This window comes from Corylus avellana, chromosome 8, assembly GCF_965113065.1.
Source record: "Corylus avellana chromosome 8, dhCorAvel1.hap1.2, whole genome shotgun sequence".
Lineage (NCBI taxonomy): Eukaryota > Viridiplantae > Streptophyta > Magnoliopsida > Fagales > Betulaceae > Corylus > Corylus avellana.
The window spans coordinates 16,395,430-16,460,044 of record NC_142497.1 but is presented as its reverse complement, the minus strand read 5'-3'; the positions used below and the strand labels follow the sequence as shown (position 1 = coordinate 16,460,044).

General features: G+C 36.2%; 3 protein-coding genes and 1 pseudogene across 5 annotated transcripts; all 4 read left to right on the top strand.

Moving 5' to 3' along the window:
- Positions 1-6,493: 6,493 nt before the first annotated feature.
- Positions 6,494-18,204, top strand: GRIK2 (geminivirus rep interacting kinase 2). The gene is made up of 13 exons (XM_059573698.2): positions 6,494-7,093; positions 7,325-7,522; positions 7,721-8,109; positions 8,695-8,769; positions 8,987-9,031; positions 9,474-9,548; positions 10,053-10,140; positions 10,302-10,426; positions 10,858-10,953; positions 16,947-17,013; positions 17,121-17,236; positions 17,336-17,414; positions 17,569-18,204. Exons 3-13 carry the CDS (start codon positions 7,786-7,788, stop codon positions 17,730-17,732), a joined length of 1,254 nt encoding a protein of 417 aa, XP_059429681.2. The 5' UTR covers positions 6,494-7,093; positions 7,325-7,522; positions 7,721-7,785; the 3' UTR covers positions 17,733-18,204.
- An 11,182-nt stretch (positions 18,205-29,386) lies between these two features.
- On the top strand, positions 29,387-31,679 carry LOC132164208 (Galactose oxidase/kelch repeat superfamily protein). Of its 2 annotated transcripts, none has more exons than XM_059574650.2 (2): positions 29,387-29,549; positions 29,799-31,679. In XM_059574650.2, exon 2 carries the CDS (start codon positions 30,258-30,260, stop codon positions 31,359-31,361), a length of 1,104 nt encoding a protein of 367 aa, XP_059430633.1. In that variant the 5' UTR covers positions 29,387-29,549; positions 29,799-30,257; the 3' UTR covers positions 31,362-31,679. The 2 variants fall into 2 exon arrangements, with proteins under 2 accessions (XP_059430633.1, XP_059430634.1); XM_059574651.2 differs by having other exon boundaries at positions 29,387-29,706.
- A 19,062-nt stretch (positions 31,680-50,741) lies between these two features.
- Positions 50,742-59,636, top strand: LOC132164318 (putative E3 ubiquitin-protein ligase LUL2). Of its 2 annotated transcripts, XM_059574810.2 has the most exons (5): positions 50,742-50,908; positions 51,116-51,590; positions 57,785-58,274; positions 58,877-59,088; positions 59,373-59,636. In XM_059574810.2, exons 2-4 carry the CDS (start codon positions 51,145-51,147, stop codon positions 59,048-59,050), a joined length of 1,110 nt encoding a protein of 369 aa, XP_059430793.2. In that variant the 5' UTR covers positions 50,742-50,908; positions 51,116-51,144; the 3' UTR covers positions 59,051-59,088; positions 59,373-59,636. The 2 variants fall into 2 exon arrangements, with proteins under 2 accessions (XP_059430793.2, XP_059430792.2); XM_059574809.2 differs by having other exon boundaries at positions 58,877-59,636.
- Positions 59,637-62,439: 2,803 nt separating this feature from the next.
- On the top strand, positions 62,440-64,259 carry LOC148584194 (protein LYK5-like; annotated as a pseudogene).
- The last annotated feature ends 356 nt before the right edge of the window (positions 64,260-64,615 follow it).

Sequence of the window (64,615 nt, the reverse complement as noted above, 5' to 3'; positions counted from 1 at the left end):
CATGGTCCCCACACAGGCGCTCGTGTACGATTGCCAGGCGAGCGCTCGTGTGTGGTCCCCCGCACGAGCGTTCGTCTACTGTAGCTCCGAAATCCAAAAATGCCCCTCCAGGTATCCCTAGTAACCCAAAGTCCAATTAACCTCTTAATTAAGTCGTCCTAAGCCTTATTAAATTATTTGGGTCACTACAGAATTCCTCAGAGGAGGTGACTCAACCTGGTATTGTTGTTGTGGGGCCCAGTAGATGGAAGATGGCTCCTCTTCATGAGCTTCTATATTGGCGATGGATTGAGGGTTAGAGTACATCAATTCATCATTGGCCTCCAATCTGCTGATAATAGCTAACACCTTTGCTTCAAAGTCAGAATTCCTCAGAGGAGGTGGCTCGACCTGATACTGTAGTTGTGGAACTGATTGATATTGAGGGAAATAATAGGATTGATAATTGAACTGCGGATATGCTTGATGATGCAGTTCATGAAATTGTGGAGCATAATTTCCAAGAGCTTAAGCTTGCCACGAGAGATTAGACTGGTTGCTCCATGCCGAGTTATAGGAATCAGGATAAAGGTCATTCCCCAGTCTTGAGAACGGTGTGTTCATATGTTCATAAGAATATTTAGAAAATTGTTTAGCAGTAGAACAATCTCTAATATGGTGATAAGGACTATAGCAATATGAACATGGTCCATGGGGTATTAGAATGCCTCCCCACATGAACTAAACTTACAAAAATATAATAACAAAAAAAAAAAAACGGACAAAAGAAAGAAAAAAAAAAAAAAAAGGAACAAAAAAAAAGAAACTCACAAATGGCTCGAAAACTATGTTGGAAATTCAGAGCTAGAACCAAGCAAGCAGGGTAGGTGTGCTAGATCGCACTGCAGAGTGCGCTTGAGTACACTGTCGTCAGGAGAGGGGCGCAAGGGTGATGCGCTTGCGCACAGCTTGCTGGAATCTAGCAGGGTACGTAGGTGCGCGTGATCGCACTAGAGGGTGCACTCGAGCGCACTACCAATGTTGGGCTCGCGCGCAGCATGCTGGGGCTTGAGCGCAGGCGTGCTGGAATCTGGGGGCTGTGGGTGCGCTCGATCGCACTTCAAGGTGCACTCAAGCGCACTGCCGATGCTGGGTTGCGCAGCTACGGACCTGAATACAAATGAAAAAAAAAAAAACAACTAAAAACGAAAAAAAAAAAAACTAAAAAGGAACATAAAATAAAATAAAAACATAAAAGAATCAAGTTAAATTCAATCTTTAAAACTTAACAACGCAGCCGTTAAGCAATCTCCGGCAACGACGCCAAAATTTTATGTAGTCTTTTTGTGTGCAAAAATATCAATAATAAATATTAATCACTCATGTTGTGCAAATTTATTTAACTCGCAAGTGTACGAATCAATTGTAGTTTAATGGATTGCAAGTGCGACGTCGATCCCACAGAGAATTGTATTTTTGAAAGAGCAATTTATATCTAAACTAATTAAATCCTAATCTACTTCCAAAAGGGTTTTGATTTTTGAGTTTTGAAAATTAATGGATAAACATAAACTGAATAAAATAAGTAAATCTAAGGATAAAGGTACTAAGGTTTGGGAATTCACACTCACCAAATCATAACAACATACTTTATGTTCATCAATATTAATCCGAAGTTCTCACAAATTAAATCACAGATATGTTTTACTATGCTTCAAAGAATTAATCAAAACCATCCCATGTATCCATTCATTGACCAAATCACAAAAGGAATCCAAATTCAATTGAAACACCAGATGTATCTGTAGAACAAATCACAAGGGATATCCAATTTTTATGAGTCAAAAGCCAAGCAATCAATCATATGAAATTATCTCAAATCATCACATGTATCCTTGAATCACAAGAGATATCCAAGAATTACTCCACACAATTGATTAGAAGTAAAACAATTGAAATATAAAACCCAATAAAATCAGAATAATAAAAACTTACATAAAAGTATTGATGTTCTTCATCGGTGAGGCTTCATCCCCAACCTTAGTTGGGAATTTAGCTCCACATAAAAATAAAATCTAAACCTAAATCTAAACCTAAAGAAAAACTAAACAAAAGAATTTTGCTTTCTGGTATTGTGTATCTTTTCTTGAATGCAAAGAAGTCTATTTATAAGCTTAGGGAAGTCCTAGAAGCCCAAGTAAACTTAGATAATTCGGAGGTCTGTCTCCTAGTCAAAATAGAAGTCTGAAATCGGAATAGGATTCGTCCAAATTTGTGTCTCTTAATTGCAGGGCGGTTTTGACATAGTAACCGTCCGAATTACGAAAATCCTATTTCACAACAAATTGTATTATTTTGAGCTAGCTTTCCAATGCCATTTGAATCACTTCAATCCGATATTTGAGCAGAGAGTTATGGTCAAAATACTAAGATATGTGCAGAATTTGAATTTGAATCCGATCCAAAATCTTATTCAATCTGAACTTGAATCTGATTTAACCTTTTCTTGGATTTGGTTAGACTTAACCACACAATCTAGGTCTTCTCAAAGTATGCTTTCTTCCAAACTTCGCATTTTTCCCTTTAAAGCTGTAGTTTTTCTTCAATGACCTACAAAATACTAAAAACACAAAACTAACACAAAATATTAAATAACGACACAGCTAAAGGATTAACTAATGTAAATAAAGGAGTCTAAATATGCAATATTTGGCACTTATCAACTCACAATAGAACGAATCCTTGCAGGATATGGTTATATTAAGGGTGTCGAATTTCAAAGATTGCGTGGGTGTTGTTATCAAGCTTTTCAATATTACATATAACTCAATTTAAAAGATGATTGTTTATCATTTTTATTTTGTAAAGTAAATGCATAAAAGTAAAGATAATAATGATCAAAGATATAATAGGGGGTTGATTTCACCACTAACCGCATAATAATGGGTAACCATAAATTAATAAGGGAAATTCATAATATGCATGATATATGGCTCGTCTCACTTGAGTAGTCAAGAAAATACCATTATTTAAGAAATAAGTATAATTCGTTTTCGATTGGCATAGATTGTCCACCTAACTACTAAAATGTGGTACGATCCGTCTTCCCTAGGTATGGACTATCTAATTCCTTAATAGGTTACACACAATCAAGTGAATAATATAATACATCTTCGGTTGGTATAAATTGTCTACATAAATTACACTAAACTAGGGTGTAGTACAATCTGTATTCCCTAGGCATAGCCTATCTAACCCACTTGATCATATTTCAATTAAAACCATTGTATAACAATCATTCATATAATCATAGAAAATATTAAAGATTGAGTTCAATCAATATAAAAGACTTTCTAAGACGAGAAGAATTCATAATAATTGAACATAAATATTAAGATCATTTCTCATAGTTATACAACCATCATGCATATAGAAAAAACCCAAATTAAAATATAATTAAACCATTGTTACTTGGAAATGGCTACATCAATGCCCTATTACAGAATTAGTTGCTCATCCTGGTGTTGGAATGACTTCCTGCCATGTTCATTTTCTCTTCAACTCTCCAAGCCTCCAAAAAGATAATCTATGTCTAAAATTAAGCACACCATTTTCTTGAAGTTTGAGGTTTATTTATAGAGAGATAACAAGCCATAGAAGTCCTAAAAATCTCAGAAAAATCATAGGTTAATCGTCTAGTCCAAGTGGTAGACTGAAAACCTTGTCCAAGGTAGAATTTGGCTTCTTTCGGACTTTTCAGCACGAGTGCCCTCGAACCCACTTGTGGTGCACTCGAGCCCACCTACGCACGTGGGTTGAGGTGCGCTCAATTCCACTTGTGGTGCGCTTGAGCTCACTTATGCACATGGCAGATTTGCGCTCTTACCTTCCAGGATGATTTTGACATAGCAAACGTCCGATTTAGGAAATTCATATTTCACAATGATTTGTATAATTTTGAGTTAGATTTCCAATGCTACTAGACTCACCTCAATTCGACACTTGAGTGGAAAGTTATGGTCAAAATACTGAGACGTGTGCTCTCAAAGTGTGCTTTAAGCCCAAAATCGATAGTTTTTCTTGTATCTTTATTAAGAACTTGAAAACACTAAAACAATGCAAAATTAAACAAATAGCAATGATAAAGAATTAACATATGCGAGTTAAGGGGCTTGAATGTGCAACATTCGGTGCTTATCAAAAACTTAAGATTTTTTAAATTTTCTAAAATAATTTAATGGCGGAGTTCATATAATCTTAATTATTAATTGTAATTACATTATTTTGATTTTATCCATCAAAATATTTAATAAGATATAATGAATTAAACAGATTTCATGATATTTTTAATTATTTAATTAAAAATAATAACTACAAAATAAAAAATTTCACAACAAAATTAAAGTTAAAAAGAAAGCGAAAAAGATTTGGCTTCGAAATATGTTGTAGTTTTTTCAATCGTTTCCATTTAACTTTATTGGAATGACAACATGGGCCACGGCCCACTAGTCACTGATGTGGTCTTTTTAAAGCAAAAATATGTCAATAATAAAATATCACTCGCAATATGACGAACCTTTGTAGGATAGGGCTATACTGAGAGTGTCGAACGTTAAGAACTACGTGAGAATTGTTATCAAGTCTTTTAAGATTAAAAGCAACTTAAAAAGAGAGTTTGTTGATTTTGATTGAAACTAAATTGCATAAAATAAACGTAAAAGAGAATTGGAATATAATAGAGAGAGAGAGTAGGGTATTGACTTCACCTCTATCCGCACAACAATAGTTAACCATATTTAATGAGAGAAATTCATTTTATGTATGATAAAATAATCAAGAAAATGTCATTATTAAGGAATAAGTATAATCCATATTCGGTTGGCACAGACTATCCACCTAACCACTAAGATGCGGTACGATCCGTCTTTCCTATGTATGAATTATCTAATTCCTTAATAGGCTATATACAATCAAGGGATAAATATAACCTATCTTCGGTTTGTACGAACCGTCTACCTAAATTACACTAAACTAGAGTGTAGTACGATTTGTCTTCCCTAGGCATGACCTATCAAACCCTCTTGATCATATGTCAATTAAAACCGTTGTATAATCATCATCCTCATAATCACAGAAAACAAGAATGATTCGAGTTAAATAAAAGTAAAAAGCTTTCTAAGACAAGAGAATAATTTCACTAATATTGAGTTTTGAAAGAACAATTGCATTAAAAGATTAAGAACAATATCAAATAGTAACAATCCTCTAAATTATACAACCATCAGGCATAAGCATAAAATCTCTAAATTAAAATACAATCAAACAATTGTGTTTGGATAGAGTTACATCAGCATCCCACGAGAGGTTTAGCCACTCATGACTTTGCTAGGATGACCTCCTGCCATGATCTTCTTCTCTTCAACTCTTCAAGCCTCCAAGAAGTTATTTCTGAATTTTGCTCTAAGTTAGCAGTGTGTCTTTTTTCAGTAGTTAAAAGCCTATTTATAGGGAGTAAGTAAACCCTAAAAACCCTAGAAAAACCGTAGGCAGTCTCTTAGTGCAAGTGGGAGACTGAAAACCTTTTTCAAGTTAGAATTGGGCTTCTACTGGGTTCTGGAAAGTCGTGTGCACTCGAGTCCAAAGAGTGGTTTTGGAAACCCCACGTGTGTGCAAGTGGGAGATTGGTAAATCAAATAAATAATAACACTAAAGAATTAACATATGCAAGTTTACGAGGTTTAAATGTGCAACATTCGACGTTTATCATTTACGACCAAGAACAGGAAAAACCGGCCATAAATATGAATAAAGAAGATAGACGACGCTCAAAAAACATTCTTTACCCTTAACCTACTATCATCTTTTCGACCTTTTTACAATCGATTACTAATTTTAGCATCGGAGGTGATACAACTACACTCTCTCTCTTTATGTCCAGCACTCTATTATTGACGTTTTTGCTATTTTGCTATATTTTTCAAGGTTATGAGTTGCTAGCAAGGCCGGCTCAATGGTTAGGTCACTGAGGCGGTTGCCTAGGGCCCTCAGTTAGTAAGGGGCAAAAATTTTTTAATAAGGCCAAAAAAAAAATTTTAATAAGGTCTAAAAAAAATTTTAATCTTATTTTAACTTAAGGCATAATTTTTTTTTTTTTAAATAAGGCCTCAATATAATAAGCTCATTGTAAAATAAGACCAATTAACTCAAAAAAACAAATATGCCATATCATATTTTTTGGCAACTAGTTAAAAGTTAAATTTAAAAGTCATGAAACAATAATGAGAATGAAAATAATAATAATATTATAAAAATATAATAATATTATTAAAAAAATATTATTTAATTAATATTTAAATATTAAAAAAATAAGGCTCGACTTTAAAATTTTGCCTAAGGTTCCCAAATATATTAAGCTGGTCCTTGTTGCCAGCCGCCAACCATGACAATTGCATATTTGCATTATCATTCATTTTCTTTTTCTTATAAAAAAGTTTGAATAATAATATTTTATTTAGGGCAGCATCGCCCTGTGTCTGAACCTACCCGACAAAGTGTTGCAAAACCGGACTCTCGTCGCCCAAGTGTTCCACCTCAAACAACCGTAAATGGTCGGTAACTGAGAACCTTCCGCTGCTGCTGCTTCTACGGACGCGCTTCAAGTACTAGTGTCCTATTTTTGTTTCCTATATATATGCCCACCAATATCCCCGATTAGAATCCCTATTTCCCAATGTATCCCTGGCACTTCAAAATTTAAACATTTGCCGCAGATCATCCTCTCCAAATTCTCGCTTTAAATAAATTTGTTTTCTCACCTAGGGTTTCGATCCTCAGATCCCGAAGCCTTGACTTCTTTATGTAGCCCTATTTTCGCTTCATATTCCTCCGATTTCCCCTTTTTCTGAGGCAAACTAGGGTTTTCATTATTTTTTTCACAGTCGGTTGTTTAATTTATTTCCAATTGGAGAGTTGATTTCAATCAAGGGGTTTTGAATATTGTCCCCGAAAGTCTTTCTTTTCGGTGGAAATTTTGGCTTTGACAAGTTGGGGAGATGGGGGTTTGAAATTGGTTATCATTTATCAACAACACGTTTCTATTACGACGAGGAGAAAGGTTAGGGTTTTGAATTTTGATTGTATACTGTTATGGATATGCTCGATTTTCGAATACATTTTGTTGGGTCTGAAATTTCTAGGCAAATTTTGTCTTTTTTTTTTCGACTGGTAATTAGGTTGGCCTGTTATTTTATTAGTTTTTTCTGTCGTAAAATTATCAACTTTTATTATTTTAATTTTAATTTCGTTGTCTCTGTTTGTGTTGTTTTTGCTTTTAATAATGGAAAAGGTCAACGTGTTGTGGGTGCTGGGGAAGGGTGTGGTTTGACCCTGCATTTTTTGCTATAAACTGGAGCGGTCAAGATGTTGGCTCTGAATGGTAATGGGCTGAATAACATAAGTTGTTCCTTTCATTTGGCTGAATGGCATCCGTTACAATAGCCAAGCTGATCCGGGCTTGGAGCCCTCGCCTCCTCCTGTAAATCAGGTTTTCATTCTTCGTTTTAAGTGGCACAATGTATATTCATTTGATTTCGGCTGAATTTCTCAAAATTTGTGCTGTGAAAACTACTTCAAGATTGAAAGGGAATTTTTTTTTTTGTTAAATTTAGCTTCAGGTAGCTTTTGTTGGAAGTGGGTTACGGTATTTGTGGTTTTTTTAATTTTAGGGTATGCCTTTTTACAGGTGTTGGGGATATATTTTTTCAGTTGCTGATAATTAAAGAAATTACTTCAAGGTTCAAGTTTCTCATGCTGAGTAAGATTATTGCCAGAATGATAGGCTGCTGCGGTTGCTTTGGCTTTGGTTTTAGCAGAAGGCCCAAACGACAGCCAAGGCCAACTTCAGGCTTCAATAATCACCATTCCCTGGATTTGTTGTTGGATGAAGATATTGAAGATGATGAGGATTGTTCATACAATGGTGATGTTACGGATACCAATCATGGAGATGATGCTGAGTTGCACCACAGCCGTGCCAAACATTCTGAAGAGATTTTAAGGTTCAGAGAACAAAATGGAATGGTTTGCAGACAATTTCCTGTCAAGGAAACTCATAAAGTTGTTCGCACAGAGGTATGATTTTGGTCTTATTTGCGTGATGAAACCTTAACCTTTTGTTCTTGAAAAATTATACGGGGGTGCAAGGTAACCTTTCCCTATTTGACGCTTATGTTACATACAAATACAATTTGGTTGACCATAAGCTTTGACATCATGATAGTTTTCTGAGTCAACAGTGATATTGGGGATCTTATTGTGCTTATTAGTCATATGCAGTTATTAACGTTTCACTTCCTAAAGATTCATATGTAAGAATGTTTAAAATATATTCTAATAGTTTTCCAGTAGGATTTCAATTTAATGCTGCCATTGAAGGTCTGGTTTTTCATTATCATGGTATTAGCTGTGAGTTTGATTGAAGCTCTCTCTATATCTCCCACTTTCTATAATGTGGTCAAACTGCAGGCTGACTTACTGAAGAAGGTTATGTATGTGGGTATTCCTAATCTTGGCAAGCTTATGGATATGTGCACAGGCTTATGTGGATGCTTTGTATTTTCCATTCAGCTTTACATGCTTAAATAATTGTTGTTCCCTTTGCCATTTTCTACTTATATCAATAATTCTTGTTAAAACTTAGTTTCAATGCATTTTCAGGATGAAAACGGTAATAAGATGGTCAATGAGTATGTTCGTGAGTGTAAGATTGGTGCTGGTAGCTATGGGAAAGTGGTAAGCATAATCTTGATGACATTGTTTTGTATATTTTTGCATCAATGAGTTATATGGTCAATGTGTATGTTCGTCAGTATAAGTTTGGTGCTGGTAGCTATGGGAAAGTGGTAAGCATAATCTTGATGACATTGTTTTGTGTATTTTTGCGTCAATGGGTTATATATTTAGCATTTTTCATATTGTTTCTTTAGCATCTTCCTTGTATGTGCCACAGGTTTTATATCGAAGCAGTGTAGATGGAGAGCATTATGCAATCAAGGTATTTTTTTTCTTAAAAGAGTTCTTTCTAGTGCATGTTATGGTTATAAAACGGTTACGACTGAGGATGTATTCTGGTCATTTTAATTTATTTGGGGGCTAGTCTATTTCTACTTCCATTATGATGTAATTTTGCCCATTAGAAAAAATATTGGAAGCAGTACTGAGTGATGCTGGTTCTTTACTTGTTATTTAGTTCCTCTAATTTTATAATGACATTTCTTTTTCTAATCAGTAGGGGTTTCTTTGTATACATTCTGTGTATATGGGTTGCACCCCTCTGCTCGTTTGATAATATACTTAATACTTATAAAAATTTGAAAAAAAAAAAAATTAATGACATAATATTTGGTATTTTTTTTTTTTTTTTATTTGGATAACTCTGAAGTTCATGCCAAATAGAGGTTTCACTTTGTAATTTTATGAGCATAATTTAATGACAGGCCTTTCATAAGTCTCATTTGTTAAAGCTACGAGTTGCACCCTCAGAGACTGCTATGACTGATGTGTTTCGCGAGGTATCTGCTCACTGTCTTCTATTTTGTGATTTATGCTATTTTGCATTGGAAAACTTGCAAAAAAAAAAAAAAACTTGCATATTTGTCTTGTCGACTTGGCTGATGCTTTAGTTTCTTGCTAACCATGGTCATATTACAGTTTATTGTTACCAAAGTCTCGGGTGAAATGTAACTTCTGGTACATATCTTGTGGTTATGCAGGATCATCATTCTCATACCTATATGCAAAATTTATTTTCTTACACTGCTCAAAGCTCTTGATGCTTCTTCTAATTATGATATCTCCAAGACTGAGGTTTATTTTTGTTTTTTGAACAAGTGTCCAAATCATTTAACAAGAGCATAATGCGTTGTCTATTGGTTTTTCTTTGCATATCAATGGTTGATTTTTTTTTCTTCTTTTGTCAGGTAAATTAAATGGTTGATTACATAAGCTGATTTAGCTCTTTCATGTTTAAGCGTGAGTCTTATCAGAGAATAATTGTATGTGCCTTTTCCTTTCAGGTTCTTATTATGAAAATGTTGGATCATCCTAATATAGTCAATCTCGTCGAGGTGATTGATGACCCAAACACTGATCACTTCTACATGGGTATATTTTTGCCACTTCTTTTTTGGTTTCCCTATTTTCAGTTTGAACAAATGTGCTCTATTTTGCAATATTTGCTGTGCATGAAGATATGAATATATGAAGAACTAGGTTAGCATTTTTGCTTAATGTAAGTGACCCATTTTTTTTTTTTTTTGTTTCAGTTCTTGAATATGTGGAGGGCAAATGGGTTTGTGAGGGTTCAGGTCCACCAGGTGGCTTGGGAGAAACCACAGCAAGAAAGTACTTGCGGGATATAGTTTCGGGGCTTATGTACCTCCATGCTCATGTATGATCTTGAAAGTCTGCTTTTGATCTTGGCTTTGAGAATAGGATGATATTTCATCTCTGCATGGTCATCTGCTTTGCTTTCCTAATGGCATACCTTTTTCTTTTTTGGGAAAACTTCACTTACCCCACTAATATTTAGGCGCTTTCCAATCATACCTTCAAAGTTTAAGATTTTGCAATGTCGGGTTCTCATGTTTTAGCCTCTTTCAGTTACACACCTACCATGAGAATTTAGGGTCAAATCAAAAGGTGGACTTGTGAAATGTCCCTTATACCCCTATAAAAATAAAAATACAAAATTACCCCAATTAATCATGGGTAGTCACAAGATCGCATTATATTCATTTACGTAGGCATTTTTCCTCCCTTTTGTGAAGTTTTTAGGCTTCAATTATGGTGAATCTTATTATGTTTCCTTTAAAAATGCAGAATATTGTGCATGGTGATATTAAACCTGATAATTTGTTGGTTACTCGTAATGGTACGGTTAAGATTGGGGATTTCAGCGTCAGCCAGGTGTTTGAGGTAATGAAAGTGCTTCCCCCTTAATTTCTTTAGGTTTACTTCATTGAAAGGCAAGAAAAAGGTTGTGATGATATCCCATCATATTTATTTTTAAATGATATGCATGAAGGTGGAATGTGAAACTTTATCCCTGCTCAGCTCTAGGAGTACATCTTGTGTGTTGATAACTGAGGGGTTATTGATATTTCTACAAGCAGTATTTTTTTGAAGACTTAAAGTTGTTTCTCACAAATAAAAATTCAAAATATTTATATCAGTAAAACGATGAGATCACGTAAGACGTACTTTTTTTATTTATTATTATTATTATATCACATAATTCAGATTTTTAATATTTCAGACTGAAAGAGCTATTCAATTTTAAGACCGGCTCACCAAGCGTTTTTAGAGAGATAAGGTCTAACTATTGACTTAGTGCAGATTGTTGTGCAATATGAAAGAATTGACGACACCAATTTGGATATATGCATTGCAAACCTCCATGTTTCTCCCGTCATAGTTTAACCATACAGATTTTAATTTGTGTACATGTATTAAGTATATGTCTACAAGTAAAATAGTCGAGAAAATGTAATTAAAAAATTTCTATGTAGTTCTTTCATTTTTTTTCTTTAAAATTTAAAAGTTGAGTGCAAGTTTTTTTCACATGCTAGTTTAGAACGTAATTTAGAAATGAAATTTTAGTCATGGAATGAAAGTGTTATATAATTAAAATGTACAAGATTTCATGGAGTAGAATGTTTGGTCTCCTGGATATAGAGTTTACTTAGGACTACAACCTAGAGAGGGGCTTGGTGCATACAGGAGTCATGATTTGGATGTTTAAGCTGTAATGGCTACATATAATTTGATAGTAGGTCAGTTTGAGAACTCAGATACCTGAACTTGTAAGCATGGTCAAGGGATTAAGAACAAAACTAAAAAGCCTTGTACACTAACTCATTTTTTTTTTTTTGATAAGTAATGTTATATATATCAAAAGCGCAGAGGAGTGTAACCGTAGTACACATGAAGTATACAAGAGAACGCCTAATAAGGAGGAGAAAAGAAGAAAATCTAACAAGCTAATAACTAAAGGAGCTAAATAAGTAGATGTCCGAGTAAAGAGGGAAAAAAAAAAAAAAAAAGGGCTTGAGCTCCTCTAAGGTCCTCTCAAGATTCTCGAAGCTCCTATCATTTCTTTCCCTTCGTAGGCACCACATAATGCAAAGGGGCACCATCTTCCAGACAACCGCCCTCCAGGGGTTACCCCCGACCACCAGCATGCGAACAAATCCACCACACTGTTAGGCATAACCCAGGAAAGCCCAAAGTGACTAAAGATAGCATTTCATAAGGAATATGTAACCTCACAATGGAGAAGGAGATGGTCGATAGATTCCTCATTCAGCTTGCAAAGACAACACCGATTGACCACGATAAGTTGTCTTTTCTTGAGGTTGTCCATAGTAAGAATCTTCCCCAAAGCCACCAACTAGGCTAAGAAAGCCACTTTTGAGGGCTCCTTGGTCCACCAAATGCTCTTCCAAGGAAAAGAGGGATTGTCTTTGTGTGCTAGGGTCTTGTAAAAAGATCTAACATCAAAAATCCCTTTGCGAGATGGGATCCACCTAAGCTTGTCCTCCCCACCCCTTCTTCCTCTTAAAAGAATACAACAGAGAATAAAAGGAGGCCAAAATGTCAACTTTCCAATCATGAGCCAAGCGAACAAAGTTGATGTTCCACTCGACAAGTCCATATTAGTGGCCACAGACGCTTCCTTCACTGAGGCAATGTTATACAGAACTGGGAAAGCTACCTTGAGGCAAACCTTGCCACACCACACCATCCCAAAATCATTGATGAGAGATTATAGTTTCAATTAGTAAAGGGTCAAGCTTAAGCAGCCAACTTTCCCAAAATGACTTGCTGAGTGAGGGAGTTCTATATATAGTAGTTGCTACCCTTCTTCACTATGATATTGCTAGAGAATTGTGGAATTTGGTGTTTTAGATGTTTGGAGTAGAGTGGGTTAGCTTGGACGGGTGGTAGAGGTCTTTGCGTGCTAGAAAGGACGGTTTTGTCGGAATGATTCATATATCAAAAGCATAGAAGGGTGCAACCCTAGTACACATAAAGTATACAAGAGAATGCCATAAAATGAAAAGAGAAAAAAAGAAAGCCCTCCCATCCAAAACCCAACAGAGAAAGAAAGCCCAACAAAAAACCCTCACTACACCATAAACCCTAGGACAAAAGCCCTCCCACCCGAGACCCAAAAAGAGGCTCAGCGATGCTGCCCTTGGGCCTTGCCTTTCCCTCGCTGATTGGAAGTAATATCATCGCCTTAGTTAACTGTGCTCTTCAAGTTGAGCAGCTCCCTAGTGCCCTTGTACATCGCTCGAGGGACTTTTACTTATGAAAATCCTCTTCATTGGTGTCCAACAACGCCAAGGCTGGATCCTCTTCATCATAATCCCAATCGAGAGGGTCAGGAAAATAATCCCACTCATCAATCTCCTTAGATGGATGACAAACGCCCAGAGGGAAAAGGCTATCACCGTCCTTATCCCACACCACAATCTCCCCTAAAGGGCCAAAACCTACCAACCAATTTTGGGATTGTGACAACCCATTCCAACTGGGGTCCTCCCTTTCCTCAACAACCTCTGATAATGTCGATAAAACATTAGGCACCTTAGATGCATGAGAAGTACCTTTCACCGACAATCTTGAATTAAGGAAACCCCTCCGTAATAAGCTAGTATTCGGAGCATCTGCAGCCCCAATCTCATCTACAGCCTCAGAAGGTAACTGTTTAACAAACCCAGCAATCGGCAAGGATTGAAACTACACCGGAGGAGCATCGAGAGCCTCCACCGCCTCCAAGAGTAAGGACTTTTTCACTAGCTTGCCCCTGGCTTCCCTAGCTCTTTGATAATATTTCAACGTCTGCTTGTACACTGATCGGACTATGGGGGCCCCACTCTCCGACAACATCGGAAGTGAGTGTAGCTTATCACCCAAAGCTGCTGCTCCTGGAACAACAAGATTTCTGGCAGATTTCTTTGACATAGAAGGAAAAGCTTGATTAGCCCTGAAGCCCGAGGGGTTGTTGGAGAGAGAGGAGCCTAAAGACAAGTCTGTAGAGTGAGAAGCCTGAAGACACCCAATCATCAGTGTCGAAGCAAATTGCCAGACCCCCGCAGAAGCTCCTGCAGACTTTTCCGGCGTAAAGAGAACCTGCCTAGAAGACGTAGCAATCGTGACAGAGGACGATACTAGAACCAAATCGTGACCAGAGCCATGGTCTGGACCCAAAACTGAAAGAGAACTTACCCATAACTGAAACAGGCTCCAAATCGTCAACCCAAGCTGATTTAGCACCATGATCAGGATCAGAAACCAGCTTCAAAGCCAAACCCGATAATTGACCCAAACTCGGTGTAGAATTAGGATCCAAACCGTGACCCGAACCCGCTTCAAGGACTGACCCAGTATTTCGACGGAAGGCAGTAACTGCAAGGCCCAAAATACCGGCCCTTTACCGCCTGCGTTAGGGCTTTGAAACTAACCCAACTAGAACCCGGTCCAACTTAGATAGAACTTGCCTTCATCCTTTGATTACCGAAAGTACCCTTCTTCTTCTTCAAACTCAATGTCGCAGCAGCCGCCGCCAGGGAGCTGGGCAAACACTCCATTGCATAGCAGTCCACTTCAATTCGCAGCCCGCCTCCATCAGACACCACCTCGAAGCAAGTCGACACAGGAAATAGGTTGAGAAAGCTTGAGGAAAGAACCTTCAACCCAATAGCTTTCACCTCGACACCAGAAGTCGAGTGAAGCACTTGCATGAATGACCACCGAGAATTAACACCTAAAGAAGCACCCATAACCCACTGAAGCTGATTCCCCGCTGTAGTTGGGACCACATAATCCAACGACCCAGACTTCTTAACCTGTACCACCATCAACTGCCGTAGCTCTCCCGCAAATTGCTGCCATCCCCGCCCATAACGGCCCTCCGAAAGCCAGATGACTCCCTTACGACCACCCTCGGCCAATACAGATACCTCTAGGAACCTTCCTGCCTTATTACCTCCCCCATGAACCATCATAACCTTATCTCCCTCACGATAAGACTTGGCAGTATCATCCTTCACCTGAGACTGACTCGACACTTCTACCGTAGCCACCAACCAAGAAGAACATTGGTTGCTCGCAAAAATAAACCCAACGAATCCTTTTCTTCTTTCCTCCAGACAAAGGTCAGGACACCCATCCTTTGCCGAAAAGCAAAAAGTTTTTGCTTCAAAGGAGAAGCGATGTTCCATGACAAACTCGTTGGGCCCTAGTGTGCCACTGCTAGGGCTGAAAAGAATAGAAAACTGAGGAGAGAGAACAGAGAAAAGGAAGACCGTCTATAAAGATACAAAAAAAAAAAGATTTAAACATTGTGTGGAATGTAATTCATTTTTGTTTGATGGCGTGCATTTGGAGAGAAAGAAATGCTTGAAGTTCGAAGATCGCTAAAAGATGAGTTCGGAGTTGCAACTTTGAAACACCTAACTAGAAAGGAAAAAGCGAATAAAGAAATCATCAAAACTAATCGACAAAGGGGACACATAAGCCGTAGTCCAAAGATACAAAGTACGGTAAAAAGAGGCTAAATCTTGACCAATGTCTCTCCAAGTTCTCAAAGCTCCTATTGTTTCTTTCCCTCCATAAGCACCAAAGAAGGCAAATAGGAGCCATTTTCCACACCACAGCACTCGTCGGCCTTTCGGAGGACCACCAACAAGCAAGCAAGTCGAAAACCTGTCTGGGCATAACCCAAGACATCTCGAAGCGACTAAAGAGAGCACTCCACAGAGCAAAAGCCACATTGCAATGAAGAAGGTGGTCTACGGATTGCCCAAACTTCTTACACATGCAACATCTGTCTATCACGATAACACGCCGCTTCTTGATATTATCCAAGGTAAGAATCTTGCCAAGAGTTGCTGACCATGTAAAAAAAGCCACTCTTTCGGGAGAAACGACTACCGTCAGAACAAGCCAAGGAACAGAAGGACTTGACCTTGAACAACCTTTTTTAGAAGGGACCCACCACAACTTATCTTCACTACCTCATCTCACTTTAATCGAATGCAAAACCTGGAGAAAAGAAGCGAAAACATCCACCTCCCACCAACTATATGTTTTGGTGAAATATTGATTTCATGAAAGCTGCTGAGATAAGGATGCTATGGTGGATCAATGGTTACATGGTCAAAGATACTAAAGAGAAAAATGTCCTTTCAAAGTGGCATCAATTGAGGGACAGATGAGGGGAAGATACTTGAGATGGTGCATGTGCAGTGAGGACCTATGTCTGCGTCTGTGTGAAAGAGTGAGTTGATCCAAGTTAGTGAAAAGGATTAAGTTGGATGTAAATAGTTAGAAATGGCATGATTATTAAAATTTGAATTCGAGTATACAGTCTTGACATGATTGAATGGAGGATTCCTGTAGCCGATTCCCAGTACTTTGGAAATCCATGTAGTTGCGTCCAATTACTTTGGATTAAAGCTTAATAGAATTGATTTGAGCTTAGTTACATCAATTTAATAAAGGTCTTTGACAAACATGCTTTCTTCTGATGTTCTTTTGGCCTGCTTGAATGTTGAAGACAACTCACCTTCCTTCCCCTGCCCTCTTTAGTGGCAAGCATTGCATTTGCAAAATATACTTCTAAAATTTGTGTTACTATGATGTGGTGGAACTGTCTTGTTATAAAATTGTATTTTCAGATTAGTTAGTATAAATGCCTTTCAAATTGAGCTCCATGTGGGACCAGAGTTGTAGTTCTTATTGCTCTTTGTTGAGTAAGTATTTTATATTGGGACCTCACAAACATTAGCAGTGGACATGTTTTCAGTAACAGAAATAGTCATGTTTTTACTTAAACCAAGTATTTTGTCACGTATCATTGACAATATTTCAATTTCTCCTTTTATTGGTTTCATTTGCAGGATGATACTGATGAGCTCCGTCGCTCCCCTGGGACTCCTGTTTTCACTGCCCCCGAGTGCTGTCTTGGTTAGGGTTCTCTCTCAAGCTTGAAATATGCCTAGTGACATTGAAATTAATTGACGTGGGGATGTAGTTACCATGTCTTTTTTTTTTTTTTTTCCCCTGTTCAACAGGTCTAACCTATCATGGGAAAGCTGCAGACACGTGGGCCGTCGGAGTTACTTTGTACTGTATGATTCTGGGTCAATATCCATTTCTAGGGGAGACCCTGCAGGATACATATGAGAAGGTGCACAAAAGTTACTTTCTCCATTTCTGTTGACTTTCATTTTCTACTCTCTAGGCCCTGTGTTTTGTAGAATTGTCTAAGTGGTCTTTCCTTCTGCAGATTGTTAATAACCCCTTGGTTCTCCCGGATGATATGAACCCAGAGCTGAAGGACTTGCTAGAGGGGCTTCTTTGCAAAGGTCAGTGGGATGTATTCATTACCAACATTTTGTCATATCCGGCCGTGCCTATAAAATGCCAGAATTCCCTCGAATGCGTCTCGTCTTTTTATGATAGCTGTATTTCTGCACATGCACCTGCTCCACAATTGAACTTAACCATTGTCTTTTGCAGAACCAAACATGAGAATGACATTGAAGGCTGTTGCGGAGCATACCTGGGTTACTGTGGAAGACGGGCCAATTCCTCAGTATTTATGTTGGTGCAAACGTAAGAGGCTGCAGAGGGAAGAAGTGGATGGGAACAATAATGATACTCGCATAACCCCTACTGACTAAATTGTTTTCTTAGGTTTTTGTATAGTAGAAAAGCTATTTTTTTTCTTTTCCTTTTTTATTTTTTGACGCATCAATTTGACTGGCAAGGAGGTAAAAATCATGACAGGCCGTTTCAAGGAAAAGTTTCTGGAGCACTTGAAAGCCCAAAGAGTGAGTTGGTGATTAGGATTTTTGAGTTGATAACTGCAGAAATTCAGTACTTGTGAGTTGGGGATTTTGTCATGATTTGAAGAGAAGAAACATGTCTTGTACCAGTCCTGGATCTAAAATATTGTTTGAGTTATTTGATTGAGAATCTAATTTCATATTGGAGGATATATGAAACTGTATCTGAATTGAGTAATGATAATGGCCCTTCAATGTTAATTGGGCTTGTGAGTAGGTTTGCTACCTGTATGCTGCATGAAGCTCTTGTGCCATAAATATTATCTAATAAAATCGAATGAAATTCAGTAGAAGAAATATGATTTCAGACTTGTGTTGATGAAGAACAATTTCAATGAAGTTGTGAAACCAATTGCTTGATTTGTTTCTTTATGAATATGATTTACTTGTATATTGAATATTGAATATTTGATATACCAAGTGCACACAAACCAAGTGCAAAGCTAGTCTCAACAAAGCGCTGTGCGCTACTTTCGTAGTGAAAAACACCGAAGAAACGCTTAATTCAGAAAACTTGCCCGGGTGACGAAAGAAGGATTGTTAATTAGAGGCACCAAAAAAATGGTGGTTATGATACATGTTGAAGTTTATGTAAAATATAAAAGAAAAATTAACAGCAGAAGAAAAGAACATAAGAGGTTTGGAGTGGTAAAGGCCTTTAGGCTACTTCTTTATTGTATTGAATTATATTATAATGTATTTTATAGAGAATTCTGGTGTCGCTGCTTTTTGGACTTGGACCTTTTATTCTACTTTTTGTTATGTATTTAATTAGCTTTGTACTGTTGTTCCTTTTAATTAGCTTTGATTCGACCTCCATCAGGGTTCTCAATGTTGATGTAGTTCTCTTTCGCTATTGCAATTGTATATTTTTTGTGTGCACCATCTATGGTATACCTTTTGAAACCACTTTATTGGTGGCTAATTTTCTTGATCTTCGTATTAAGAAAACATAGGCTTGAGTCATTCATTTGATGCATTGTCTTTTTTTTTTTTTTTTTTTTTATTGTTTACTTATGCTGATGGGGTCGTTTTGGGGCTTATTATTGGGTTGCCTAGCTCTTTGTTATTTGACGTAATCTCTTGTTTTATCTTATAAAAATAAATAAATTAATAAAAATAATAAATTAAAAAAATTTTAAAAATTTTTTTTTTAAAAAAAAAAAAACAGAGAGAGAGAGAGAGAAAAGAAGGGCAGGCAATTGATGACCGGCCAACAAGAAAAACTAAATCAAAAGCTTATGAAAAATAGTTTAGCATGGAAAATATTCTAAATTTCTAACAAATATTAACTAACCCAACAACTTTTAGTATATACTTTTAGGTAATCAATTCGTTATTAATAACCATAAACATTAAAAAAAAAATCTAAATTTGAGAAGCACATTCTAATTTCCAGGTCCATAATAATCTATAGTGCTTTGAGCATTTAGGGATATTCTTTTACAACTCACATAAGTGTGAAGCCAAGTTACTGTCTTAACATTAAATTAAATTACCATTATAAATTGGTCCCCCACCACATGATTCTTTAACATTAGTGTTAGGGATAGGAATTTGAACAATTTATTTAATTATGCTATTCCCAACTAGGGTTCTTATGTTTAATGATCTCCCATTCCTATTCGGGAGTGCTACAGTCACTAACCTTGAGATTCCAATCCATATTATTCTTCTTATCACCATCAACACATGCATATAAGGAAAAAGTTAAGTGCCATTTATCAAAACCCTAAAAGTAAAATATCATCACCTACACCAACGGTCCACCTGATAGCCTGCTATATATATACAGAATGATGTGCATTCAAATTATTTTTTCCATGACCAAGAATTAGAACAATATATTATTGTAATTTTGTGCATTATGGAAATTTGTTATATTTCTAATCAAATTATGGGTGGCAATTTGTGTTCGCGTATCAGGTTCATGTTCTATCAATGCACTATAATATTACATAGGTCAACCCTAACCTAACCCATTTAATTAAACGAGTCAGGCTTTTCAACCTTAACTCGCTAATTTTGTGTCGGGTTTTCACGTTGTGTAAAAAATTGTCAGGCTTAAATGTCGCGTGTCAAGTATAGGTTATGTTGAGGCATGGGTATAAGATTATATATGTTAACTCGAGCCCTACCTATTTAATTAAACGGATCGAAACCCTAACCTTAACTCGCTAATTTTATGTTGGGTTTACATCAAGTTTACGTATTAGATTAAAAATTGTATAGATTTGAGCTTTCGGGAATCACAAAAAGGCGGAACTAGAACTTGAGTGGAGGGAGGGAGGACAAAACTTTTTCCCAAAGTAAAATTGATAAGCTATTTAGTAGTCGTGTTAAAAATGATCAGCTCGAACAGCTTGACAAATGACAACCCTTAAATCCATAATTTTGGTATATATTCACAATGGCCTAAACATCACACCAAGCTATGAATCTTGACTTGGGTATATATTTTGGCAGCTGTAATTACTTTTTGAAGCGTGGGGTGGACTTATTCCAACATTATCCCCTCCCCTCTCTTTCATTTGTAACATTCTAGACTTTATCCTTCCTAATCTCACAGATGAAAGTTTGTCGATTGCATTAAATTAGGGGGAAACCCATTCTTGAAGGCAATGGAACCCATCCAATGGAGGACGAAACTTGTTTGGGGATAAGATAAACCAGCTGTGCTGACTGCTCACTTCTGACTTTTGGTAACCATCAAATCAATATTTATATATTTTTTAATTAATATTTGAAAAAAAAAAAAAAAAAAAAAAAACAGTTTTTTAGGTTTACTTTTCTTTTTTTTTTGGTATTATATAACAACACAACAAGACCTTCTCGTATTCTTCACGTCTCTCTTTCTCTTTGTCTGTCTCTTTATCTGCCGGGTGGCGGAACTTTAGTTTTGGTGAATAACGCCAAATCGGAACAAAAGTAACACGTGCCATTTGGTTACAAACATGATGATGCATGCGCATGCAATATTATCACAACCTTTCATTCATATTTTTATATGTTTTCTTCTTCTTCTTTTTTTAATTTGTCATGACATTTATGAACCTTCACTCATTTTGATAGTCCTTCAAAGTTTAAAAACTTTCAATTAAAGATATTGAACTTTCAATTATCTCATTTTGATCCTTAAGAGATAGCTTAATCGGCTGGGACCATGCTTAATGAAGCGGGGGTCACTAGTTCGAATCCCCCTCCTCCCTCTTGTGCAGATATGTCAAAAAAATAAAAATAAAAAATTACCTCATTCTGTTAAAATTTTTCGTTAAATATTGTCAAAATTTCTAAACTTCTCTTCTTCTTTTTTTTCTTTTTTTTTTCATACCAAAAATATTACAAATATGTTTATTTTTATTAAAAATAAAAAATAAATGCATGATAATTGAAAAAAATTAAAAGTTTGAGGAATAAGATCATCTATATCTAGTTAGTTATAGTAGATGGATATTTTTGTCTTTTCACTTTTTGAGGGGACAAAAATATCTATCCATTATAACTAACTAGATAGTCTTCAGTTCAAGTAAAATGGATCATTTAGAGTTTTTGAACTTCAAAGGGTAATAAATTCACATAGCGTGGAAGTTTAGGGGAGTATTATAAAGTTTTTCTTATTTTTTTAATAATACCACTACCTATCATGATATATCACAAATCTTAATGTAGGCTATGAGCTTACCTTTCTTTGAGGGCTACTCTACTCCTACCCTATGGCTCTCTATTGAGAGGATCTTCATTTGCTTCACGCATGCAAACACAATCAGTAAGACATGCCAAACTGCCCTATATATGTCCATTTACTTTTCCAATTTTGTATTGTCGTATGTTCTCTTAACTTTGTCGGCATCTATATATATATATATATATATATAGCTAGGTCTTTCTTATAAAGATGTATTGTTGTATGTTCTCTAAAGTTTTTTTTGGCCTCTATCGTATAAAATGTATCGGTCAGGAGTGCGTTTTTAAAATATAAAAATAGTATATTTGAGTTATTTATTTATTTATTTATTTTGAAATAGTTTTTACTTTTGTTTTTTTTTTTTAAAAAAAAAAAATCGTCTTTTGTGGGATGAAAGGAATGCTATTTTTATACATTTAAATGATAGCAATCCGTGATCCAATCATTATATGGTTTCCGAATTAGAGTTTAGAAAAAGGAAAAATAAAGGGCATCTCTAAGCAGTAATATCTATTTTAACTATTCAACTTACATATTTTTCTATGGAGAAATGTTACCTTCTTTTTTTTTTCTTTTTTTTTTTTGGGTATTCTCTTGATCATACGTGGATCTTTTTTTAAAAAAAAGGTAGAAAAAAAAAAAAAAAAAAAATTACCCTGGTGTCTTATTTATGATTTTTTAGAAAACAATATCCACGTAGGATAAAAAAATAATACTAAGAGGAACAGTACTTTTTTATTTTAGTTACGAACTTTTTAATACAAATTCTAACAGATTATCTATTCGCGTAGAAGTCTTGCACTTGGATCATCTCAAATGCCCAAAATCCAAGCTTTTTGAAAACCCAATATTTTTTTTCATATTTGACTCATTTTATCTTACAAATCAACAATTAAATTTATGAATTTATATAACCCCACATAAGTCAATAGTAAATCTCACAGATTTAATAAATTAACTATTAAATTTGTATGAAAATATAAAACAAATATAAAAAAACTTATTTACCTTTAACATACTCAATCTTAAATCCATTCTGAAGCTTGAAAATCCAAAAAAAATAATTAAAAAAAAAAAAAAAAAAATCGAAGGAGGAGTAATATTGGCGTAGTGCAGGTGCAGCTACAGAGGGAAAAGGGACCACCTGGCTACTGACAAGAAGAGATTTCTCTGGCCCTCCCCCTTGTGGCGCCCATGCAGCTTGTGTCAGACCCTGTGAATCCAACCCAGCCCACTTGGATTTTCTGACAATCGCACAGAATATGAGGCTCTCTTCTTAATTTTTTATTTAAAGTTTCAATGGATCCACTCAATCAATTAATTTATAATACATAATCCCACTCTAATTTGATGACCCATCTAGCCAACCACCGATCCGAATCTCTAATAATTTTTTAAACAGTAAATTATGAGAGGATTCATATAAAATTTATTCGTCCAAATAAAATTTTAGATTGACTGCAACTATTCTATTTGAACGTAACCATAATAGCACATGTTCATTGAAAGTATCACAAGAGACGCCTAGACATTAGCAACTAAAGATGACTGAGTCATAGTTTGACCGAGCTTCATCAGGATGTTAGTAGGACTCAAGCCGACTAATACTAATAGGATTGGAGATTCTTGTTTCAGAAGTCGAACTCTTATCCTTTTACATATTCAATCCCTTTGAGAATTTCCTTAAAACCACTAAACAACGGTAAATTTAGAAATGTGAAGAGTAAAGAGGAGGATTAGAAAATGGCAATGAGGATTATGAAGTTGACAAGTGAGAAATTAAAGGCCGTTTGTCCTCCTCACATCACATGGCTCTATTTTGGAATAAAGAAAAGTATTAGATTCCTTTCCATCTTTTCATGTTTATGTTAATAATTCTTTTTTGCAGGATACAAGAGCAGAATATTTGTTTGATGCCACCGAGATTGAGCACAACTTATTGGTTTTCTCTTCTCACCAATTCTAATATATATATATATTTAATTTGAAAGTGATTAACGATTTTTTTTAAAAAAATTTTTATTATGTTCTTTCCACTTACCAACTATTTTGTTATTTTGAGTTGGCCCAATTGGTAAGGAGCTCAAATTAGGTGTTAGAATATACACATGCGAGTGAAAAATAATTAAATTTTATATTTTAAGTATATTATAATATAATATGCAAAGTTTGCGTTTAGTGGTGTTTCAATATGTTATATTACGAGAACTCGCCGTAAGGAATAAATCTCTCCAACACTAATAAGCTGCCGTCTTGTTTACATGTGAACTTTTTTAACATCTAATCAAACCAAAAAGTTGACATAGTAGTTTTGGGAAGAAAATAAAATAAAATAAAGATATTACTTTAGAGAAATAATCTTAGAGATAAGTTAATCTATTGCTAATCAATGATTATGATTAGTTTTCTTAAGATGGTTCAAATAAGAAAATGATAAAGGCACAACTTAAACTCAACTTTGACCCAATTTTTCTCTTAAGTTAAAAAAAATAAAAAAAATAAAAAATTATCTATGGAGGAGAGAGAGAGCCTTAAAATAGAGAGAGAAAAAAAAATTTGGTCTAAAAGTTGTGCCAAAGTTGAGTTTAAGTTGTAGCTATATCACACCTCGTTCAAAGATGCTACATATGTTTTTATGCAAAATGATTTAATAATTCTTTATATATATATATATATATATATATATATTTTAACATTCTCAACATTTTATCACTAGCCTATGTGGCAACAAAGCTTAGTGAAGAAATAAATAATACCAACCCATTTTATTTTAAATAGTTAAAAACGTGATTGGATTCAAGTTATACTTGGTTCTCAAATGATTAGAAAGTTGATGATTATAAAATAGGTACAGAAACTTATGAATTTAGATAAATTATTCTAAAGACTAGTTACATCCAAGTGGTTCATACATGGTTTTTTAATGTACTCAACTTATACACTAACGTGGTAGTGCGACACAACATTGTCATGTCAGACAACAAAACAAATTTGCATAATTTTAAACATAAAAATTAAATAAATCGAGGGGTGCCCAAATAGCCACACCAAGCCATTCCCACGGTGTATAATCGTCCTCTTGGGAGTAAGAAGGTAATCAATCACCCCCACAAAACCATTAGGGGCGGTCGAGCAAAATTTGGCACATAACACACTACACTAGATCTTGCTTGCACCAAATTTGATGGCCACGACCACTCCACTTACGTGGTGGTTGGTGATTGCGCTAATCAACAAAGAGGCAAAGGGGCTTCCGTTGCAAATCTTTTTTTATTGGCCACGTTGCACTATCACATCAACGTGTAAGAAAAGTACGTAAACCATCATGTACGGGTAGCATATAATATTTATACTTACAATTCAAATATAAATATCAATTAGGGAATCAATCAATAAAAATAAAATCTTAAACTACAATTGATTAAAAACAAAAAAATCAAGAATTTATAAAACATTTTCCCCTTTATATATGAATCCATAAATTAATTTAAAAAGAAAAAAGACAAAAAAAAAAATAAAGAAAAAGAAATGTAAAGATTATGAAGGCGTAAATTTCAAGGCCATTGGGGGGGGGGGGGACAATGAAAGTTAAATAGGAGTAGTTGATGGTACTTTCCGACCAAAAAGAAGGGTGGGAATTTAGTGGTACTTTTTTTTCTTATTGTTTTCTACTTTACTCCAACCCTAATTATTTGATTACTACCAGTACTTCTTACAGAGATCTTTCTGTACTTTCCCCATTCTCAATTTTTAGACCTTTTTTAATTCTACACACCCAAAAAGAAAGGGTACTTTGGTACTTCAATGCCTTTCCCTTTTTTTCATTTTTCATTTTTTAATTTTTATTTTTTCTAAGCCAATGGGTTTCTTCTATTCTATCATAATTGCATATTTTTATTTATTTATTTATTTATTTATTATTGTAGGTGCTGTTTTCCACTTAAATAAATAGTAAACACAACCTGAAGTAATTGTAGTGTACTTTTATTTGGCTTTTAATGTTTTCATTAAACGCTGTCACTTTGAACTACCTACTAACTTGTCCAAAGAAAAATGTTCTGTCAACTCCCGGATTTGACCAACCTTAACTCGCACCGCATCACCGATTCACCGTCATTCATAGAGAGGTCATGACTCATGGGCTCTTTCTTTATTGTGTTCGGGGAAGAATTTTAGGAGGTGTTTGGCAAATGGGATGGCCTAAACATTGTAATTGATGTAGATTGATGTGAAAAAAAGTAAGAATGTTTTGTATAAAAAAAATGAAAAAGTGGTATGGAAAAGTGAAAAAATTTTGTTTTGTAGTGATTTTTTTTATTTGAATAATAATAAAAAGTGAATTATTTGATATTAAAAGTAAAAAAGTTAGAATGTTTTGATGTTAATTTTTTTGGGAAATGGTGATAAATAGTGTTTGGCCCATCCCCATCCCCATTACCAAACAAACCCTTAATTGTTTTTGTTTTTAAATTGCATATTGATGCGAAGTAAAAATGAAGAATGTTTTCTTTTAAATATTTTTCTAGTTTGTTAACTTTTTTTGTTTTGAGAAAAAAAAAAAAAAAGATTGAAAGCAAAAATTGTAACAAACGGAGCTCATTTTATTTCAGTGTAAAATATCTTTTAGTCTATTTTTAAGGGGAAGTGTCAGGGAGCCAAACAAATGAACTCAGAAAAATTTTTAAACTGACGTGACAGAGCGTGAGTGGCAGATAAGGGAGAGAAAATTACATTTTTTTTTTTTTAATTTAAAAACCATTGTCATGTCAGTTTAAAAATTTTTATGGGTTCATTTGTTTGACTCCCTATCACTTCTCATTTTTGAGTATTTGATTGTAACTCTTTTTTAAAATGCTTCTCATTTTGAAAAAATATTCTAAAAAGTGAAACGGGCGTGTTACATATTCAATAATGGCTTTTGGACTAGAGAGCGTGTAGAGGTGGATTGGTGTGGTTGCTATGTAACCAAAAGCATTGAGCTAAAGTGAAAAATGAGAATTCATATCAAGTTTATATTTTTATTTATTTTGGAGTTAAAAGTAGGGTGAACAATTTTTGACACGACCCCACGAATCCCATATAAAAATTAACGAGTTACCAATTTAATTAAATAAATTATATTAGGGTTAACCTATATAGTTTTATAGCCGTACATCGACACAACTCAAATCCGACACGCAAATCCTAATTAAAAGGGTAAAGGAACTTCAAATGTGTCTTGTAGGGGTTTGGCTGTTTGCTCAAAAGACAAAAAGAAGACTTGGGGTGGGAATAAATTGAAGGCATAACTTAAGGATTTAGAAAATTGTTTTGCTTTTGTACTCTTTTTATTGTACATTGAAAACTTATACTAGGGTTTTTATTTTCATGGAAAAAAAAAAAAAATTATGATGGAATAGAATTGAAGTTAGTTAAAGAAAGCTATGGATGGAATCTAAGGGATACCCTAAAATTCCTTGCAAGTGTGGATCGATATGTTGGGAGTAAAGGCCTACAGAATTGGTTCAATTGTACTGAAAAAGCTGATAGAGTAGCATATGACTTGGCGAATAAATTTGGTTATAGGTCGGACCATCCATCATTAAGGCCCGGATAAAAAGTGTTCTCTATATGTAGCCTTTTTTTTCCTTTTGTACTACCATGTGTGTATGTGTCAAAATTTCAATTAAGTTTCAAACAACAGCATCAAACATTAATGATTATGGTTGGAGGAGAAGAATTGGGGCAGATAAAGGGAAAAACATTAGGCGGCCAAAATGGGAATTCTTAATCTTATTAGTATTAAGTGTCTTGAATATCGCTAATGTCTTGATGAGGCTGGACTAGAATATGACTTGGTCAGACTTCAAGGCTACCGTTGGTATTCCATGCCTGTCTTTTTTAATTAGAAAAAAAAAAAAAAAAAGGTGGTGGTAGGCTTCTCGACAACAAATTCAAACATAAATACAGTGTTTAATTTTTTTTTTTTTTTTTTTAAAAAAAACAAATAAGAAATGAGTAAAAAAAAAAATGACACGATTCTTTGTATCATAGGCTAAAAGTTAAGAAACAGGCCGCATAAATTTTGAATCATGTCAAGAGTTTGGCAAGCTTGAAAGCTACGACGACAACAACAACAGATTGGATGCCATTAAAAGAGGAGCACTGCTGACTTTCGAATCGAAGCCATTAGATAAGAAGAACTATGATCTCTCCGGTTGTAAAAGTCTCCGCAACAAAACAACGGCAACAAAAAAGAAGCAAAAAAACAAACAAACAACGTAAACAAAACACAAAACTAAAAACCAGTTTCATATATATATTTGCAAAAATTGCAATGGCTTGGGATGAAGCTTGAAAAGTTTGGTGTAGATGTGAAGTGGTCAAATCCTTTTTTGTTGCGGCGTGGGATGGTCAGTTTTATCGTTTTTCTCATTTTTCTATGACTTTTATCTTTTAATAATATCTTTTTACCACTAACCCATGATGTATAAGATTAATATATTTGCATTAGGCCTAATAGGAGGGAGGAGGGGGAAGTGTGGCGACAACCCAATCACCTTTCTTTTCTTCCACTTAAGTCACTTTCTCTTTATAATCCTTTTTTCTTCCAAACTCATTCTATTATTATTATTATTATACATACCTCACATTCATGTCCCTCTGCATGTGTCTTGAATTACTTGTACTTTTTAAGCCTTAGTTGCAGTAATATCCCTTGTGATTTGGGTAATTTCTATTTATATATATTTGGGTTTTTAATTTTTCGAATCACAACAATTTTTATTTTGATTAACTGCTTTTGCGATTTGAGAGCACAGCGTGGATAAATAGGCGACTTTTTGAAAATGCACTATTTTAAAAGACTAAACTCCGGCTTAAAAGGTTAAACTGTGATTTTGCCAGATGTTTAACCGCATTTTTCGAAATCACGTTGTTTGTGTTTTTATTTTGTTGTTATTAAGACAAATACATTAACAAACAACTCATGACACAAAATAGTAAAATCCGAAGGATTGGCCCGAGCGACAAGGGTTGAGAGTGTGCTTTTGCACATGTTCTCTAGATTTACCTGATAGGAGTGAGAAAAACACTAATCATCAACATTAGTGTTTTTCTATTTTAATAAATTGTTTGGAATTTGATTTTTTTAAAAAATTGTGATTTGAAAGCACATCGTTGGCAAAGAGCTGACTTTTTGAAAATACACTATTTTAAAAGACTAAACTCTGATTTAAAAGGTTAAACTGTAATTTTGCTAAATGTTTAACCGCGTTTTCTAAAATCAAGTCCTAAGCCACATTGTTTGTGTTTTTATTTTTTTGTTATTAAGATAAATACATTAACAAACAACCCATGGCACAAATAGTAAACGCCAAAGGGTTAGCCTGAGAGAGTGTGCTTTGCACATGTTCCTGAAATTTACTTGATAGAAGTGAGAAAAATACTCTTACAAAGTCTAAAACAATTCTTATATTTATATAATGTCAAAACATTTTTCTTTTAAAAAAAGAAAAAGAAAAAGAAAAACTCTACAAACTGCTCTTATACAAGGTTCTCTCTGCCGTGAAGACAGTGCCACCATGAAGAAAATAAATGGGTACCGAAAGATAATATAATAAATTGGTTTAATGTGAGCTATTATCACCCATTACCCTAATTAAATAAACCATAATAATAATGGTCATGCAAAAGACCATACAAGATAAGAACTAAAAAGTGCTTATAGTAATTAAACAAAGTACAAATACACAAATACGAAGAAAAGTAGGGTCATTACTGCAAGCAGACCCAATATTTTTCATTTTTATAACCCACCCCCCACTTTTCAACAAACCCAGTCTCTCTTCCAAGTTATCTCAGACCACTCTGTATCTCCTTTCTCTCTCACTCGCCGGACTCCGGCGACATGTTCGGCGGAAACAATTTTCCGGCTCAATATGCGACGACCCGAGTCCTGAGATCCGACCCGGCTTTCACACTTTTCGGTACGGGCATCCTTTTTTAACGTTCATCCTCTCTTCCGAACTCTGTTCGTTTTGTTTCTCTCCGCCCAAGGCGGATCCGAATAATCATCCGATTTGGATCCGAATAGCGTTTCTGTGTTTCAATCCGGATCCGAACATCCTGTGCAATACTAATGGAGTACTATTATTGCTTCTTGTACTGTTCAAACCGAATACTTTTGCGTGTTTTGTAATATTTGTGTTAATTTCTCGTTTTTCATTGAATTTCAGATAACTCTGTTTGGATTGCTGGAAATCAGCTGAGAAAATTTGCCGGAAAATCCATATAACTCGGTGGTATAATCAGAACTCTGAATCTTATAGAGAGGATGCATGTGTTTCCATAGTCGATTGTTTGAGCTGAGATTGCATTAGTTTCGGTGAATGTGAGGAAAAAAAAAAATGGAAAATTTCTTTTCGGGTATACGTTAATTTGTTGAATTGATGGAAAGAATAAACACATGGAGACCGATTGCGTGCAAAGCTCGGTATTTGTTTTCGGGCTGTTGGAAGCATATTTAGGAATTGTGGTATAGAAGAAGTTTTTGGAGTCCTTTGTCAAGATTGAGTTTTGTATGAGAAATTTGATTGGTTTTGTTTGGGGGGTATAGTAAAGATTTGTTTTTGACATAACAATCAAAGCTTGTGGGGATTATTTTTGTGGAGGAGGAAGTCGCTGCTATTTCGAAAATGAATTCAGAGGGAGGAGTGAATGATGGCCGATGTCGATTCGGATCAAGTGATTCGCTTCTCCCGGGTCTTATTGATGATGTTGCGTTGAATTGCCTTGCTTTGGCAAGTAGATCCGACTATGCTTCGTTATCATGTATTAATACAAGGTTTAATGATTTAATTAAAAGTGGGTGTTTATATGAGTTGAGAAAGCAGTTGGGGTTTGTGGAGCATTGGGTGTATTTGGTTTGTGATCCAAGGGGGTGGGAGGCATTTGATCCTGTGAGAAAGAAATGGATGACTTTGCCTAAAATGCCTTGCGATGAGTGTTTTAACCATGCTGATAAGGAGTCCTTGGCTGTGGGTAGTGAATTGTTGGTCTTTGGTCGTGAGTTGATGGATTTTGCTATTTGGAAGTATAGTTTGGTACACTGTAGTTGGATTAAGTGTCCGGGGATGAACCGCCCTCGTTGTTTATTCGGATCAAGTAGCCTTGGTTCGATTGCTATTGTTGCTGGAGGCAGTGATAAAATTGGGAATGTTTTGCAATCTGCTGAATTATATGACTCTTCATCAGGTACATGGGAAATGTTACCCAGCATGCACACCCCGCGTAGATTATGCTCAGGCTTTTTTATGGATGGCAAATTCTACGTGATTGGCGGAGTGGGCGGAATGGCTAATCCCACTGCTTCATTGACTTGTGGGGAGGAGTATGATCCTCAGATGAGAAGATGGCGGAAAATAGATGATATGTATCCATTTGCCAATAGGGCCACTCAGGCTCCTCCTCTTGTGGCAGTTGTGAATAACCAGTTATATGCAGTAGAGCATTTGACCAACATGGTTAAAAAGTATGACAAAGTGAAGAACACCTGGGATGTGTTGGGAAGGCTTCCAGTCAGGGCTGATTTGGCAAATGGCTGGGGCCTGGCATTCAAGGCTTGTGGAGAGGAACTTCTTGTGGTGGGCGGGCAACGAGGTCCCGAAGGTGAAGGAATTGTGCTCAACTCTTGGTCTCCTGATTCTGGGATCAAGGATGGAACCTTGGATTGGAAGGTTCTTGGTGTGAAAGAGCATGTTGGTGTGTTTGTGTACAACTGTGCCATTATGGGTTGTTGAAGATATGTTGGATCGACTGAAAGGAAGGTTCCAGTATCTGCAGTTCCACCTGGGCCTTGAGGGTGCTTCTGTGTGCATTTATCTTATTGACTAGAATTAATTGTCACTGAGATAGCTTTTGTCTAGCTGAAAATTTGGTGTTCTTTTCTTAACATGCTTGAATTTGAATGCATTTCTACTTTCATGTTTCTGCATTTTATTTGCTTTTGAGGGACTAAGTAGAGTCACTTTGTTAGTGCTTTGTTGTCTGTCTTAACTGTCAAAGTTCATCCACAGCCAACTTATTTATACCAATAAATTGAGAAGCCTTTTACATAATTATATGATGTTCAATTTTTGGTGCCTGATCTTTTAATGCTTCACGCTCTTTCCCATTTTTACTGCACATTTTCTGCACCAAAAGGAAGAAATGTTTTCTTCCAATAACTAGGTGTATCTTAGTGATTGTAGAAACAGAGCCCGCACTACTCATACTTTTGCTATTAGGTAACTTTTGCTTCATTCCGTCTTGTAAAAGTTGTAGTTGTGTATACTTTTATTCGTAACTGCTCATTTCTTTTCTTTTCAAACTCATGAGACACAGCTCTTACTAAAGAGCTTTGTAGGCTGCAACTCAAGAATAAATTGGCTCACTCATGAATTTATAGTGGTGAGGATTCTGGCTTATTCTTCACTTAGGCTGGCATTTTGAAGTTTATGAATACCAGGTTATGGGGCCATATATACATGTGTTTTCAGCTCAGTTGAGGGGCTTTTTTTTTTTTTTTTTCCTAGGTTGATGTGTTCCACAATGTGGTGGTCAGGATGAGGTTCCAATGAGGTGGTAAGATGTGAATTACACGCATCTCATTCCACTCTTAAAGTGGCCCTTTTGTTGAGGTTCAATGTTTCTGTTCTCCTGCTTATCTAGTTTCCCATTCTCTCTCAAATATCGTCCATGCAAAAACTGTTGTTGGTTGGGCTCTTTTTAACATGTATTCATTTCAATAATGTGGTGGACCTGCAAATAATATGCAACAAACATTACCAACCATATTATGATTGAGGGCTTGGGGTGATGATGTGTGGTGAAACTGTGTCCCAAATGATTTGTGGCTACAGACTGTTTTTGTGGGTTCAAACGTGTGAGATAATTGCGCAGAGGACATGAGTAAACTATAATCAATACCATCGGTTTGCCTTTTTTCTTTTTTGCTATTTATTCCCATTGCTGATTTCTTCTGTGAAATGACTTACAACGGTCCAAATTACAGGAAAAATGAATGAAATTGATGACTGATTCTGTTTTGTGGTTTGAAAGTCGGAAAGTTTGGGATGGGATGAGTCACATTAAATTGTTGTGGTCACTGTGATTTTCATTGGACTCTCATGGAATAATACATAGAAAACAACAAAAACGCTACTATTTCAGCAGACAGCAATGCAATCAAACCCTTGCCTTTTGTCTTATGCGAAGCTTTCTTTATGGGCAAAAAATATGATTAAAAGAGATGTAAGATCATATACACGGTTTTAAGAGCCCACCATTTCCACAATCAACGTGTGAATACATCGGTTAGGAAATTGCTTTGCCATGGGCAAGGGGTGTCCACCCGGTCCCTGATCTTGGTTATTGGCCAAAACTGAAAACCCAGACCGAGGTATTTCGGTTATTGGTTTTGAGAAATCGGAACCGGGTCCCGGTTAACCGACTGGTTCTGGTTTGTAGGTCCGGATAACTGGGTTTTTAAATTTATTTATTTATTTATTTTATTTTATTTTTTTCTCATGGTTTGGATTTTTTTTCCTGTGAAATCCTTGTATGTAATGTCGCTCATACAGTTATGTATAAGTCTTATAGATACATTCTCATGTAATGTGTTAAATTGTGTTATACCTACAGATACTACTTGTGCAGGCACTGCCTCTATATGTTTTCTCTTTCTATTGCTTTTAGTTTATGATGGTTTTGTTTCACAAAGTTTTGGCTTTTGGTGATATGAGCTGAATTGTAGAAACTGTATCTTTTGATTTAACTGAGTTTCGTAGGTCAACCCCTTTTTTTTTATCATCAGAATGCATGTTTACAACATGAGGAAATCGGATCCTAAATCTACAATTAGCTGTCAGATCCTATTCTAGATGTGTCGATAATCGGATTTTCAATGAGAAACAGAGGATAGACAAAATCAAGCAAAGGAAGTGAGGAACCCACAACTCAAAATCCCCAAAATATCAAATTAATGAAACCCATCATTTACCCCATCACCCAAAACTTAAACCCTAAATTTTTTCATCAAATTTCCTACACTTTCTCATCAACCAAACAAATATAAACACCCTAGGGTTATTAATATATAATTATATATTTAACGGATACCCCGGTTATAACCGGGTGTGAAAAATCAGAACCGGAACTGGTTCCCCAATTTCCCGGTATTTTTTGACACCCCTACATGGGCTACCATTCTGTTTGTGGGGTCTAAAGCATTTACATTTCAAATAATCCCTCTAAAATCTTTATTTATTTTTATTTTTATTTATAACAAATTACAGGCAATGTAATACGTTTGAAGATAATATATATAAAAAAGTAAAATCATATCAAAATTATAGATAAGCAAAACAGGCAAAAAGACAACGCAATCCATTGCAGTAATTTACACCACAGCCTTGGAAAGGATCCTGTTGGGTAATGGATCGGCCAATAAAAATCCAATGGGCCCAGCCCACTAGTAAAAGGCCCAGGCCAAGATTGAACCGGCCCATCGAGGGTAAAACTGGAAAGGAAGGTACAATGAGGAAAGCCACATTCACTAAAAGAACATGGTCAAGCTTGCAGCATTGAACCAAGCCACGTGTAGACGTGCCCGAGAACAAAGCAGCAGCCACGTTCTCCACAAACGTGGCCAAACCGTCAATCAGCTCCACAATTCCATGATCAAGAGATGGCCTATGTTAAGTGTTAAAATATTCATATTTTTAGCCCTTAACTTACATGTTTTAATCATTTAGTTTTTGTTAATGCATGCCATTTTAGTTCATTTTTGTGTTTTCCATGCTTTTCTAGGCTTTTGAAAGAAAATGAAGTAAATCTGGAAGATTTGGGCTCAAAGAGAGAAAATGGAAAAAATTGGAGATCCTGCCATTGCGATCGATCGCAGGTTCCCTGCGATTGAGCGCGCTACCCGAGAAGATAAAGCATGAAGCGGCCATCTGCGATCGAGCGCCACACACAGAGGATCGATCGCAGACTTGCGATCGAGAGCACACGGGTTGTGATCAAGCACACCCATGCGCTGGTGCCACATCAAAGTTGCAGCCAGAATGCTACTATTTCCATATTAGGGTTTTCCAACTCCAAATTGTAATAGGATTAAAACCCTACGAAATTCCTAGGTTTACTAGTTTGTCAAGGACTTGTAAAGCTTATAAATAGACCTTTAAACCTTAAGAATCATCATCCTGGGAAAAGGCACAACTTTGGGGAAAGGAATTGGAGGCTACCTTTCGGTTCTTTCTTTCCCTTTTCTTTTTAGTTTTATTTTCATTATGTGTAACTAACTCTTTAGGAGGGCTAGATTGAAGCCCTAATTATGCTTATTCAATATTTTAATATTGACGCCTTTGTGATGATCATGTTATGATATTTAACTTGATTAATTATTATTTTCATGAATTCCTCATATGTATGTGACTGGCCATTATATGCATATAGTATGGACTAGTTAATTAAATCAATTTGGATAACCGAGTCCTGGGTTTAACATAAGTAACAAAAGAAATCCACACCGGGTTCTTGGGTTAATCAACATGGGGAACCGGGAGTATACATTTATGCCCTATGCCTCATGTATTTGTCGATTTCCACAGAATATATGCTTTCCTAAGGAACAATTTAGTATACACCATGCTAAATCCTTTAGGAAAGAAAAGAGTTAAAGTATACACCCATGCCTAACTTGTTTGCTTAGGAAAATCTATAACTTAAGGAGTATACACCCATGCCCTTAGGTTGATAAACATTAAATAGATATAACATGATCAAATCATTGATATATTGTTATATTATTTAAGTATGATTAGTGGTGGATATCAAAGCCTTGCCTTTACCTTTTTCATTTATCTTTTTATTTATTTATTTATTTTTACAATATCAATTCAGTGACAAGTTGATATTTTTAATTAATTCTAGATAAAATCAACAATCTCCGTGGGATCGACCTCGTACTTGCTGCTCTATACTATTGTTTGATCTTGTGCACTTGCAAGTTAAAATGTATTAAATATTATCTATTAATTTAGGTAGTATTTGGCACAACAAGTTTTTGGCGCCGTTGCCGGAGATTGTTTGATTTTGTTTGGAATTTTTTTTTCCTTTAATTTTTTTTTGTTTTAAATTTTTCTGTTTTTTTAGTTTTTTTCGCAGTTCCTATTTTACCTCTGGAGGTGCGCTCGAGCGCCCAACCAGGGCGATTGAGCGCACCAGTGCGATCGAGCGCACCTCATGGTGCGATCGATTGCACATCCTGAGAGCAGCACAGTAACTGCACTAATTATAAATCTGATTTTTTTTTTTCTTTTGTTTCATGCAGGGTCATTCAAGTCTGCATATTAGTAAGTTTTATTTTTAAATTTCGTTTTTTATTTTCCCTTTTTAATTTTAACTTTTTGGTTTTATTTTTAATTTCACACATGTGGGGAGTCATTCCGACACCCCATGGACCATGTTCTTTATGCCATGACCCTTATCATCATGTTAGAGAATGTTTTATAATAAGACAAATTTCTAACAAAATTTTTGGGTATAAGAACACATCGTTCTCTAGACCAGGGACCGACCACTATTTTGATTCCTATAACCCGTCATGGAGCCAACAGTCTAATCTTTCGTGGCAAGCTCAAGCTCCTGAAATTCAAGCACCACAACTTCATGGAGAGGAGTCATCTCCACAGTTCTATGGTCAATCATATTCATGTCTTAGTCCCAGTCTGAGGCAATCCATTTTCAAGATAATAGCTCATGAAAAGGAACCATCTCCCATATATGACTATTCATATTCCTCTCCACCTCAACAATACCAAGAAGAGACACTTCCTCTGAAGAATTATGCGTTAGAAGAAGCGCATGCTAGTTTAGAAGAAACTGTTGAGGAGAGTTTTTGTGAGCAAAGTCTTGAGGATCCAATGGGAGAGCGTTTTGATCAAATTGGAGGTGACCTAGACCTGGACAAGCTACTTGAGCATGCTGAAACTTCTAATGAGCCAAGTCTTAAGGATCCTTTGGGAGAGTGCTTTGATGAATTTGGAGGTGACCTAGACCTGGACAAGCTACTTGAGTATGCTGAGGCTTCTAATGAGCCAAGTCTTGAGGATCCATTGAATGAGCGTTTTGATCAATTTGAGTTTAACTTGGATCTTGACAAGTTCCTCAAGCAAGCTGAGATGTTTAGTGAGCCAAGTCTGGAGGATCCGTTGGAAGAGCACTTTGCTCAATATGAATTTGATCTGGACCTTGACATGATACATGAGCAAGCTGAGGCCTTATTGGATTCCACTTCTAAGAACAACAAGGTGGAAGAAGAAGATGAGCAAACTGAGGTTCTAGAGGAGCTACATCGGGGAAAGGAAAAGAGTACTAAGACTTCTTCAACATGAACTCCTATTCCCGAATTACTAAGAATCCAAAAGAGAAGTCTATTGGGGCTATGTGATGAGCAAATTGAGGACATCAAGATAGATGAATTCCCTAAGTATTATTCAGTTCATGATTCCCTCTTGGATGAGAAACTGTTGGAGAAAACTCAAAGTGGTCTTCCCCGATCTATAGACATACGGAAGCACCTTGCAGTAAGATTCATTTCCTTTGGTGCAAGAGAAGGAAAGATTGGTGTTTCAAGTTTAAAGTACCAAAGTCTGGCTGAAGACGTTAAACTTAGCGCTCATGAGAGGCACCCCACAGCATATCCTTTTTATTTTATTTTTATTTTTAGTTCTTTTTGTTTTCTGTTGTTATTTTAGTATTTTGTTTTGAAGAGACAAGTGTGCTTCAGTTCAAGTTTGGGGGTATGCTATGAGCCATGCTATTCTAGACAGTTTTGTCCTACTCCCGGGTAAGATCTTTTCATATTATACACACATTTGGGACAATGTGTAATTTAAGTTTGAGGGTATGGGAGACACTTTACACACACTTTGTCCTAGTTCTATTTTATTTTTATTTTTGTTGTTTATGAAAAAAAAAAAAAAAATCCCAGTTTTATTTTATTTTTGTTGTTTGTTAAAAAAAAAAAGAAAAAAAAAGGGGAAAAATCCACTTTACCCCCCTGAAGTTTCAAGGGTTTTTCAATTTGAACCCCAAAGTTTAAAAATTGGCAATGTACCCCCGCCCCCAATGTTTCAAAAATTTTCAATTTAAACCTTCAGTTACTAATTTCCGTTAAATTGGACGAAATTTTTTTAAAAAAAGCCTGAGGGTAATTATGTAATTTTAGAGATTTCCGTCCAATTTGACGGAAATTAGTAACAGAAGGTTTAAATTGAAAATTTTTGAAACATTAGGGTGGTACATTGCTAATTTTTAAACTTTAAGGTTCAAATTGAAAATTTTCTGAAACTTCAGGGGGGGTGAAGTGGACTTTTCCCAAAAAAAAAAAATTATATGCATGTTCATGTTTGCCTTAAAATTTTGGTTGATCTTAAAAATTGTGATTTGATTTCATTAGTGACCTTAAAATTTTGAACACATGATCTGATAATTGAGTTTTTCAGTTTGGTTACTTGCTTAGGACAGTTGGAAATTCACATGTTTGATCTGATCTTACACAAACACATTAGCACATAATTTGTGGGGTATGACATGAAATCTGATGTGTGTGTTTCTATATTTTGGGTGAAACTGGATGATTTATTAGATGACTACTTTGGCATATATATATATGTGTGTGTGTGTGTGTGTGTGAAAAAAAAAAATCACTGATAAGCTTTTTACTGAATAATCGAACCTTTTGCCTCAAAGCATTGAGTGTTCACGTCAAAAGGTAAAATTTTTTGATTTGGTTAATGTCATGGTTAGTTTGGTTTCGTAGCTTTTTTGACTCGAGTTAGTAAGTCCTAGGGGTGTCTCTATACCTAATGCCATAAAACCATCTGGTTTGAGAGTCATTGACTTAACACTAGTTACATGGGTCAATTAGAAAGCTTAAGGGAACCAAACATTGCACAATCTGACCAAATATATATATATATATATATATATATATATATATATATATATATATATATATATATATATATGTCATTGTTGTTCATTCTAATAGGGATTTTAGTGAACTTTGAGATATTGAGACATTGCACATTTGAAATAATTGGAAGCTTCATATTTATGTACTAGTTCACTTTACACTATTTCGAACTTGTGATGCCTTCACATATCTTTTGTAAGTGCTTAAACTTTAAGATTCTAATTCATTGTGAAGATGGAGTTCATCTTTTTAAGTTTGCTAATTAATAAGAATCATGACCTTGAAGTGATACTTTAATTTTTGGGATAACATGAACTGTGCATGATGTTTGTGGGTAACATTTTTGGAAAACCTTCACGAGACTTCACTCGTCCACTAGGGAATTCCTAGGGGTTTAAAAGGCTTGCTGCATATGCTAAATGCAATCATACATCCTACGAAAGATGGATTTATCATTTTGTTCTCTGTTTTTCGTTTTTGATTTTTTTTTGTTTTGTATTGCTAAGGGACTAGCAATATGTAAGTTTGGGGATGTGTTAAGTGCTAAAATATTCATATTTTTAGCCCTTAACTTACATGTTTTAATCCTTTAGTTTTAGTTAATTCATGCCATTTTAGTTCCTTTTTGTGTTTTTCATGCTTTTCTAGGCTTTTGGAAGAAAATGAAGTAAATCTGGAAGATTTGAGCTCAAAGAGAGAAAATGGGAAAAATTGGAGATCCTGCCATTGCGATCGATCGCAGGGAACTGCGATCGAGTGCACTACCCGAGAAGATAAAGCATGAAGCAGCCATCTGCGATCGAGTGCCACACACACAGGATCGATCCCAAACCTGCGATTGAGCGCACACGGGTTAAGATCGAGCGCACCTGTGTGCTGGTGCCACATCAAAGCTGCGGCCAGAATGCTACTATTTCCATATTAGGGTTTTCCAACTCCAAATTGTAATAGGATTAAAACCCTACAAAATTTCTAGGTTTACTAGTTTGTCAAGGACTTGTAAAGCCTATAAATAGACCTCTAAACCTTAAGAATCATCATCTTGGGAAAAGGCACAACTTTGGGGAGAGGAATTGGATGCTACCTTTCGGTTCTTTCTTTCCCTTTTCATTTTAGTTTTATTTTCATTATGTGTAATTAACTCTTTAGGCGGGCTAGATTGATGCCATAATTATGCTTATTTAATATTTCAATATTGACGTCTTTGTGATGATCTTGTTATGATATTTAACTTGATTAATTTCTATTTTCATGAATTCCTCATTTGTATGTGACTGGCCATTATATGCATGTGGTATGGACAAGTTAATTAAATCAATTTGGATAACCAAGTCCTGGGTTTAATATAAGTAACAAAAGGAATCCACACCGGGTTCTTGGGTTAATTAACACGGGAAACTGGGAGTATACACCCATGCCCTAGGCCTCATGTGTTTGTCGATTTTCACAGAATATATGCTTTTCTAAAGAACAACTTAGTATACACCATGCTAAATCATTTAGGAAAGAAAAGAGTTAGAGTATACATCCATGCCTAACTTGTTGCTTAGGGAAATCCATAACTTAAGGAGTATACACTCATGCCCTTAAGTTAACAAACATTAGATAGACATAAAATGATCAAAGTATTGGCATATTGTTATATTATTTAAGTATGATTAGTAGTGGATATCAAAACCTCGCCTTTATCTTTTTCATTTATCTTTTTTTTAAAAAATTTTTTTAAAATTTTTACAATATCAATTCAGTGACAAGTTGATATTTTTAATTAATTATAGATAAAATCAACAATCTCCGTGGGATCGACCTTGTACTTGCTGCACTATACTATTGTTTGATATTGTGCACTTGCGAGTTAAATTGTACTAAATATTATCTATTAATTTAGATAGTATTTTGCACAACAGCCCACGATCCCATGATCCACTTTTCCAGTAGTGCGCATGGTGGATCTTCGGGAACGTGAGGCCAAGAATGGGAGAAACGTTAATTGCCACTTGATACCTATAAAAGAGAAGCTCTAACCAAGTATTTAGTTAATCACACGCAAGCTATTGTTGCTCATTTGCTCTCTCTCTCAAATCATCGACTGACTTAGGCATTGGAGCTATCTCCCGTCGGCACACTTCGGCAAGCTCTTATCTTATCCTACGTGATTATTTTTGCAGATACTTCATCCCTCGGATTGTTGAGTCACTATCATCAGAAAACTGTCTTCAATAGTTTGGCGCCATCTGTGGGAATCGTTGTTTGTTTCTCATACAAAAAAGCTGAAATGGTGACTACACGTTCAAGGGATCTTCGGTAGGGGTGTCAACCAAGTCCCGGTTCCTGGTTATTGGCCAAAGCCGGGACCGGAACCGGGGTACCCAATTTTTTAATTTTTAAAAATCAGAACCGAGTATACGGTTATACAATAATTGGCCGGTTCCGGTTGGTACCTGGTTATCCTTTTTTTATTAAAAAAAAAAAAAAAAATTCATTTTGGGCTTATTTTATGTATTAGGCCTAATTTTTGAGCTTGTTTGAGGTATTGTGTCTAATTTTTGTGTTTAATTTAAAATGTTTTTGCCCATTTTTTAAAAAACACAATTAGCATTTTTGTCCCAATAAGTTGGCCTTTGTTGTGATAGTTCCAAAAAAAAAAAAAAACCTAAAAAATCCCAAAAAAAAATCATTGTTTTTGGCTTTTTGGGCCTAAAGAAATAAAAATTCAAGGGGAAAATCCACTTTACCCTCCTGAAGTTTCAGAGGTTTTTCAATTTAAACCCCAAAGTTTAAAAATCGGCAATATACCCCCCTAATGTTTCAAAAAATTTAAATTTAAACCTTCCGTTACTAATTTCCGTTAAATTGGATGGAAATTTTTTTTTTAAAAAAAGCATGAGAGTAATTGCGTAATTTCATAGATTTCTGTAATCGAGAGGAATTGGAGTACTTCAAGGAGTCGTTTTTGGTTCATTCTTTCCCTTTTTCATTTTAGTTTTATTTTAATTATGTGTAACTAATACTTTAGAAGGGATAGATTGAAGCTCTAATTATGTTTATTTAATATTTCAATATTGGGGCCTTTGTGATAATCATATTGTAATGCTTAACTTGATTAATTCTTGTTTTATTGAATTCCTCATATGAATGTGTGTGGCCAACATATGTATGTGGTATGTATTAGTTAATTAAGTCAATTTAGACGATCGAGTCTTGGGCTTAATAGAGTAACAAAATAATTCCTCACGGGTTCTTGGGTTAATCAACATGGGGAACCAAGAGTAGACACCCATGCCCTAGGCCTCATGTGTTTGTCGATTTCCATAAATTTATGCTTTCTTAAAGAACAACTTAGTAGATACACATGCTAAATTCTTTAAGAAAGAAAAGAATTAGAGTAGACAATCACGCCTAATTCGTTACTTAAGAAAATCAATAGCTTAAGGAGTAGACACCCATACCCTTAGGTTAGCAAACATTAGGTATTCAAAATATGATTAGAATATTGGCATATTGTTTGAGTATGATTAGTGGTGGATATCAAAGCCCTACCTTTTATTTATCTTTATTTATTTTCAATATATAAATATCAATTTCGTGACAAAGTTGATATTTTCATTAATTCTAAGCGAAATCAACAATCTTCGTGGGAACGATCTTGTACTTACTGCACTATACTACTGTTTTGATCTTATGGACTTGCGAGTTAAAACATAACAATTATTATATATTAATTTAGGTAGTATTTGACACAACAAGTTTTTGGCCTCGCTGCCGGGGATTGTTTGATTTTGTTTGGAATTTTTTTTTCCTTAGTTATACTTGTTTTAATTTAGTTTTCTATTTTCTGGTTTCTGCAGTTCTTGTTCTACCTCCAGAGGTGCGCTCGAGCGCACTAACAAGTGTGATCGATCGCACATCCAGACAGCAGCACATAAATTGTTTTAATTATAGATCCGATTTTTTTTTTCTTTTGTTTCATGCAAGGTCGTTCGAGTCTGCATTTTCTTAAGTCTTTATTTTTAATTTTGTTTTTATTTTCCTTTTAATTTAAACTTTGTTATTTTATTTTTGTTCTCTTGTGGGGAAGCATTTCGACGCCCCATGGACCATGTTCACTTTGCCATGACCTTTATCACCATGTTAGAAATTGTCCCTCAACAAGACAATTTTCTAACATTTCTTATGGGCATATGAACACATTGTTCTCTAGACCGTGGAGCGACCGCTATTTTGATTCATGTAACCCGTCATGGAGCCAACAGTCCAATCTCTCATGGCAAGCTCCAGGTCTTGGAATTCATGCTCCTCAATTTCATGGACTGCAACATCAATCATATCCGCAGTTCTATGATCATTCATATTCTTCTCAATCAGCTCCATAATAGCAATATCAAGCTGAACCACCTCCTCTTGGGGTCTCTGAAGAGTTTCTAGAGAACATCATAGTGTTGATTGAAAGTACAGAACAAATGACTAAGAGAACACGACAAGACATTGCGGAGATGAAGGCCCACCGCAAACAGAAAGGCGATATTCTCAAAGAAGAAGAAGAAGAAGAAGTCTACCAAGACGAGCCATCTTCCACCTATTTAGGGGTGGCAAAATGGGTACCTGGCACAACCCGATTACGACCCGCGGATGCCCGTTACACGATTAGCCTATACCTAGACATGACCCGTTTAGCTAAACGGGTAATCGGGTTTGACAAGATTATGACACAAAAATAGCCGGGTAATCCGCCACGACCCGTTTTACCCGTTTAAAATAACCGGGTCTAATTGGGTAGACACGACCCTACACGACCCGTTAAAACCCTAAACTATAATTTTTTTTTTTTTTTAAAAAAAAAAATTGTAATAATAATATATCAATACAGTCAATGCAAAAAATTGAGTTCCAAGATATTAAAGGCTTTAATAAAGGATAAGAAACCAAAAAAAAAAAAGAAAGGAAAGTGACCGTAATTGTACTCCAAAAGAAATTACTAAACTCATGATTTTACCTAAACTTAAAACAAGCAACTGAAGCAAGCATATTGATTAAGTTCATTTATTAAAATAATTTTTAATATAAAGAAATTTAATTTTGCTCAAATTACATTCTACTAAAAAAGAATTATGTATATTTCAACACAAAATATGATATCTATATATTTGAGAGTAGTGGCGGAGCCTGAATTTCCTTATTGTAGGGGCTGGATGTAAGACTAATATTTAATTAATATAAAATAATATTATATTATACTATATCTACCAAAAACCAATATAAATTATTTTGTGATTTCAAAGTTTCAAACACTTTGAAAAAAATATTGCATGTCCAATTAATTACTTTTAATATTTAATTATCTATTAATGGTATTTAATTATTTTTGAGTTATTTTATTTGGCATTTAGAAAATATATTCACGTTAATTGATATAAGTCCACTCTTTATCAAATTGTATTTTTCTTATTTGTAATTTTAAGAGTGGCTGTATAAGTGCATTGGGCAGAGGAGATTTTTTTTTTTTTTTTCTTTCTTTCTTTTTTGAGAGTGGGCAGATTTTGAACCGAATAAAGTGGATGAAATTAACCCCCCCCCCCCCCCAAAAAAAAAAAAAAATCTGAAATGCCAAAAATTTATTGTCCACGTGGTAGGCTGAAAAAAGAATAAGTGGGTCTCTCATTGTCTCATGACTCTCATCTCATGTTCCATTCCAAAGAGAGAAAAAATTATGAGACTTTTGATAGAGAAAGATCCAGAGAGAGAAAAAATTATGAGACTTTGGAGAGAGAAAGATCCAAAGAGGAGAAATAAACTGTGAGAAAGAAGGAGAAAAAGAGGGGAAGCATGAGGACTGGAGGAGAGAGATGGAAGAGAGAAGCTGAGCGAGAGAAGAAGAAGAAGAAAGGAGGAGGAAGAGGTAGGGCGTAGGGGCAAGAAAAAAAAAAAAAAAAAAGGGGGTCTAGTGGGTCGACCCGCCAGACCCGCACAGTAACCGTGTCTGGCGGGTCGACCCGCCAGACACGAAATTACCTGGTCTTAATCGGGTAGACCCGATTACAACCTAAATCCGATAAGCCCAAACCCAATAGTTGTTTTTTCGTGTCGTGTTTGTGTCGGGTTTGCGGGTCGTGTCAAAATTACCAGCCCTACACCTATTGGCCTCCACACTACCAAGAAGATGAGCCATCTCCACAGTTCTATGGTCAATCATATTCTTGTCTTAGCCCCAGTTTGAGGCAATCCATTTTTAAGATAGAAGCTGAAGAAGAGGTGCCATCTCCCATATATGATCATTCATATTCCTCTCCACATCAACAATACCAAGAAGAACCACCTCCTCTAAAGAGTTCTGCCTTAGAAGAAGCGTATGCTGCCTTAGAAAAAGAGCATGCTGCCTATAAAGAAGAGATGTCAGCTCATCTTAGCCAAATGGAGGAAAGCAAGCGATCATTTGAAAGGATGGAGAACTCTTGTACACAATCATTTGAAAGGATGGAGGCTCACCTCAAGCAAATATCAGACATGCTTAAAGAAGAAGAAGAAGAGTACCAAGGTCAGTTGGTGGCCAATCCTAATGAGCACTACATGGAGAAAGAGTACACCTACTATCATGAGCAAGCTGTCACATTGAGGAGTGAAGAAGTGATTGAAAATCAAGTGGATGAGAGGAAGGAGGAGCAAACTGAGGTTCCACAAGAACAACATCGGGGAAAAGAAGAGAGCAATGAGAATTCTTCAACATCAGCTCTTATTCCCGAAGTGCCAAGAGTCCAGGAGAGAAGTCTGTTAGAGCTACCAAATGAGCAAATTGAGGACATCAAGATAGAAAAGCTCCATGAGTTTTCTTCTTATTTTATTCCAGTTCATGATTCCCTACCGGATGATAAACTGTTTGAGAAGACTCAGAGTGGTCCACCCCGATCTACAAACAATTAGAATCCCCTTACTATAGGAAAAATTCATTCTCTGTGGTACAAGAGAAGAAAAGATTGGTGCTTTAAGTTTAAGAGGAGGACAAAGTCTGACTGAAGACGTTAAAATTAGCGCTCATGGGAGGCACCTCATAGCATATCCTTTTTATTTCTTTGTTTGTTTTTATTTCATTTTTATTTTATTTTTATTGTTATTTTGTTTTTGTTTTTCTTTGTTACTATAGTGTTTTGTTTTGCAGGGACAAGTGTGCTTCAGTTCAAGTTTGGGGGTGTGCTATGAGCCACGCTATTCTAGACAGTTCATCAATCTCCCAGGTAAGATCTTTCAATGTTATACACACATTGGGGACAATGTGCAATTTAAGTTTGGGGGTATGAGAGACACTTTACACACACTTTGTCCCATTTTTGAAAAATATGCGTGTTCATGTTTATCTTAAAATTTTGGTTGATTTGGAAAAATTATGATTTAATTTCATTAGTGAGCTTAAAATTTTGAACACATGATCTGTTGATATACTTTTTTAGATTGGTTGTTTGCTTTAGGCAATTGAGAATTCACATGTTTGATCTGATCTTACACAAGCACATTAGCACATAATTTGTGGGGTATGACATTAAAGTCTGATGTGTGTGTTTCTATGTCATGGGTAAAACTGGATGATTTATTAGATGGATACTTTGGCATATATATATATATATATATGTGTGTGTGTGTGTGTGTGTGATAAAAAGAAATAAAAAAAAAAAGAGATCATTGATAAGCTTTTTATTAAGAAACTGGACCTCTTGCCTCATTAAGCATTGAGTGTTCACATCAAAAGGCAAAAAATTTTGGTTTGGTTAATGTCATGGTTAGTTTGGTTTCGTAGCCTTTTGGACTCGAGTTAGTAAGTCCTTAGAGGTGTCTTTACACCTAATGCCCTAAAACCACCTGGTTTAGGAGTCATTGACTTAACACAAACACCAAATAAACCATCAACTAACAATCAACCTACAAACATAATCATCAGTAGCTATACATCTTTGCAACTACTAACCAATTACACAAAACAATAACAACTCCACTTATCAACAGAGCAAAACCAACTAAAAAAAAAGAGAAGGTTAAATGCCTTTTTAGAACCTGTGCTTTACGCCAAAATCATATAACCACATCAATTTTCAAGTTTCTGATGGAACTCCATGTACCCCTTACATGTGTACTGGTTACTTGTGTTTTCAATGCCATGTCAGATAAAAAATTAATAAAAGAATATGTAACCCAAAAAAAGAAAGAAAAAAAAAAACCAAAAACCAAAAACCTAAAATCAAACCAATATGAAACAACCCATTAGTTAATAAAAATAACAACAATTAAGAAACTTTAATTAAAAAAAAATCTAAAGAGTTTTGGGGTGGTTGGCCACCCCATTTTGGTCATAGAGGATTGCCAGCCACCCCCATTTTAGCTAGGGAGCCACCACCAATGGCCAGCAAGGGTGTGGCTTCGGCCACCCCAGACCAGCCGGTTTGGGGGTGGCTGAACCACCCCCAAAGGCCATGGAGGTGGTTTGGCCACCTCTGTTTGGCCAGGGGTGGCTTGGGCCACCCCAGACTAGTCCACTTCGGCCACCCCCAAAGGCAAACCAGTTAATTTTATTTATTTATTATTTTTTTTTTTCATTTGGCCTTTGGGGGTGGCCGAATGGGGTGGTTCGGCCACCCCCAGGCCAAACGGGGAGTGGCTAGCCAGCCCAAAATTATTATATTTTTATTTTTATTTTTTTATTTTTTTATTTTTTTTTTTAAGTTTGTTAATTGGTGTTATTTTTATTAACTGATGGGTTGTTTCAAATTGGTTTGATTTCTGGTTTTTGGTTACATATTATTTTATTAATTTTTTTTTAATCTGAAGTAGCATTGAAAACATAGGTACCAGTCCACGTGTCGCATGGAAAACACAGATACCAGTCCATGTGTAAGGGGTACATAGAGCTCCGTAAAAAAATCTAACAGAATCGTGATGCAAGTATTAGGTGGGTTTATTTGTTTACTTTAGGTATCATTTGTGACATTTTTGAAAACCGTGGTGGGTATTTGATTCTGGCGTAAAACATAGGTACTGAAAAGACATTTAACCCAAAAAGAAAAAAGCTATATACAATTTTCAACAAACAAAACTGGGCTGAACTATTTTGGTAGGGTTACTGGTTATTCATCCAGTTCAGTTAACTGGTAACTGAGTGAGGGATCACCCGTTATAAAGGCTCATAGTAAATATAAACGGAATGTGAAAATGTGAGATATGAGATATCTAAAAATTTTAAAGTATGCAAGAGTCAATATCAATCATAGACTTGAAGTTTCTAACCAAAATAGTCATTTTAATCAAACCTGGTACTGCAAAACAAACTCCAGGCTTTTTCATTTTAGAAAGTCCTATTAATACATATAACCTGACAAGCTGCAAATACTGCGTAAGTCTAAGACTTAGTAAGTAAATCTTACAATTGAGTACGAAATGAGGTTATATTATAATGTGGAAGTAAACATGTGTTTTTGCAAACATATTAGGTATTGCATCACCATTACACCATAAAAGTATAGTTTTGGTTCTTAAGCAATGTGGTTGAATCCTAGCGACAATCGTTTGTAAGTTTTAGTGCAATCAAACTAATGTTATAATTTTGTCATAGCTATCATGTATGGTCTATCCACGATATTACCCATTCTTAGGAGGGTTGGCATTGTCCCGAGGGAACTGTAATAGAATACTAGTGTTTCGGATATTGCAAGCTACCATCTATAACACTAGCAGTCCGACCTCGAATGGCCCACACTACTAATAGTGTATGTTCTGTAGTGACCCGCCAATCAAATATGGCTGCGGCGGTCACGAACAACCACGATTGGATCCAAGGCTCACACACACACACAGACCATAAAATCAAGTCCATATTGTAAGCCCGCCGCTTCCTCCTCCCCTCCCACCCACACACACACACACACACACACACACACATTGACCATAAGATAGTAAGCCCATGTTGACCATAAAATCAAGTCCATAGAGTAAGCCCATGGTCATTACATGAAAAGTAATTATGCTCATAATATACTCGTGTTCAGTCAGCTAACATATTGCATGTTTTTATGAAAAGCAATCGTAAGTATTTACTTACCCCATATGCTCACTCAAGTCTTTAGACATCTTGAGTTTCCTATAATGAAATATAGTTTAGGGTTACACGTAGTAGGAAAGGACCTATTGAAAACGCATAGAGTCCTACGCATGAAGCAAACCCAAATTTATCCATTATAGACCTTGCTCGAACGTTTTGTCTTATGGTCGAACGTTCGAACTCGAGGTAGAATGCTCGGTTAGAGTGCCAAGATGCATGCAAGGCTCCTATATTCAAATCATCACGTAAAAAATTTCATCTTAGGCTTTCGATAGATTCATAAAAACATAGTAAGGCATAACAATATGCAAGCCTAAGAAAACAAGATGCGTTTTAAATCATTTGAAAACCTTTTTGCTTTTTAAAGAGAATAATACTCAAATTCGCCATGACACTCTTAAAACTTGTATGAAGCATAAAAATCGAAAAAACAATATGAAAACCAACTTAGCACAGTTGAGTTTACCTTAAAGACGGGAAGGCAGACTTAGAAACCTTATTCTCTCTCTAGGATTTCTTTCTCCTTCTAGGTTTAGGGCTGTGGGAATGCGGGGGTGAGGGATAAAGGTTGAAGGCGGATGAGGGGGGTATTTATAGGGGGATGACGTGTATAAAACGGAAAAGGTGGATAATGGGTTAAAATGGTTTTTCAGATTGTCATCGAACGTTCGGTACTATACTCGAACATTCAATGTACTATTACTTAGTGGTTCTACGGTTGCAAGTCGAATATTCAGTGTGATCCTGTTTTGAATGTTCGGGCTAGGGGTTAAGGTCGAACGCTCGGTGGTCTCCCATCAAATGTGTGACTAGAAGCTGAAGTTGGGTTTTTGGGGTGTTTGCTCAAATGAAAGGGTTTTAAAACTTATTGCGCACTTTTGGCAAAAGCTTAAAAATGAAGTTTTTGCAAAAAAAACGCTTTTTGACTTAAAAACTATTTTTCTCAAATGCAATCACAAACATGCGCTAAGAGCATGTTTTTGATTGCGTTAGGAATGATAAAAGGTACTTTTAATACATAAAAAGTTGTGCCAAATAAAAAGCTTGCATGTTTGGCAAAAAAATTTCAAAAGTACTTATTTAACATTTTTACTCTAAAAATGATCAAAGCGCACTTTTGAGAAAAAAACTCTATTTCCCATTGCAATTTCAAACATGCTTTAAGACTATTCTGGGTTTTCCAACTTTGAAACAGAAATGGCTGTGAGATAGAACAAATTGATAGAGAGAAAGGAGATGGAGAGAAGAAGATAAACCTTCCAACAATTGTGAAAAAAGTAAAAGAAAAAGAAAATCATATTTAAATAGAATATATAAAGATTTAGAGAGTTTGTTGTGTGGTGCCTTTGAAAAGTGATTAGCTAAATTAACAAAGTGATCTTTTTAAAGCACTCACATTGGTTTAACCATTTGTTACTTTTATCTTAAATAGATAAGCAAAATACTGAAAAATACTTTGCATTCGATTATGCATCTCAAATGCAAAATACATTCTTGTTGCATTTGTGAATAATGCACCGCTACATGTAGCATGCATTATTTATACATCCATCTCATTAATATACTATTTTCTCCAAGAATGATGTTATTAAAATTACCATTGAACTTGTAATTGATCATTATTGAATTTTGATTAAATGATGATTTTAATAGCCACATTATTCTTAGAGGAATATAAGAGGAATTTCTAGAATTACTCTCAAATTTAGCACACCTTTTTTCCCTAAAATGGAAAGTTCCATCATGGGCTTGTGACCCAAAATTCAAGAAAGGGACATGGGGTCCCCAACACCTCTGGGTCCAGAAAACCAAGCCCAGACAACTCCTTTGTGCAAACAAACAAGGCCAACAACCATTCTGCGGTGGCACGCACTAAGTGGGGCCACATAGCTCAAGAGCTGATGCCGCACGCACGCTAACTCTTTCACCTGACCTTCCACAAGTCCGCCGCGTCTCCTTCTTTCACATGACGTGGCGGTCGTATTACGTGTCGTACTCCATAATGAGAAGAACGACAAAAGAATGTAAAGTGCTTGCCGCTTACGTTAGCATAAAACGGCAATGTGTTGTGTGTTTCTGTGTACGTGGGTTGTCTTGGTGGTGGTGGATGCTCGGTTGGTGGCAGAACATACATGATACATCCTCTATTTTCCAACGCCATCATTCCCCCATTCAATCTCTCTCTCTCTCTCTGCGCTTAAACTGTTAGGCGAACAAGAACAAAACAACACAGGAGCCACGCTTGTCAGGTACAAATTTTTCTGCTCTGTTGGGGGTTAAGAATTCCTGAAACTTCTGTAAAAATTTTGATTGGTTTATATGAATTGTATTTAACCGGTTCTTTTTCTTTGTTTCTCACCCAATTAAACATTTTTCTTTTCTTATTTACCAAACAGAAAATTGAGTATGTGTGGGCTAAAGTTTTCTTTTTTGTTTTTTTTTGGGTCGACTTGAAGTTTCTTCAGGTTAAAAGAGAAGAAACGAAATGGGAAATATTGGAAGCAATAGCAATGGAGGAAGCCGCCGGAGGCATCGGAGCCAACCGCCTCCTCCTCCGACAACGCCGCAGGATCCGCAGACGGGAACCACCGGGAACAGATATGTTTTCGCTGCGGCCACACCTTACCCGAATCCTAACCTACCCCAATACTACCAGTATCCCAGGTTCTACCCGCCACCGCCCGTGGGGGGTCCGTATCCGCAGCCTTACCGCGGGGTCTATCCGGCTCCGGCACCCGCCAATTGGGTTAATGGGCCGTATCCGTATGGGCCTACCCCGCACCCGGTTATCCCCTATGTGGAGCACCAGAAGGCTGTCACGATCAGGAACGATGTGAACATTAAGAAGAAGAGTCTGAGGGTTGAGCCTGATGAGGAGAATCCTGGGCACTTCCTTGTGGCGTTCACTTTTGATGCCACTGCGCCCGGAAGGTATAACTTCTAATGCTTCAATTTGATTTTAAATTGTTCATGTGGAGTGTAGTTTTGGTTAAATAAAGTTGTGATTGCAAGGAAGACAATAGTGAGAAGGGAGGCTTCATCGGGGTATGCCGATGGAGCCACCTCCGATGCTTAAATTAGTAGGAAAATGTGAGGAAGCAATGGAAGGAAAGATGTAAAATGGTCTTCAGGTGAAGGAAGGCTTCCTTGAGGGTGGTGAGGCCTAACGGGCCTTCGATAATTGGTTGGTGATGAGGCCGGGAAGGCCCTCGGCAACTGGGTATACAAGAGGTTATGTGGATTTGGACCATGTGATGTTGGATTGGTAGTGTGTTGTTTGAATGTTTTATTCAATTGATGATTTGGAAATTTGAAGTGTTTAAATAAGGGAGGAATTAGTGCCAGTCAAATATACAGCATATCAGCTTGTAGAAGAGAGAAGCAAAAGTAAACTCTTTGTAGCTAAAATACTCGCCCCAGTCCTGCGGTGTTCAACAAAATCTTATATTCCTCACTTGGGAAAGAAATGACGTTTTTGTTTTTGGAAAAAGAAACTAAATACGAGAATCTAAGTTCTATGTTGGACCCTTCTAATATGTATTCAGACTACTTAGATGTGAACATTGCGAAGGTAATTTCAAAATATGGATCAATCGTAGCCGTGATATTTAAGTCCAACAATATGTTTTCCAGGTTGAATATATGAGTGATGAATATATTGCGAGTTAAGGCTTGACTTCTTATATGGGTTATGGTTGGTGAACTTATTTTTGTTGACTATTACTTGGCTTCTAATATGCAACTCCTCTATTGGTTAATGTTAAAGGTATTTTTATCTTTTATCCAGTTGCTGTGATAGTTAATATTTTTATCTAGGTGTGATAGTGAAAGTGATGAATGGTGACAAGGCGTCAGGCCCTAACAGTTTTTTTATGGCATTCTTTCAAGCTTGCTGGGTTGTTTTGAAGGAATAGGATCCTCTCCAGTCCATAATGGACTGGAGAATATTCAGTTCATTGCTAGGATTTCGAAGAAATCCTATAGTTACAAATAAGACACATGTTACACTACAAAAAAAAAAAATTTCAGATTAAAAAAAATAATAAACAAATTAATAAAAAAAATAAGGGGTGACTGGCCACCCCATCTTGGCCATAGGGGGTGGCCGGACCACCCCATTTTAGCGTCGGCCAGGGGTGGCCGGACCACCCCATGGCACTTGGGGGTGGTCCGGCCACCCCCTAAACCCAAACTAAAATATATATATATATATATATCGTTTGGCCCTTGGGGGTGGCTGGGGGCCAAAACTTTTTTTTTTTTTATAAAATCAGACCACCCCCAAGGGCCATGGGTTGGCTTCGCCGGTCTAGGGTGGCTTCGGATGGCTAGCCACCCCTTAATTTTTTATAATTTTATTTAAATAATTGTTTTTTAAAGATATATAATATTTTATTATTATTTTTTATTAATGGGACAAATGTCCTATTTATGCTCGCAGGATCTCTTTAAAGAGATCCTAACCATTAACTGGATATTCTCCAGTCCATTTTGGACTGGAGAGGATCCTCTTCCTGTTTTGAAAGAGGACATCATGAAGGTCTTTCGTGACTTCCGCAGTTCTGCGCTAGTGGTAAGTTCGAGAGGAGCCTAAATACTACGTGTCTCGCTGCCCTCTTCGAAGATCCTAGTGGTTCTCGGCCCCAAGGAATTTCGCCCTATCAGTCTAGTGGGTACCATTTACAAGATTATTGCTAAGATTCTAGCAAGCATGCTTAAGAGCACTCACATTGGCTTACCCATTTCTTACTTTTATCTAAAATAGATAAGTAAAACACTAAAAAACCCTCTGCATCGGATTATGCATCTCAAATGCAAAATACATTCTTGTTGCATTTGTGAACAATGCACCGCTACATGTAGTGTGCACTATTCACACATTCATCTTATTAATATACTATTTCTCTCTCCACATCTACCTTTTCCCAAAATTTGAAAAATAGGATGTTTAGGAAAAATACAATCCTTATACAAAAAAAAATAAAGAAATAATATTTGAGTGATATAGATAAAAAAATAGATAATTAAATGTATGCTGTCTTTTAAAACTCATTAACTAAACTAGATAAAGTGGCTTTTGATTAGCCATTTTGCATAAAACTATGCATAAATCAATGTGAATGCTCTAAGATAGTGTTGGAGAAAATTATTTCTAAGTCATAGTATGCGTTCATACGAGGTAGGCAGATCCGAAATCCCATTCTTATTTCCAATGAATGCTTTGATAGTAGAATAAGATCTAGAGATTTAGGGGTTATTTGTAAAATGGATTTAGAAAAAGCATATGATCATGTTAATTGGAATGGTTGTGTAGCCTAGGACCAAGGGCAAGAGAGAGTTGTTAAATTTTGAAAGCTCCATTAACTATGATATTGCTAGCGGGCCTTCTCAAAGAAGGAAGGGCAAGACCATTGTGTTGTAGCGCCACGTGTGGATTTTATGGGCTGGTGGGTGATTCAGTGGGGCTTTTTGAGGGTTAGCTTGGCTTCTCTGGGTGTTTGTTTTTGAGGGTTTTGGGGTGGGTTTGTGGGGTTTCTTGTGTTGGATTTTGGGTGGGTCTTTTTTCTTTTTCTAGTTAGGTGTTTTCGCTTGTATACATCTGGTGTACGTATGGGCGCCTTACACTTTTAATAAAACTTGATTATTACTTATTAAAAAAAAAAAAATTGGAATTTTCTTTTGTATATGCTGAGAAGGTGCAAATTTGGGGGGAAGCGGTGCTCTTGGATAGCTCACTGTATTTCCTCATTGCATTTCTCGGTTTTGGTGAACGGCTCTCCCAAAGGATTTTTTAGTAGTTCTCGTGGCTTGAGGCAAGGGGACCTCTGTCTTGTTTGTTTTTTGCCATTGTGATGGAGGCGTTGAGTAGGATGATTTCTGCTATAGCGAGTGGAGGTTTTTTGTCTGGCTTCTCTGTGGGGACAGAGATTGACATCTCTCACGTTCTGATTGCTGATGATACTTTAATTTTTTGTGGGTCTGACCTAAATCATCTATGTAATCTATGGTACTTATTCTTATGTTTTGAAGCTGTGTCAGTTTTGAAGACGAACTTAGCCAAGTCGAAATTGTTCTTGTGGGAAATGTTGATAATGTGGTTGAGTTGGCTGGGATTCTGGGCTGTGGGGTTGCGTCTGTGCTTTTAAAGTATTTTGGTCTTTTGTTGGGGGCTAAGAGCAAGTATATATGGGACGGTGTTATTGAGAAGATAGAACGTTGGTTGGCCAGTTAAAAAAAGTTGTATTTGTCTAAGGGTGGTAGTGTTACCCTTATCAAGAGCTTCCTATCCAATTTGACCTCCGTACTTCATGTCCCTTTTTCCTCTCCTTATGGGTGTTGCGCAAACCGTATTGATAAGCTTCAATGTGATTTTTTATGGGGTGGGCTTGGTGAAGAGTTCAAATATCATCTGGTGAATTGATCCAAGGTTTGTACGCCGATCTTTGAGGGAGGTTTGGAGATTAGGAAATTGCTAAGGTTCAATTATGCTTTCTTAGGTAAATGGCTTTGATGCTATGGACTTGAGGAAAAGGCTTGGTGGGGAGTGATGGTGGACGCTAAGTATGGAAGTTCATGAGGAGAGTGATGCTTTAGTGAGCTAGTTGGGGCGTATGGATTGGGGTTATGGAAGAATATTAGGAGGGGTTGGGGGAAGTTTTCAAGTTATACTATATTTAAGGTGGGAGATGGCTTGTAGGTTGGATTCTGGTATGATCTATAGTGTGGGGATATGGCCCCTTAAAGAAGCCTTTCCGGGTTTATTTGATATTGCTTGCGCAAAGGATGCTTTTGTTACGAATCAAGTGGAACTTTTTGGAGGTTCCATTTAGTGGAACGCGAGCTTTGCTAGAGAGGCTCATGGTTGAGAGGTGGATGTCTTTGTCTCACTCTTCAAAGTGTTTTATTTAGTAAAAGTGAGACGAGAAGGTGAGGACAAGCTGTGGTGGGTGGTCCTCAAATGAGGGTTGTTTGATGTTAAATCTTTTTACCGTGTCATGAGTTGTAATGATTGATTTTGTTTTAATTGGAAGAGTGTTTGGCGTACTAAGGGTCCATTGAGGGTGGCCTTTTCTTGCTTGGTCGGCGGCCCTAGAAAAGATCCTTACCATGAACAATCTTCAGAAGCCGTGCGTTATTTTGGTTGGTAGGTATTGTATGTATAAAAGGAATGGGGAGTCCCTAGACCATCTTTTTCTTCATTGTGAGGTTGTTTATGCCATTTGGAATGTTTTTTTCTTTAGTTGGTTTGGGCTATTTTAGGTTATGCCTAGACGAGTAGTCAGCTTGTATGTTTGTTAGTGGACTGCGATAGTGCTTTCATACTTGTTGTAGTGTCTATAGAGGGAAATGAATGACATAAATTTTGAGCACCGTGAGTTGACTTTGGAGGAGATTAAGTTTTATTTTTCAATGCTCTATATTTGTGAACAACTGCTTTTGTTTCTCCTTTAGTGATTAGTTATAATGATTTTCTTTGTTTTTTAGGTGACTTTTCTTGTATACTCCTTATGTACCTGGTGGCGCGTTACACTTTTAATGATATCTTGATTAGTTATAAAAAAAAAAAAAATCTTTATTGAGGTGTTTGGTGGTAGTTTATCTTATCTATGTTTGTTGTGGTTATCTTTATTTTGTTGCTATATATGGTTAGTTAATGTTGATCAGTGTGGGAGCAAGATGAATATGACCTACAGTTTATTTGTTGGCTTGGGCTCAATTTTTGTGGTTAGAGGTTGATGGGGCATGGGTGGGGTTGTTGTCATTGATTGTTGTGGCTGCTGTGGTTGGTGTTATGTTGGTCTTTGGTTGTTTCTGATTAGTTGTTTATGTTTTGTAGTGGTGGTTGGCCAATGTCTAGAGGGCTGATCGTTGGTTTTCCGATGAAGTCGTTCTGTTTTGGCTGGTTTCGTCCAGTCTTGGTTTGCACTGGTGGTTTCCTAGTGGGGTAGTTCCAGTTTCAACAGGTTTTGGAGAATTTGTGGCCAATCAAGTGGTGTTCCGGTTGGTTCAGTTTGTATTTCAGTTGATTTATTGGTTTTTTGGCTGGTTCAGTTTGTGTTTTGGCCGACTCTTTGGTTTTTCGGCCGGTTGATTGGTTTTTAGGTCAGTTCAGCTAATTTTTCTGCCGATTTGGTGGTTTTTCCATTGCTTCAATTTGTTTTTTCAACAGAGTTAGGTGGTTTTTTGGCCAAGTTTAGCTATTTTTTGGCCTTTTAAGATTAGTTCTCTCCAGTTAAGGTGCTTTTGGCCTGCTCAGTTCAATTCAAGGACATTTCGGCCAATTTAAAGTTGATTTCAGCAAATATCAAAGTTGATTGCTGGATTTTTGATTTTACTTCTTAGCACTGATCAAGTTTGGTGTTTCATTTGGAGTCTAAATCTGGTTCAGTAGAGGTGGATTATCTTTAGATTTGTGCAAGTTTATCAATAAAGAGATTGTTAATCCTTATACAAATTATGAAAATCAATTGACAGATTTGTTCACCAAAGCTCTTGGTCATGGACGAGATGCATTTAATTGATTTAGGTTGCTATTATATGATAGTCTCCAACTTCAGGAAGAGTGTTAAATTATCCAGGTTTGTTGTGGTTATTTTTATCTTGTTAATAGATATGGTTATCTAATGTTGATATTGTATTGTATTTCTCCTATAAATAATAAAGGTTAGTGTGAGAGCAAGATGAATTTGACCCGCGGTGTATTTCCGCAACAGTTAGGACTTGGGGGCCCTATATGCTATATCCTATCAACGGTGGCCATTACTTGATAATGATGTTTTGTATCCTCTCCAGGTCTGTTCTAGTAATGTGATACATAATGTTCTACTATTTGGAGCCTCCTTTCTCATGTGTGGGTGTAGTAATTGTTTGGTGACATCCACCTGACATTGGAAACTGTGAAACGGGGGTATATATTGTTTTGTTACATTCCACACAAAATCTATGTTTTGATATATAACCATTTTGCTTAGCAGTATTTGTACAGCTTTACGGTATTCTTACATTTCCTTGTATTTTTAATTTGCTCAGTTATTTAAAACTCTTTTTTTTTTTTTTTTTCTCTGCCAATGCATTTATGTGAATTTTCTTCTTTTCTGATAGTTACTTTTTCTTCTCTGCGGCAGCATCACGGTTATGTTTTTCGCTAAAGAAAATGAAGACTGCAACATTACAGCAACAAAGGAAGGCCTGCTTAACCCTGTCACAGTTTCTTTTCAGCAAGGTCTTGGTCAGCAGTTCAGACAACCTAATGGAACCGGAATTGACTTGTTGAAGTTTGAGGGGACAGAGTTAATGAAAGATGGTGATATAGAAGTTTACCCACTTGTGGTGAAGGCTGAGGCATACCCATTGACCCAAACTGAACCAGAAGGAAATCCAGTCAGGAATTCTCAGATCACCCTGGCTTTGTTTGAAAAGAAGGAGATAGGTGAGTACCATGTGCGGGTGATTAAACAGATCCTGTGGGTGAACGGGATGAGGTACGAGCTGCAGGAAATTTATGGCATTGGGAATACAGTTGATGGTGATTTGGATGAGAATGATTCTGGTAAAGAATGTGTTATTTGCTTGTCTGAACCCCGAGACACGACTGTCCTCCCATGCCGACACATGGTATGCTCCTTTTTGTTTTTGTTTCTCTCTTTTTGCTTTTCTTTTCCCCCTTCTTGTAGTCTGGATGAAGAGAGTTAGGAGCTGTTGGAGATTACATTGTTGATATGAAGAAGCAGACCAGAATCCTTACCCTTTTAGTGTCTTATGTCTATTGGGCTGAAAATTGTAGAGCCAACAGTTTAGTAGGCTTCCAAAGTCTCAGGGCGGAAATACGTTTCGAAAGTTCATGTGTTTGTGCGGATATATAAAAAAGTAAAATATTTCACTTTTTAGTTGTGGGGTAGGATGCAAGGTGAGATCAATTACTTGGACTTAAAATTATTGAACATGGATAAACATGCTAATGGCCGGATCAAGTGATTATTTCCTAAAGCAAGTTGGGAGTCCAAATCCCCATAAAGAAGCTTTCCTTGTGGACATGCAACATTAATTCCTCTGAGCAGCAGGAATTAATGTTGGATAATTAGAAATATCCTCTATTAATCACCCATGTGCTGCATGTGGTCTCTATTTTAGTTTTGATTGAAAATCTGAACATAAAGGAGCTTTTTCTTGCTTCTTGTTGTGGTTAACTTTTGTTTTGCTTTGGTCTTTGGATGCAGTGCATGTGCAATGGCTGTGCTAAAGTCCTTGCCCTCCAGTCAAACAGATGCCCCATTTGTAGGCAACCAGTAGGCAGGCTCCTGGAAATCAAGGTCAACAATGGACCTGATGATTGTGGACAGTCCGCCGCCGCCGTACATGATGCTGCTGAACAGGATGCCGTGAAGTTATAAGCTGCTCTCTGGCTTCGACAATAGTAGATTATAAACAGGTGATAAGATAAGCAGCCATGGTTCCTCTCAATGCAATGTTTGCATTGTGTTGACCACTTTGCTCCTCATACAAATGGAAATTTTCTGTTTTGCTTAGAAGCTAAGAAAGGTGCCTACAGCTGCTGTTTCTCTGTCTCTCTCCCTCTCTTTTCAAGTCAAGTAGGCCCTCAAGAATTGCCATGAAGAGTTCCTTTACCATAACGTTTGGTTGGTGGCTTTGTTGTAATTTCTGATATCTGGATTTGTCCTTCTTCATAATTGATCTGGACCTTATTTATTGCAGATAAGCCCCTAATCAGATGGTGCAGACCAATAAAAACCAGTACAGTAGGCTGTCCTTGGTAAGAGAGGGAGAGGTAAACTTGTAAGAGAAATATTGTTTCTTGTTGGTTTGTGTATACTTCATATATTCTTAGGTTTTGTTGCTATTTTCTATTTTTAATTTACTTTTCAAGAAACGTGAAGGTTTTATTAATTAAGAAATGTAATGATATTTTTCTCGTGATAAAAAAAGAAAAGAAAAAGAAATATGAATGTTACAAATTCATTCCTGACTCAAAACTGTTGGATTAAATCAAACAATGCAATTGGTATACCAATTTTTATTTTTATTTTTTATTTATTTATTATTTTTTTCAATTTAGCAAGCAAAATGTCCATTATACCTTTTATCTGTTAAGATTTAATAGAAAATCCTAACAAAATTCGGATGGTAAATCACGAGAATATATTAAACAAATTAAAAGATTGTGGGACATTGTAACAAGGGTAGTAGATTAAGGTAGCTAGGTGTAGTTTTCCCCGTTGGTAAACAAGGGTGGAAAATTGCAAACAACTTGAGCAAAATTTGGCTCCAAGGTCTTAAAAGTAAACAACATAGGGATAGTAATCTACTTAAGGCAAAACCATCCTTCTCACACTCCTAAATCTGAAAAGGAATTTTTTTTTTTTTTTTTGGGTTAAATACCTTATTCCTCTTGTGGTTTAACTTCTTTATGTTTTGCCCTTTAAGGTTTACTTTCTATCATAGAAAGTATCTTTAGTTTACCTAAAGACGGAGATGATACCTCCGTCTAAATTTCATTTAAAATTTGATGGAACATCACGTCAGCACTAATAATAAATTGACACGTGTCCATATAAAATTAATTAAAAATAATAATTTTTTTTAAAAAAATTAAAAATTTATATTTAATTAATTAATTAATTACTTTTTTAAATTGAGGGTTGGCCAGTCACCCCCAACGGGCCAAATGGGGGAGGCCGAAACCGCCCCAAACCCCTCAACCACCCCCATATGGCCAAGGGGGTTTCTCAGAGCTTGAGAACTCATAGAGCCTGCCTGTGAAAAGATGATCACGGTGACTTCTGCTTCGCAAAGGATAGAGAGCTTGTAGGCCTTCTTCAACAGCCCATTTTGACGCTTTGAGAAGGTGATGTCGCATTCTCAATTCGCTTCATCTGAATCTTCCCTCCCACCATCTCCTAAATGACAATAAAAACATCAATCTGGCTTTTACCCGATCGAAAAAATAGAAACGACCAACAAGCAATGATTCAAAATCTCACCAAGTTTTAGAGAAAATTCCAAAAACAGCTTATGCTTTTGGAATCTGTAAGAAGAAAGTGCACAAATTTGAGGGAAATTGTGAGACCCAGACCAAAAAAGAAAGGTTCACAAAATGATGATCAGAATCTTTTACAGCTGCAGCGAATACCCAAAAATCCTAGAAAGATTTATGAGAGCAGAAGAAGAGCAAAACACATGGAATTTTTTTTGGGTCCTTGGGGTGGCCGAACCACCCCCAATCCAGCCAGATGAGGGTGGCCAGGCCACCCCATGGCCAAAGGGGGTGGCCACCCCTAAATGACCAACACCCTTTTTTTTTTTTTTTAATAATTTAATTAAATTTAATATTTTTAATTTTTTAAAAAATATTTTTTAAATTAATTATATGGATACGTGTCAATTTGTTATTGGTGCTAACATGACGTTCAGTTAAATTTTAGACGAAATTTAGACAGAAGTATCATGTCTGTTTTTATGTAAAGTACCTTTGGTACTTTTTGTGATAAAAAATAAATTCTAGAAAAAAAAAATATATAATAATAATAAATAAGTTAGAAGAGGATGGGTTTGCCCGAAGTAGATTTAGGGTCAAGCCTTTTAGTTTTTAATGGGTAGGGCCAAATGCTTTTTTTTAAGTACGTGGACTCAAGTAGGGATGGGAGTTTTTCCTATTTCCCCCCTCTCCGCCTTGAGTATTTTTTTTTTTTAAAAAAAAAAAACATGTTTTTTCTTTTTTGTTTTAGAATGTTACAATGAATTCACTGCCACTCTGCCAGCACAATCTAGATGTGAGGCATATGATTTAAGATTATCCTAAACTTAGGTTTTAAATATTTCAAATTGACAATTAGGATCTTAGGCTCCGTTTGTTTCGATATAAAATGTTTTTCACTGAAAATATTTTAGAAATTTACAAAATTTTTTTCTTCGTATTTTCATTTAATCATACAACATAAAAATATTAATATAATTTTTTTTTTTTGTTAAAGAAAATTAACCTAAAAGTTTGAGTCCAATGGTGTCCCAACGAGGTCTTGATTGAGTCCCATCAAAGTCCCAGCACTGTTGCAACAAAGGCCTGGCGGGTCCCAACAGAGTTTTGGTAGGGTCTTGGCGGTGGGGGTCTTGGCGGAGGCCAAACAGTGTTCTCACAGTGGTATGATGATTCAAGAATGAGAAGTACAAACTTGGAAAATGATTTACGGTTTAAAAATGAAAACCATTTTATAGAAACTAAAAAAGTTTTTTAGTCAAACTGAAAAGTCATTAATTATTATTTTTTGTCGCACCAAACTCCGAAAAATACAGAAAATATTTACCAGCCGAAAGAAATTTAGCTTTAAAGTCAAAAGGTGCTAAAGCACAAGAGAATTTGTGGCATAATTTCATCAGTACTAAATGATAAATGAGTATAACTATAATCTTTTAGGAAGGTTGTGTTGATTGCATAAAAAAACAAGCAGGAAGAAGTAGAACAGCTTATGTATCATGTTCTGATCCCAATTGTCCATAAGTGTTAAAGGCCGGCCTTGATGTTGCCCAAATAATTGGTTAATTATACTTTTGACCATTTATATAATCAAAGTGGCCATCTCCATTGTCACCTATCTTTGCTTTCTCCCCTACACAATCTGGCAAATCCAACACCCACAACAGCTGTCGTATTATTGGTCCTGCCAAAGATGTCTCCAACATTGGCCACCGCATTGGAGAATTCACCTGGTATCTCCTAGATAGTAATAGTTCTTGCCTGATCTTTAACAGAATTTTGCACTATCCGATGAAGCCCATGATTTATCTCTCGTTTATTGTCTTTTGGGTTTGCATAAGTTCAAGTTATGCTCAACAGTATTATGATTCATCAGATTGTTCTTCAGATATGCAATTTCCAGGTTCAAAATACACCTGCAATTCCTTCCAGATCAGTTCATGCAAAACATTCTTAATCTACAGAGCTAAACAACATGTTCAGACCATTGAACGCATCTCAGACATGTTCCAGTTGAGCTCAACTGATGTTCTTGCCCTGAACAATCTTACATCTCCTTCTGAGAAACTCAAGCCAGGAAGAGAAGTTGTTGTTCCCATCAACTGTTCTTGCTCAGGGCAGTTTTTTCTGGCAAATTTCAGCTACGAGGTTCAGAAAAGCACCACATTTTCCCAGATTGCTTGTGAAGATTTTGAAGGGCTTGTGAAATCGCTTACACTTCAAGAGATGAACAAGCCACCTCAAGCTGGCTCTCAGCTTCATGTGCCTTTGAGATGTGCTTGCCCTGATAATTTCAGTCTAGAAATGGTGTGAATTACCTTGTTACATATCCTATTATAGAAGGAGATGGACCACAAAAATTGATTGAGAAATTTGGCATCTCTTCTGAAGATTTTTTGGCAGTTAATCATTTACATCCTAAGCGAACCGTTTTTCCAGGAACAACTGTTTTACTTCCCCTGAAAGCAGCTCCAGTGATAGATTTCAGTACCCCAGATTCTCCACCTCCAACTCATGTCTTTCTTCCAACAATTCCCACAGGCAGAACACCGAAAAGACAGAAATTAAGCAAGTTGTATATTGCAGGGTCTGTTGCAGGGTTTTCTCTGTTACTTGTAGCATTAGTTGCATGTGGGGTGTATATAATGGTGCTAAAGAAATGGAAGGGTGATCAGAATTTCCAGTCATTTACTGCGAGAAGCTCTCCTCGATCCGGTGAAACAGGGGGAAGCTCCACAAATTCATGTTTATCTCCAGATCTTCTTGCTGGGATAAAGTACTCATTGTTCATTTGCAGTGTGGAGTAGCTCAGGAAAGTAACTAGAGATTTCTGCGAGGAAAGAAAGATAGCAGATGAAGTCTACAAGGGGTTGATCAACAATGTTGAAGTGATGATCAAGAAGATGAGGTTTGAAGACACTTGGCAGGTTATTGATTTACATTCAAAAATCAATCACATCAATATTGTGAATTTACAAGGTGTTTGTTATGGAGAAAATCATGCCTTCTCTGATTCTTATCTAGTGTTTGAGCTCCCTAGCAATGGCTCTTTGAGGCATTGTTTGTCAAATCCATCAAACACTCTCCAGTGGCATAGGAGGACAGAAATTGCTTTTGATATTGCAACAGGGCTTCACTATCTACATTACTGCACTTTTCTCACCCATGCATGCATGAGCTTAAGCAGCAGAAATATATTTGTGACAGCAAATTGGAGAGCAAAAATTGCAAATATTGGAACCCCTTTGAAAGGAAATGATGATAAAGAGAATAACAGAGGAGGGGTTGCACCTGCAGAGTGCCTTCTGCATGACTCGGCTGCTGAAAAGGCAGACATCTTTGCATTTGGAGTTGTTTTGCTTGAGCTCATCTCAGCAAGAGAGGATTTTGAAGGAAAATCATTCAAAGAATCCATCAGATTTTTGGGAGAAGACAGTGGAGGTGGTTGTTTTGAACAATTGAGGAGTTTCATTGACCCTTCTTTGAAAAATGATTATTCTCTTGCAGAGGTTTTATGTTTAGCTGTTTTGGCCAAGGCTTGTGTGGAAGATGACCCTCTGCATAGGCCATCTATGGATGATATCATGAAAGTCCTAGCCAGAATTGCATGACCACCCCCGGTTTTTTTCCTTTTTTTTTTTTTTTAAGTTGCAAGACATTCTTTTGTAATTACATTAAAGCTAGGATATGAAGTTGGTATGTCAAATGGCGTAATTGATTTCACATTATTTAAATCTTTTAAAAGACGTGCTAACATTAACTTTATATATATAATTAAATGCATCAACTTGAAATCATGATCTCGATTTTATCATTTCTCTTTAAGTAGGTATGATTCAATATTTTGTTGTCCAAGCAGAAGCTTTGCAAGTTCGAAGAGTTATATTCTTTTATGGGTTGGAGACAATTACTTTCTGGCTGAAGATTGAGAAGTAAATTAAGGCAAATTATACATTAATTAAAAGGT

Excerpts from the sequence above, each read along its gene's own strand:
- GRIK2 (XM_059573698.2), top strand. The coding sequence starts at position 7,786 with ATGCTGAGTAAGATTATTGCCAGAATGATAGGCTGCTGCGGTTGCTTT. Across the intron at positions 9,549-10,052 it reads TGACTGATGTGTTTCGCGAG|GTTCTTATTATGAAAATGTT; the intron begins GTATCTGCTCAC and ends TTTTCCTTTCAG. Across the intron at positions 17,014-17,120 it reads TGCCCCCGAGTGCTGTCTTG|GTCTAACCTATCATGGGAAA; the intron begins GTTAGGGTTCTC and ends CCTGTTCAACAG.
- LOC132164208 (XM_059574650.2), top strand. The coding sequence starts at position 30,258 with ATGAATTCAGAGGGAGGAGTGAATGATGGCCGATGTCGATTCGGATCA.
- LOC132164318 (XM_059574810.2), top strand. The coding sequence starts at position 51,145 with ATGGGAAATATTGGAAGCAATAGCAATGGAGGAAGCCGCCGGAGGCAT. Across the intron at positions 51,591-57,784 it reads GATGCCACTGCGCCCGGAAG|CATCACGGTTATGTTTTTCG; the intron begins GTATAACTTCTA and ends TCTCTGCGGCAG. Across the intron at positions 58,275-58,876 it reads TCCTCCCATGCCGACACATG|TGCATGTGCAATGGCTGTGC; the intron begins GTATGCTCCTTT and ends CTTTGGATGCAG.